Below are 66715 nucleotides of genomic sequence, written 5' to 3' on the forward strand. Positions count from 1 at the left end.
ATGTTAATATTCCTTTTTTTATCCTTGAATTAAAGCTACAGCAATAGACAAGACTTGTTTGCTTACATCACAAGACCTGAGCAAACACCTCTCCTTCTATAACAATGCAGACTTGCATTTCCAAGCTCTTAATTTACAGATCTTCCTAACCAGTCTTTAAAGTTTGGCCCTGGGTCAGGTCAGTCTGTGAGTTAATTAACACTTTCTGACCCTGTCATCCTTCAGTGAGATATTATATCACACTCCTAACGTCACAGGGGGCACTTAGTTTGACCCCAGTGGGGCCAAAGGGCAGGAAAGCAAGGCACACAGCCTCAGCAAAGGGATTTTTTTACCCAGAAAACCCTGGAGTATTGAAATCAACAGAAGGCCTGAGACATCCGCCCCTTCTTCAGAGCTCACCCTGCTGGTTCATGAGTGAGTCCCGCTAGCCAGAGTCCCTTCTGCCCTCTCACATGCAGCGGCCACAGCCTGCCAGCAGAACCCCTCTTAAACAGGACCACCAGCTCTGTGCCGTGTGCTCCCATGCTGAGGTGCCCTCTCCCTTCCGGGCCCTTGTATGTTCCATGGGGGGGGGCACTGGTTGGGAATTATAGAGAGTGGATGCCCCCCCTCCATGCATTCTCCATGAGGGCTCTTCCTGCGGTTCCCAGGCAGGGCAGCCATCGAGTCTAGACTGCACCACAACAGGTTGGGCAGGTCTGAAGTGAAGCCACGGTGCCAGTATTTCAGCCCAGGCTCAGAACACTTCACAAGTTGATACAGGCATATTCCCTGCTCCTGTCTGGGGACGTTCATGGCATAGTCAGGACTGGCCCCAGGAAAACGCTGGCTCCTGAACAGAAGAGTTTTACCCTTATTGTAAAGAGGCCCATTGTGCCAGTGGAGCAGAGCTCTCCTCCTCCCAGGGACGCATGGGAGCTCTTACCAGCCTGCACCCAGATAACTGAGTATCTGCAAGACAAGGATTGACAACTTTGATCCACAGTCTATGGGAAGCCAGCACAGAGCCAAGGATGGACCTGCTGGGCTCGCAGTGCGGGGAGATGTCTTGTAGGGTTCTGGAGCAGGAGTTTCCTCAAGGGGTGGCTTCACACCCAGGGAGGTTGCGCTGCTGTAGTCCAGCTGGGAAGTGACACGGGCTTGTCTAACCGGGCCCAGTCGCTGGCCGCCAGGCTGGGACAGCGTCTCCTAGCCAGCCAGAGGGAGGAGAAGGCGTTGTGAGTGCTCTTATGTGAGTTCAGCTCCAAAGAGGAATCTGGGAGCCCCCTAAACTACAGACTGAACCAACCAATTGTGGGCATGAACTTTCCACTACCGGGGACTGTGCCATGGCTGCAAACTCTTCCAAGTGCTTCCCTCTGCCTGCCAGCGGCACCTCCGTCTTGTGGGTTTCAGCTTCCGCCAGCAGTTCCTCAGCCCTGAGCCCATCTCATCTCCGTCTGGGGCCAGTGTTGTGGTCGTGCATGATGATGGGTAAATAACAGGGCTGTGTCTCACCTGCCTAGTGCTGTGACCAGCTCCCATCCCACCCCCGGGGCCCCTCTGCAGCATTCGACACCATCGCTCGTGGGACACTGCTGAGGGGTCGGACTCAGGGTAAGGTACTAGAATGGTTTGAGTCCTTCCTGAGGGGAATCTGCACCTCCATCGCTAGGCCCCTCGTCTGGGGAATCCCACAGGGATCAGTTCTCTTCCCACTCCTATTAATGTCCACCCGCAGCCAGTTGAACGGCCCAGACACGGAGCCAGGGTCAGTGATATGCAGGCGACAGCTCTATTTACCCGTCCTCATGCACAACCACAGCATGTGCCCACTGCCTGGATGGGCTCAGCTCCTGGCCAAGGAACCGCTGGTGGAAGCTGAAACCAGGTTCTCTTGGGCTGTAATACAGCCTCAGCCATGGGAGGCAGGTATCACAGGCCAGGGAAGGCTGACTTTCCCCAACAGCCACGTGGCCCCACCCACACTCCACCCTCAGGTCCCTTCTGCTGCCTGGGCTGGGGGCTTGTGGCTGGCCCAGGTAGATGGGACCGGTCCTCACACCACCCAGCACTCTGGGCTGGAGATGGTCAGGTGGCCCAGGGCTGGGGAGGACTAGTCTCCCCGAGTTCACACACCACCCATGGTTTCAGCAGAGGCGTGGAGGAATTTGGTGAAGTCTTTGTGGTGAATTCAGAGCCATGGCTCATTACCGGGGAGCTGGGAGAGCGCTGGCCATACCTTAGGGAGGGGATGGTCAGGGCAGTGGCTGTGCTGCGACGTCCTCAACCCTGACAGCTGAACCGCAGAACAGAGCCCAGGTGTGACTGGCTGGTGGGTGGGAGCAGAGGCGACCTGCGAGAGTCCAAGGGAAAGGAGTGGGGAGACGGGGGCTTTTGCATCTGCGATCTTGTCACCGTGCATGGTGGTATGTCCCAGGACAGGCCTCGGCGATTGTCTCTGAACCGATAGTGGAAAGCCTTTGCTCTGTGGTGGTCTTAACGAGCATAAAATCTGTTTGCGTTGGCTCTGGTTTCTGAGCTTAGATGACTTTGGTTTACCTGAGGTGCCTCTATTGGATCTGATGATGTTTGTACCTGCTGCCTTGACCTGCCTGGGTCTCCAATGGGCCAAGCAGCCTGAAGGGGCGAGATGGGCATTGCATCATCCAGCCAGGGCTTGGAGGCAGGTCCCTGGAGCCCACCAAGGGACCCCCCTCAAACACACACAGCCAGCTTGGGCCCAGCCCCTGGGTTACAGCCGCCAGAAACTGCAGGGGAAGAAGCTCTTTAGTTAGGAAAATTTCTGTCCTTCCTCTTTCCTCTTGAAACCAACATAAATTGCTGGAAGGGCCAGGCAGCCAGGCCACCCGATTGTGGTAGGAAACTGTAGGACAGAGAGAAGCCCATGAGGAACTTCAGAGCCAGCCAGGGGAAGGAGCAGGACCTGGGATTCAAGGCTGACAGATGCCAAAGCCCATTGGTGGGTTTAATCTGACCTCCTCATGCACTTTCTGGGGGCTCAGTTCTCAGGGGCAGGACCCGCTGGCATCACAGGCAGCTCAGCTCAGAGTGCACAGCCAACCAGCTGTCAGGGTGCAGAGAGAAGCGGGGGGAATAACAGGCAAACAGGGCTAGGGGCATTCGATAAACTGAGGGGCCGCCCTGCCCTGGGGTCTGGTGTCCAGTTCTGGTCAGGCCAGCTTGGGGAAAGGACAGAGCAGAAGCCAAGGAGGTTCCCGATGGGGCCAGAGGCCCCTGTCTGAGAAGAGATGACAATGCAATCCAAGGACAAAGACACACACCACCGTCGTCCTGGGGAACTCCCTGCCCTAGGGTGCCACTGAAAGCAGGAGCTCTGCAGGAACATGGCAAGAAGGAACAGCTGTGTCTATAGGCACCAGGCCCCTCCCCTGCTACTCCCGAGGGGATGAGGTGGGTTAGGAAGGACAGGCAGATGGCGGGGGGGCAGGCGCATGGGAGGTTCTAAAGATTGGAGAGGAGGCTCAGCTCAAGGTTAGCTCACGAACGTTAAGAGTCCACCCTTTTGACCTGCATCAGGAACAGGGTGGGGGCCGGGGTCAGCTCAGACCCAGCCATCCCTGACCACTTTTGAGACCCTAACCGCAGGACAGGAAGGCGCTTCTCCCTTGAAGAGGTTGGTCCATAACGGTCCAATGGGGGGGGGGGGTACCCTCTCGCATCTTCCTGCGAAGAGCTGGCCTGGCACCCCGGACACAGGAACCTGGGTGAGGGGGCCAGGTGATCTGCTGCTGAGTGGCCTTTCCTAGAGGTGGAGGCCCCAAAGCCCCTGATCCCCCCACAGCTCCGCAGGCCGGACGTACATGGGGAAGGGAAGCCTGGTATGCTGGAGGGTAAAACCATTTGTTCTGAATGCTGCACACAGCTGTGTTATTGTAGGGTCCCCACTAGCACCAGGGCTGCCAGTCCTAAGCCCTAAAGCTACACCCCAGAAGTTAAATGGACTTCCCACACCGAGTGCTCTGCACAGGGTCGCTGGGTGCAAGGGACCTGGGGGAGGCGTGGCCAGCCCTGGCCTTCCCCCACCGAGTGCTCTGCACAGGGCCACTGGGTTCAGGGGAGCTGGGGGAGGCGCTGCCAGCCCTGGGATTCCCACACCAAGTGCTCTGCACGGGGTCGCTGGGTGAGGGGGAGGCACTGCCAACCCTGGGCTTCCCACACCAAGAGTTTTGCACAGGGTCGCTGGGTGCAGGGGGAGGCGCTGCCAGCCGGCTTCCCACACCAAGAGTTTTGCACAGGGTCGCTGGGTGCAGGGGACCTGGGGGAGGCGCGGCCAGCCCTGGGCTTCCCCCACCGAGTGCTCTGCACAGGGTCGCTGGGTGAGGGGGAGGCACTGCCAGCCCTGGGCTTCCCACACCAAGAGTTTTGCACAGGGTCGCTGGGTGCAGGGGGAGGCGCGGCCAGCCCTGGGCTTCCCCCACCGAGTGCTCTGCACAGGGTCGCTGGGTGCAGGGGACCTGGGGGAGGCGTGGCCAGCCCTGGGCTTCCCCCACCGAGTGCTCTGCACAGGGTCGCTGGGTGAGGGGGAGGCACTGCCAGCCCTGGGCTTCCCACACCGAGTGCTCTGCACAGGGCCGCTGGGTGCAGGGGACCTGGGGGAGACGCGGCCAGCCCTGGGCTTCCCCCACCGAGTGCTCTGCACAGGGTCGCTGGGTGCAGGGGACCTGGGGGAGGCGCAGCCAGCCCTGGGCTTCCCCCACCGAGTGCTCTGCACAGGGTCGCTGGGTGAGGGGGAGGCACTGCCAGCCCTGGGCTTCCCACACCGAGTGCTCTGCACAGGGTCGCTGGGTGCAGGGGACCTGGGGGAGGCGCGGCCAGCCCTGGCCTTCCCCCACCGAGTGCTCTGCACAGGGCCGCTGGGCCCGGCGAGGGGGCGGAGGCGCTGCCAGCCCCGGCACAGGATGAGCAGAAGAGTGAGGAACTGCAGCTCTAGGACGATACTTCATGTGCACCCAAGAGTGCGACTCTCCTGGGACCCGGCTCCAGCAGAGGGAGCTCGGAGCATGTGGAGGGAGTCCCAGTCTGGGCCACACACCAGGTCCCACTTAGTGCTGGCCCCCTGCACTGGGGCAGAGGAGTGTAGGGGCCCGGCCAGCCCATCCACCGAGAGCTGGAAGACGCTCCTCCCTCCCGCAAGCACAGCAGATCTCAGCAGTGCCCCGAAGGGCAGGGTGCAGCTCCCCGTGGCAGGGCCTGGAGACCCCACGCAGCCGAGCCCAGTGCCCGCCTGTGCCATTTCCCATCCCTCCCAGTCACCAGGGAGGGAGAGACATGAGGAGGCCAGGCTGCATGGAGTCACGTAAGCTGCTCTGGGGCCTCCGTGCCGGCCTGGGGCAGACAGGCCCAACCCTGCAGCGACTCTGGGCTCAGACCTGACTCAGCTCCCAGGGAATGAGCCGGTCCCAGCAGGGGTCCCGGACGCCAGGGTCCTCATCTCGCCGTCACAAGGGCAGCAGCTGCATCCTGAGCTGATGGAGCGTGAACATCCCCCGAGCCTCCCTAGAAGGACGCAGGGATCTTCAGCCAAGCCCTCGAAGAGGTGGAGCCTGGCAGCAGGGTCGGTGCCAGGAGCCCTAGCCGACCGCCTCCTGCAGCTGCAGGTTCTTCTGGTAGCAGGCGAAGCTGCAGAGGGGCACGCCGGTGCGTGAGCAGGAGTACCGCTTGCGGTTGGGGCAGCCGCTGACCCCGCAGGTGGTGGCTGCAGGCACGGGTGGCGGCGTGCCGGGCGGCAGTGGCAGCGTGACCCCGGGCGGGAAGGACACGGTGATCCGGTCCGCGGCGTTGCAGTAGCGGATCATGGGGCATGGGGCCTGCTTAGCCTTGCGCTCCCGCAGCGTCTTCACCTTGGCCTTGTTGGTCTTGGTGAGGCGCTCGATGGTTTGGTTCTTGTTCTCCTCTGCCTTCTTGGCCGCCTGCAGGCGCCGCTTCCGGGCTCGTTCCTCCCGCTTCACCAGCATCTCCTCCGTCATCTCCTTCGCCTTGTAGCCCATGGGCAGCTCCAGGAGTGGCTGGCTCTGCTGCTTGTGCAGGAGGGCTTTCTGCGGGGGACACAGAGCGCAAGGGAGGTCAGACCCAATGCATGGGCTGAGGGGGCTTTCCCCGCTGGGGGAGGGGCTCCAATCCGGCCCCAGCTGGGGGGATCGGCTGGCTCTGGGGACCGTGCGTGTGCCAGGGCCTCCTTGTCCAGTGAAGGCAGGGAGTCCAGCAGGACACAGGGGCTCTGAAGGCCCATGCATGGGAGAGTTTTGGGCACAGGGGATTCTGTGCTACCCCGGCTCCATTCTGCACCAAACAGGCCGCTGCAGCCAGAACCGCCGCACATGGGCCATTGGCACGGGGCAGCAGGCACCAGCTGCCCGCAGCCTTCCTAGGCCACATGGGAGGGACTGACCCCTGCAGGGCTCCCAGCCCCCCTCACCTGTCTGGCCGTGAGCAGCGACTCATCCACCTCCTTCTTGAGCTCGCCGTTGTCGTCCAGCTCGCCCTTCTCCAGCGCATCCAGCCAGCGCTGCTCCTCCTCGTCCTCGCGGGCAGGGAAGCAGCTCTCCGAGTCCAGGTCCGGCAGGGGCGATGGGTCCAGGTTACTGTCTTCATCTGCACAGTCCCGGCGTGGGGAGACAGCGTTACAGGGGGCCCAGTAGAGGTGGTAACTCCCAGTGGCTGGCCTGCTCCCAAGGGACTGTTCTCTCCAGGGGCGGACGTCCCAACAAACCCTGACTAGGACCTGGCTGCACACTTCCTCTGGCCCCTGGGCGTTGGATCTGTCTCTGGCTCCCACCAGGGGAAACCCGAGTACGGCAGAGCTCAGCTCTGGCTCCCCGGGCAGCACCCACAACCTCACCAGCCAAGCTGGAACAGAGTCAAGGGAGCAGCTTCCGGCCTTCCAGAGCCATGGAGTTGGGGTAACCCAACACGGGGGAGAAGCTGGGGTCCCCCAAAGCTGTTTACAGCTATTGTGTTACTGCCTATGAGAGGGAAACTAGAGCACTTAGAGCTTGGCCGGGTGAATGTGGGAACCCCGATACCTCCCTGCCCCAGGGGCCTCACTCCAGCCAAGCGGCCGCCCCAGGGGCCCCTCCCACTCCTTATTCAAGGGCTGGGCTTCCTTGACTGCTGTTTGGGAATGCTGCAGAGCTGCACAGCGAGGATCCCCCTTTAGCACTCACCCAGCCAGGCCCGATACTGCTCAATGGGGACCCCCTCCATGGGCTCGTCCTCATCGTCCACGACCATGAGGGGGGAAGGCGAGCGCGGCACCTCGGGGATCACCGTGAAGGTCGGCACGCTGAAGAGACAGCCCAGACCCTGCCCGTTAGGGTGCAGCAGAGCTCGCACCACGCAGAGCCGCACTAGGATCTGTGGGTGTGCGTCTTCCAGCGCAATGCCAGCACGGGCCAGTGCACAGCTCCAGGGCAGGGGGCCCACGGGTGCGTTCTGGGGAGGTGGGAGGCAGGGCGGGAACACAGGGCGAGGGGGGCCTGCTGATCCTGGAGGAAGAGACCAGGCTGGTCTGATCCAGGCATGGATCCTGGCCACATCTCACCAGTATGGCGAGTCCTGTTTTGAAGTATAAGCCTTGGCCCTGAAACTGTCGCACAACCCTCCCATGCCCGTCACCCAGAGCTGATGCTGGGGCCCCCCTTACCTCTTGGTGCCCAGGATCTGCCCGCCCAGCTTGATTTTGAGCTTGAGCTGGGGCTTGGGGAGCAAGGGGCTGGACTCCAGGGTCTCGGAGGAGAAGCTGGGCCCCACGTTCTCATGGTGATGCCTCTTCTTGTGCTTCTTCTTGTGCTTCTTGTGCTTCTTCTTGTGGGAGCTGTGCCCGCTGGACTCGTCCTGGTCCCCTGGGAACACACGCAGACGCTCACATCACCTCGTGCCCACGGGCGGCACAGGGGCACCGGGCCTGGCGCATTCCCAGGGGGCTGGGCACAAGACTGATTCCCCAGGGGAGGGATGAGACCGAACAGCCCCCCCAAGGTCCTATGCCCCCTGTCCTGCTCCCACCACAGGTCTGCTTAGCCAGGGGCTGGGCCCGGGCCCTCAAGGCTGGGGTGGGGAGCAAGTACGGGCCATATATAACCCCTGCCCTGCCCCCCCAGCCCCCTCCCGCTTCCCCCACGACCCCCCCCCAACGGGCGCTCCCGCTTCCCCCACGAGCCCCCCCCCAGCGGCCGCTCCCGCTTCCCCCACGAGCCCCCCCCGGCCGCTCCCGCCCCCCCTGCCGGTCCCGCTTCCCCCACGAGCCCCACCCCAGCGGCCGCTCCCGCCCCCCCCGGCCGCTCCCGCTTCCCCCACGAGCCCCCCCCCCAGCGGCCGCTCCCGCCCCCCCTGCCGGTCCCGCTTCCCTCCCGAGCCCCCCCCCAGCGGCCGCTCCCACTTCCCCCACGAGCCCCCCCCCGGCCGCTCCCTCCCGCCCCCAGCGGCCCGAGACGTTACGGGGGGGGAGGGGGGCGGGCCCCAGGTGTCGGCAGCGGCCGGGGGGGGTCTGGGGACCGCGCTCGCTCCTCACCCGCCTCGGCCCCCTCCATCCTGCCGCCGGGGGCGCCCCCCCTCCGCCACGCCTTGCTCATCGGGCCCAGACTCAGCTACGTGCCGGCAGCCCGGGGAGGGCTATTCCGAACGGACTCGGGCCCCGCTTCCGCCCCGCACGGAGCTCAGTCGCTGAATATTCCCCAGTGGCCAGCGGCCATCTTTGTTCTGGGCTCTGTCCGTTCTAAAAGGCTCCCTCTAGAAACACGGCTCCGGGCACTTTGTGACCGGGCTAGAGTTAAGGTCCCAGAGGAGCTGCCCAAGTGGGGTGCTTGGCCTGCACACTAGGGAGCAGCACCGGGGTCCTATAGCCCCCAACCCCAGCCAGGCTCTGACCCACTGGCAGCCAGTACAGAATTCCCCCTCCCACCCTGTCCCAGCCAGCAGGAGCCTCCCCCATCCCTGGCTTAGGGGGTGTGACCCATTAACCCCGGGGACTGGCAGAGCCTGCTTCAACACAGCCTGCTGGTGCAAGGGGGTTGGGGGGCCACCTCCTGCAGATGGGGAGCCACCGAGCTGGTGAAAGGGAGAAGGAGAGTCTAGCTTGTCAGCTGTTCGGGGCAGACACCATCTTTTTTTGTTCTATGCTGGTACAGTGCCTGGCGCAAGGGAGTCCTGCTCCATGATGGGGCCCACATGCCACTGCAGTGCAAATTATAGGTAATGATAAAAGGGCACTGGACTGGGACAAGGGATCAGCTGGGATTCCCGCCCTGTAACTTAGGAGTTCAATTCCTGGCTCTGTCCAAGACTCCCTGTGTCACCTCAGCTAAGTCACTTAAACTCACTGTGCCCCAGTTCCTGCCTGCGCAATGAGGGTAGCCCTGGCATGCCTCCACTGTGGGGCTTGTACCACGCCAATAGGGCCTGGGGAAGTGCTTACATAGAGGGAAGGGCAGCAGAAGGCACACGTCTCCCCACCCGGCAGGCAGAAGCCCTAGGAATAGGGTGAGCAGATTTGCAAAGAGGATTGTAGTGGGGGAGGAGGGGCATGGAGGGCAGCCAGTGCAAGGGCCAACAGCTTCTCCAGCATTGGAAAGAGTGGGGGCAACACAACTGGGGGTCCATGCACAGAAGCATCTGATTTCACTGCCTTAAGCAGCTAGGGACATGACGGGAAGGATGGTCCAGGGCTTTGGGCAGTAGCCTGTGAGGCCTGGGGTCAAGTTCCTGCTCTGCCCCAAACTCCTTGTGACTTTGGTACGTCTCTTGGTCTCCCTGGGCCCCAGTTCCCACCTGGAAATGGGGGGACTAGCCCTGGAGGCGTGTGCGTGAGGATGGATTTGCTAGCAAGATTCCAGGGCAGCCAGCTGCCCGGTAATGGGAATGAGGAGGGGCATTCATTCCCCCTGCCCGTGAACCCAGGGGCTCCCTTGGCCACACGCTATCCCCGTGTGTGTCTGCTTGGTGCGGTGTTGTCGGACCGGAGCTGGGCAAAGGGACCCAGCATTTCTCGTAGGTGCTGACAATTCGGCCTTCCTGGTGCAAGGTGTCTGCCCTGGGCCTAGGCGCTCTCTCACGTGCGAGGGTCAGGCTCCTGCCCCTTCCCCTTCCCTGCACACTTCCTGGTGATCATTGGTCCTTCTCTCGGCCTTGTATCGCCTGATTACATCCATCCCAGAGGGTCCAAAGTCTCCCCACACACCCTCCTAATTCCCTCCCTTGCCTCCCATTCAACACAGGCAAAGTCCCTTCCAACCCTCCTGCTCTGACGCACTGGAGAAAGGGCCAGTGCTCCTCAGTGTGTCCTATGTGTGACGCTGCCAGGTCTTGCCCAGGCCGCAGGCATTAGCTAAGAACTGGCAGTATCACAGCCAGAGCCCAGACCAGGTCACCCATATGTTAATCTTGCTCAAACCAGGTGTTAGGATGTGTTCAGTGTTTAGACTAGGACATATTTGCACATTGCTGCCTGCGTTCATCTCTGGGTTCCAGGCTTTAAGAAAACATGTACCTTTTACTTGATAACTTTGAAAATGTTTGCTCTGCATTTGTGAACTCAGGCACAGGAATCGGTTCCCCTCCCCACCACCCATCCAGAAGGCCTATCAAAATCAGATGGGGCATCAAGGACTATCCCAATACAAAGGATTGGTTAATGGCCCTATCTCACCTGGGAAATGCTGCCTGCCAGGAAGATCCACCCTCCTCTGGACTTGGAAGCTGAATGAAGGAAATAAAACAATTTCCCATCTCTCCTGGTTGTTTGAACTCTGACTGGGCCAGAGACTCTCAACTGAGACCCCCAGGGTTTACCCCAGGGTCTGCCTGAAAGATAATTTGAACTGACAAATCGCTACCATTTGGTCACTCTTCGGATTTAGATGGGAACTCATTTGTTGGCAGATTTGCTGGCTTTACCCTGTAAATAACACTCATTTCTTTTTCCTAGTTAATAAACCTTGAGATTGTGTGCTACAGGATTGGCTACTGGCATCATCTGCAGTGTAAGATCCAGGGTACCGGCTGATCTGGGGGTAAGTGACTGCTCTCTTGAGACTGGAATGTGGTGTGAGTTTTGGTGTAAGTGGCTGTTTATAACAGTCCAGTTTGTCTGGGTGGCAGGATAGACTGGAGAGTCTGAGGGGCCTGTCTGTGATTCCAGGGTAAGATTGTTATAACAATCCAGAAATTCATGTTTCACAAGCTTGGTGACACACACCAGCCTGGGGTATCTGCAGAGGCAGATTAAGCTTTTGTGGGGCCCTGGGCCACAGCAAGTGGGAGGCCCCTCCCCACCCCTTCCACCTGCAGCCCCACCCTGCTCCCCCCGCTCCTACCAGGGAAATGGGGTTGGGGCGTGGAGGCTTGCCCCGCCCCCCAGTGCCAGGCAGGCAGAGCGGGCCAAGCCCCTGCACCCCGACACTGCTCTCTGGCAGGAGCACCAGGTGAGCGGAGTGGGTCAGGGCCGTGGGTGCCCATTTTTTCAGGGCTCCCCAATTGTAACAGAGGAGAAGGACCTTGGAATATTGGTTGATCACAGGATGACTATGAGCTGCCAATGTGATATGGCCGTTAAAAAAGCTAATGCAGTTTTAGGATGCATCAGGCGAGGTATTTCCAGCAAAGATAAGGAGGTGTTAGTACCGTTATACAAGGCACTGGTGAGACCTTATCTGGAATACTGTGTGCAGTTCTGGTCTCCCATGTTTAAGAAGGATGAATTCAAACTGGAACAGGTCCAGAGACGGGCTACTAGGATGATCCGAGGAATGGAAAACCTGTCTTATGAAAGGAGACTCAAAGAGCTTGGCTTGTTTAGCCTAACCAAGAGAAGGTTGAGGGGGGATATGATGACTCTTCATAAATATATCAGAGGGATTAATATTAGGGAAGGAGAGCAATTATTTAAGCTTAATACCAAGGTGGACACAAGAACGAATGGGTATAAACTGGACACTAGGAAGTTTAGACTTGAAATTAGACAAAGGTTTCTAACCATTAGAGGAGTGAAGTTCTGGAACAGCCTTTCAAGGGGAGTAGTGGGGGCAAAAGACATATCTGGCTTCAAGACTAAGCTTGATAAGTTTATGGAGGGGATGGTATGATGGGATAGACTAATTCTGGCAATTAATCAAAGATCAATTTCCAAATTATCAGCAGGTAAGTATGCCCAGTGGTCTGGGATGGGATGTTAGATGGGATGGGATCTGAGTTACTACAGAGAATTCTTTCCTGGGTGCTGGCTGGTGAGTCTTGCCCACATGCTCAGGGTTTAACTGATCATCATATTTGGGGTTGGGAAGGAATTTTCCTCCAGGGCAGATTGGCAGAGGCCCTAGAGGTTTTTCGCCTTCCTCTGCAGCGTGGGGCATGGGTCACTTAGTGGAGGATTCTTTGCACCTTGAGGTCTTCAAACACAATTTGAGGATTTCAATAACTCAGACATAGGTTAGGGGTTTGTTACAGAAGTGGGTGGGTGAGATTCTGTGGCCTGCGTTGTGCAGGAGGTCAGAGTAAATGATCATAATGGTCCCTTCTGACCTTAAAGTCTATGAGTCTGTGAGTCTGGGGCCCCTGGGCATGGGCCCCAGTGGCCCAGTGGCTAATCGGCCAGTGGGTGTCTGCCTGAAGTCAGTACTCACACTCAGAGCGGCTCCAGACCGCAGAACACCACACAGGGGCTTGGGACAGGGAACCCGGTGCTTGCTGGGCACAGCCCCACCGGCTGGATAGCACTAGGCATGTTCCCAGTATTGCAGAAATGCCCACACATACAATTTTGTTAATTTACAGGCGTGGCTGCTTGGGGGATTTTCCATCAAGGCACCGAGGTTGAACCATTAGCCTCCAGGCCAGACTTACACAGCAATCTGCCACCCCCCGCCACCCCCCAGGAATTCACAGCCCTTCGCTCTGATGGTGAAGATCTCCCAAATTAGGCACCATTAGTTATCGGTGCAGGTGATTAACCACTCCAAGACTCCCAAGGGAGGTCGGGGATTCTCCATCATTGGATGGCTCAAAGCCAGACTGAATCCCTGTCACAGATCCTACTGCATCCCCAGCCTGGCCACCCACTAGGACTGCTGTGAGAGGAAGCCGGATCTCTGTGCGCTGTATACCCTGGGGGGTGTTATGCTTCTAGATCCTGAATGGAGTCCGCTACTGCCCCAGTCTAGGGTCCCTAGCACACTCTCTGGCTGGGTGCAGACCCTCTGAGAGTTGAAACCTGCCTCTTGAGCACTTCAGACTTCCCGGCACTTAAACAGACACTCGCCCCAAACTCCACCCAAAGGTGTGACGGTTCTGGTCAGTTTCACTCTCACGGGCAAGCAGTAGTTGTGAAGCAGGCAACACACACTCACACTTTGCCCAGTCTAACACACTTATTCTCTTTTATACTTAATTGTGTAAAGCACACGAGAGCACAGATCCTACAAAGCAATAAACACTAAATGCATGCCCCTGCCTCAGTTTCCTCCCCACTCCAGGGCATTCTCTGGGCTAGGGCACGAGTCCCTTGGGTTGTACAGAATCACTGGGGCCATCTGGGCTCAGGAAAAGCTGCATGCCTCTGCTGCCCCAGGAAGCTGCTACTGCTGGGTGATCTCTCCCTCCTGGACTGAAGAAAGGATTCCCCAAGCATGTTCCCGACTGTCTGTTTCTTGATTTAAACTCCCCTTGGTCACCAGGTCTGTTTTCTACTCCTGGTAAGTTTCCACTGCTCCTCCCTTCCCCCCTCCCTCCAGAGGAATCAGCTGAACTAGTTTTTCTTAGGATGCTGCTGCTTTTTGGAACAACCCTTGTGAGGTCCACGTGCCGTATTCCCTTTGTGTCTGTCTGGGGTGTACATGCGTCAGGCCCTGCTAGCAGTGGTGGATCCACACACCTAGATTTTCGTAATACAGCTTCACAATAGCAACCCGAATTTATACCTTGTACGTCCTTAGCCCAGGCCCTCCCTGGGCCCTTCCGGAAGATGCTTCAGTGCAGCCCAAGTTCCTGGGCTCTCTGCAAGGGCAGCTGGGGGACAGGCAATGGCACAGGAGGCCAGACGGTCCCTGAATCGCTCCGAGTGGGTGTCAGGCTGAGTCACAGCGACTCATGAACAAATGCAGATCAAAGTGGGAGCAGGAGCATTTTTTCAGTCAAACCAGCTCATGACTCAAGAGACAGATGGACGGAAGGGGCAGCACGAGGAACCGGCAAGTCTGGGCAGGCCGGGCACTGCTCTCAGCTAAGGCTTGTCAAGTTTTGTATAAGCACCATGGCAAAAGTGAGTTGAATGGGGGGACTCAGAGGACAGAGTGCCCCTCACTCCCTGTAGCACAGCCCACCCCCCCAGCATTGTGCCTGGGAGGGGAGAGCACCCCCTACTGGACACCCACACATACACTCTGCCTGAAGCACTTTGGATTTTCCCTGGAAGTCACCCATCCAGGCACTGATCCAGCCTAGCTGGTGAGATCTGAGACACTCGCAGCCCAAGGCAACCTGGCTGCTTGTACAGCTCCGAAGCTAGCTGCTGTCTGTGTAATGGTGCAGCCTCTGCCTGCCCTACCTCTGCTTGTATGCAGAGGGTTGTGAAATGCAGGGGGTGGGAGCCGAGTGGTGGGCAGGATGGGAGAGAGAGAGAGTGTGTGTGTGTGTTTGTGTGTGTGATTTGCTCTTCCTAGCCCAGGATGTTGGATTTTCCCCTCCAGGCTGGTATCACATGGGGCCTATTCAGGGGGAATTTTTTCCCCATGTGGGTTTTGTGGCCCTTTGTGGAGCTGCTGTGTGGCCCCATCCCTTAGCCAGCAGGAGGAGCCGTGGGCAGGAGGCAAAGGAAGGGAACAGTCCCCGAGGCCGGAATTTCTAAAGATGCCCTAATTCACCATGTTCCTTCCTGTCCCTGGCAGACCTGAGCTTATGCCTGGGAGCCCTGGCATGGCTGATCTGACAATTGCTGCCCAGGAGCATTCAATCCTCTTGGAATCCCATTAAGCTCTTTGTTTCAGAGGGAGTGTGTGGCAGTGAGTTCCACAAGTTAATGATGCAACGCTGTGAGCTGGCAGGGTCACCCAGGAGCTGCCCCCCACAGGAGCCTCCCAGGCTTCCTGAGGGCTCAACTCTCCCCAACCCTGCCCCACTGCCATAAGTGTTTCTGTTGCAGAGGGTGCATGGGCCAGAGCCAGGGTCAGGCTCTGTTGTGAAGGGGGCTGCACAGTCCCTGCCCCAGAGAGCTCCCAGTCAAACTAGAGTAAAGGCCAGAAATGGTTGGAGCAAAGGATGGCCAGGCGGGGGCCCAGCTGCATGCAGCCCAGAGTTCCTCTCCATGCAGCTCGGGGAGAGCCTGCCCAGGCTGGTGTGCGCTGCTCCAGGCCCTTCAGCCCCCAGAGAGTGAGGAAGTGCAGGGAGCTCAGAGAAGCGCCACAGAGCTGCCGAGGTTGGGTCCCTGCCCGAGGACAGATTAAAGGAGCTAAATCCGTCTGGCTTGGCACAGAGGGGACATGATAAGAGTCAGCAAATATGTGAAGGGTGTGGGTGGAAATAGGAATTGTGGTGTATGCCTGTCACATGTGCAAACATGGGTTGTGTGCAAAGCTCTTTGTGTGTGTGTGCGCACAAGGGTGTTACACGTGGGTATGTCTGAACATGTGGCTGCACACACACACAGGGCGTGTCTGGCACCGCAGGGAGGAGGAGTGTGACGGGGCCCCTACCAAGCAGCTCCAGCCATTTCGGGAGGGGGGACAGGGGCACAGTGTTGTGCAACCTTGGGCAGAGCCAACCCAGGAATCAGCCCAGCACCTTTGGGGCCACAGCGTCTGAGCCAATTCCATACAAGAGTGTGCAGGGGGATAGTCACCAACAGACACTCGCTGATGTACACACATGCATGGGTGTGTGCAGGCATCCATCTACGCATACAGGCTTGCACGTACACGCGGGCCCACATCCTGGCATGCACTCCCCCGTGCACTCACATGGGCAATCACCCAGGTACTCACCCAGGTACCCCTGGCACACACACGTATGTCCCCCTCACAATGACACACTCACCACCTCCCCCAGTGCACTCACCCAGAGACATGCCCAGGTACCCCCGGCACGCACACATGTATGTCCCCTCACGATGACACACTCACACCCCCCCCCACACGCTCCCATGTGCTGTCTCACACTGTCCCATTGTCCCCTCTGCAGGCCTGGCAGTGCCACGAGGCTCCTGCCAACTCTCTGCACAGGCTCCTTGGTGCTTGCTGCTGCCTAGCTCCCAGGCCCCCGCCCCAGAGGATTCTGACCCACATCCCTGCCCTAGAGAACCAGCACCCTGGGGCCAGCCCACACCGTCTGGCTCCATGATTCTCTCTGTGCCCCGCCGCCCAGGGAGGCCCTGGATGGTTCTTTATAAAGGCAGCGTGCTCCTTACTACCCAAGTGTGCGGGGCTGCAGCGCTGCCCACCCCCGCCAGGTGCCGCCTCGACCCGGTTCGGTTCGAGGCTGCAGCGCTGCCCACCCCCGCCAGGTGCCGCCCGGGGGCGGGGGGGCGGAGTTTGACTCGAAGTTTGGAGACTTCTCTGGGGAATCTGGAGCGGGACTGGGCCGGGGCTGTGAGCTCGGAACCGAATCAGTGGGGACTGGGCCGGGCCGATCGGAACCGGGACCAGGACTGGGACTACAGGCTCCCGCCCTCCTAGGGTTGCAGCCCGGACCACAGCGGCTCCGATCCCCTGTAGGCGGTCGGATCGGGCCGGTCCCGGCTGCGCCAGGATGTTCTGCCGGAACCACCGGAGCCGAGTGACCGTGGCGCGGGGCTCGGCCCTGGAGATGGAGATCCGGAGGGGCCGCTTCAGGCTCAGCCTCCTCGGGGACCCCCCCCAGGTAGGAACCGCCCCCGCCAGCCCCGGACCCCGCTGCCGCCAACGCCCCGGGGCGGCCGGGGTCCTCCGCTTCCCCCTGCTCCTCGCCCGTCTCCGGCTCCTCCTCCTCCGCGGGTCTCGGCTCTCACCTGCGGCCGCGCCTCGCTCCGGCCCCCCGGCCCCGGCCCCCGCCCCATGTGCTGCCCCTGCCGGCCTGGGCAGTTCTGGGGCCAGGACGTTTGAGTGACCCTCTCTGGGCTTTTGGGGCTCCCCAAACAGACGTTGTTCCGGCCCCACAGCCCCCTAGTGCAGCGCTGAGCATTGGGGTCAGCACTGCTGGGGGAGAGCGCCCCCCATGGAGCCTGCTGCACCTGCCCCACAGCCCCCTAACGGGAGCCCTGGGGGTCAGCACTGCTGGGGGAGAGCGCCCCCCACGGAGCCCGCTGCACCTGCCCCACAGCCCCCTAACGGGAGCATTGGGGTCAGCACTGCTGGGGGAGAGCGCCCCCCACGGAGCCCGCTGCACCTGCCCCACAGCCCCCTAACGGGAGCATTGGGGTCAGCACTGCTGGGGGAGAGCGCCCCCCACGGAGCCCGCTGCACCTGCCCCATAGCCCCCTAACGGGAGCATTGGGGTCAGCACTGCTGGGGGAGAGCGCCCCCCACGGAGCCCGCTGCACCTGCCCCACAGCCCCCTAATGGGAGCATTGGGGTCAGCACTGCTGGGGGAGAGCGCCCCCCACAGAGCCCCCTGTCCCTGCCCCACAGCCCCCTAACGGGAGCCCTGGGGGTCAGCACTGCCGGGGGAGAGCGCCCCCCACAGAGCCCCCTGTCCCTGCCCCACAGCCCCCTAACGGGAGCATCGGGGTCAGCACTACCAGGGGAGAGTGCCCCCCACAGAGCCCCCTGTCCCTGCCCCACAGCCCCCTAACAGGAGCACTGGGGGTCAGCACTGCCAGGGGAGAGTGCCCCCCACAGAGCCCACAGCCCCCTAACGGGAGCACTGGGGGTCAGCACTGCCAGGGGAGAGTGCCCTCCACAGAGCCCACAGCCCCCTAACGGGAGCACTGGGGGTCAGCACTGCCAGGGGAGAGTGCCCTCCACAGAGCCCCCTGTCCCTGTCACACAGCCCCCTAACGGGAGCACTGGGGGTCAGCACTGCCAGGGGAGAGTGCCCCCCACAGCCCCCTAATGGAAGCACTGGGGGTCAGCACTGCTGGGGGAGAGCGCCCTCCACAGAACCCCCTGTCCCTGCCCCACAGACCCCTAACGGGAGCACTGGGTGTCAGCACTGCTGGGGGAGAGCGCCCTCCACAGAACCCCCTGTCCCTGTCACACAGCCCCCTAACGGGAGCACTGGGGGTCAGCACTGCCAGGGGAGAGTGCCCCCCACAGAGCCCCCTGTCCCTGTCACACAGCCCCCTAACGGGAGCACTGGGGGTCAGCACTGCTGGGGGAGAGCGCCCTCCACAGAACCCCCTGTCCCTGCCCCACAGACCCCTAACGGGAGGATCAGGGTCAGCACTATCGGGGGAGAGTGCCCCCCACAGAGCCCCCTGTCCCTGCCCCACAGCCCCCTAACGGGAGCACTGGGGGTCAGCACTGCCAGGGGAGAGTGCCCTCCACAGAGCCCCCTGTCCCTGTCACACAGCCCCCTAACGGGAGCACTGGGGGTCAGCACTGCCAGGGGGGAGTGCCCCCCACAGAGCCCCCTGTCCTTGCCCCACAGCCCCCTAACGGGAGCACTGGGGGTCAGCACTGCTGGGGGAGAGCGCCCTCCACAGAGCCCCCTGTCCCTGTCACACAGCCCCCTAACGGGAGCACTGGGGGTCAGCACTGCCAGGGGAGAGTGCCCCCCACAGAGCCCCCTGTCCCTGTCACACAGCCCCCTAACGGGAGCACTGGGGGTCAGCACTGCTGGGGGAGAGCGCCCTCCACAGAACCCCCTGTCCCTGCCCCACAGACCCCTAACGGGAGGATCAGGGTCAGCACTATCGGGGGAGAGTGCCCCCCACAGAGCCCCCTGTCCCTGCCCCACAGCCCCCTAACGGGAGCACTGGGGGTCAGCACTGCCAGGGGAGAGTGCCCTCCACAGAGCCCCCTGCCCCACAGCCCCCTAACGGGAGCACTGGAGTCAGCACTGCTGCGGGAGAGTGCCCCCCACAGAGCCCCTTTTCCCTGCCCCACAGCCCCCTAACGGGAGCACGGGGGTCGGCCAGGACCGGTGCCAGGGTTTCTCGTGCCCTAGGCACACGGCCATTTCGCCGCCCCCTGCACTGATCCCGCGGCTCCGGTTGACCTGCCGCGGTTGTGCCTGTGGCAGGTCCACCGGAGCCGCCTGCTGCCCCCCCGGCAAAATGCCGTCCCCTCAATAATCCTGGCGCCCTAGGCAATTGCCTGGGCTGCCTAAATGGTAGCGCCGGCCCTGGGGTCGGCACTGCCAGGGGAGACCCCATGGCGCTCGCCATCCTTGCAGCACAGTCCTTCCCTGGGCTGGGTCGCTGGGGTCAGAGTACTGCTTAAAGTGGGGAGATAGATTTCCCCCCCCAACCCTCCTTTTTCCTCCGAGACACCCCTGGCCCAGGACCCCCGAGCCCACCCTCCCCAGGTCTGAGCAAGTGGCCTGGTGCCTAGGGTCACAACATGTGGAGAGACTCTGAGGAGATGCCTCCCCTGCTGGCCCCCCAGCCCGCAGTGCCTCGCTGGAGCATTGGGGTCAGCACTGAGGGGAGGGGAGAGCAGAGCACCCCGTCCGGAGCCCCCACCTTGTGGCACCTGGGGACTTCCAGGCCTTCCATCCACCCGCTGGCCAAGCCAGACCCTGCTGAGATCATGCTCAGGGGGCCGCTGGCCACGGGCCCGGAAAACTGGGTTTCTCGCTGACTTCAAGGCCATTTAACTTGCTCTAACTGGGCAACAAGCCAGCGGGGGATTGGCAGGGGGCTGGTCTCCCGGCGAGAGGTGTCACTGGCCTGCTGCCTGGGGTCCCCGCTGGGGGGTGGCTGTGGTGGCAGAGCCCCCTGTCTGCAGCCAGGGGAGCGGAAGGAGGTGGCTGCCCCCCAGGCACAGTGCTCTGCTGCCTGTAGGACGGGGTGCTGCCATTGCCCCTTCTCAGACAGTGAGGGGTTAAGCTGAGCTGCCGTTTGAGGGGTGCTAGGAGGGAGAGAGTGGGACTGGGACTCCTGGGTTTTCCTCCTGGCCCTGCCCTTGCCTGGCTGTGACCCTGGGTGAGCCCTTCTCTCTGCTGGAGCCAGGCTGAGCTGGGTCAGGCCTCCCATATGTCCCTGGGACTTGTGGGATTTCAAACCCGACTCTTCCCTGCTGGGCCTGGCCAGTGACTCTGGGGGTGGGGGCCAGGGTTCTTGGGGGCAGCTGGGGTGGGCGCTGGCTGGTGGGGTTCCTGGCCTGTTGGTGTCACATGAGGGCACTCGGCCGCTGCAGAATGAGCCAGCTGCAAGCAGCATGGTGCTGTGCCCAGCATTCCCAGCACCAGGGGCAAGATCTAGGACTGAAAGCTGGCCTGAGTCGGGGGCCCAGGCCTGGCTCTGCCCCCCCCCCCCCCAGCTCCCCACATGACAGCACCGCCCCCTTGCTGAGCAAATCACACTGGTGGAAACCAAACCCATGGGGCGCCTGCCCCACCCAGCACAGCTCCTGGGGAAGCTAGGCCTGAACTGGTTGTGACTGGGGGGCTCAGGGCCGAGGCATGCTGAGCAATCTGCCCCCAGGTGGCAGGCTCTGGTCCTGACGGGGAAAGGGCTGCAGGGGGACTCTGGCAATGTCCCTAGGCCGGGTTCCTGCCCTGCGTCCCTGCTGAGTCTCTCCAGTGCTGCTTGTGGGCCTGCAGATGAGGAGTTCATGCCCACCCTGTGCCTGGCTGCAGCGCGTCCTCGTTCCCCCTGAGTGTCAGCCAGCCCGGGGGGTGCAGGGTCATCGGCAGAAGTGTTACAGCTGGGGGGAGCCCTCTGCTCCGCCTTCCCATCTGTTAGCAAGAGTATGTGCCCCAGGAAGTGCCTGTGGGGCTGCGACCACGAGCCTCCGCAGGCTGGGCCGTGGGTACCTAGCATCTGACTGTCTGCTCTCCTTGCGCCTGGGGGCTGCCTGCCTCTGCAGCCTCACCTTGAGGAGGGGCCATGGGCAGCCAAGCTGGGCTGGGGAAGGGTGTCCGGGCTCTGTGCGGGGAAGCTGGGGCTGCTTACAGGGCACACTCCTTAGCCCAGGAGTCTCCAGCCCCCGTCTGTGCTCTGGGATGGGAGCAGCCATCTGCCAGCATGGGGCACTGAGGCCTGGTCAACCCTTCAGATGCTGCAGCACATCAGTGTGTGGCGCTGCCTGCTCCGTGGGGAAGGGGGGGCTTTCCTGTGGGCACAGTTTAATCCACTGCTTGACAACTGAGTTCTTCCATCCACCCAGCACTGGCCACCCGGGGACTCAGGTTGGCCCAATTACGCTGCTTGGGGATTTCCCCACCCCTCAGTGATGGACTTACACCGACCTAATTTCCTACTGTAGACCAGGCCTGAGTCATCTGCCCATCCCCTGCTCCCCTCCCAGGAGGTGGAGGAGAGAGACCTGGGTCACGAGGGACTTGCTGTACCCCCTGGGCCATGGTGCTGGGTCCCAGGTTCTCCCCTTCATTCTGCAGGGTCCCCAGGCAGTCTGGCCATGCCCAGCCCTGTGCATGGAAAGGGTTAACTGGGGGAGCTCTACCTAGCAGCAGGTGGATTCTCTTCTGGAGCCAGAATTCCTGCTCTGCTGCCTAGGGCAAGGCTGGGACTGGCACTTCTGAAGGCTAATTCCCTCTCCCCTGTCTTCCCGGGTGACCAGATATCCTGATTTTATAGGAACAGTCTCGATTTTTGGGTCTTTTTCTTATTAGGCTCCTATTAGCCCCCACCCCCGTCCTGATTTTTCACATTGGCTGTGAATGTGCCCCCCCCTCACAGCAAGCTGCAGCCTTGCTCTCACCTGACCCCAGCAGTCCCCTGCTGACGTCACTACTCTTGCCTTGCTCCCTGCCAGCCACCCTGGCCTGCCCCCAGTACCAGGACCTGCCTTGACCCTGCACCCACCCCCCTGAAAACACTCGTATTTCCACAAACCAGAAAACAGCTCAGCCCACCCCACTGAGAGACTCATTAAATGTCCATGGTCACTCAGACAAACTGTATTTTGGGGGTAACACTAAATCAGCCCCCCTCTCATCAGAACAAACGTACTGGGTCAGACCAAAGGTCCATCCAGCCTAGTGTTCTGTCTTCCAACAGTGGCCAGTGCCAGGTGCTTCAGAAGGAATGAACAGAACAGGGAGTCAGCAAGTGACCCATCCCCTGGTGCCCATTCCCAGCTTCTGGCAAACAGAGGTGAGGGACACCATCCCTGCCCAACCTGGCTAATAGCCATTAATGTACCTATCCTCCACGAACTTACCTAGGTCTTTTTTGAACCCTGTTATAGTCTTGACCTTCACAACATCCTCAGGCAAGGAGTTCCATAAGTTGACTGTGTGTTGTGAAGAAATACTTCCTTTTGTTTGTTTTAAACCTGCTGCCTATTAATTTCATTTGGTGATGCCTAGTTCTTGTGTTCTGCCAAGGTATAAATAACACTTTATTTACTTTCTACACACCAGTCATGATTTTATAGACCTCTGTCGTATCCCCTCTTAGTCATCTCTTTTCCAAGCTGAAAAGTCCAAGTCTTATTAATCTCCCCTCTAATCATTCCATACCTCTAATAATTTTTGTTGCCCTTTTTCTGAACCTTTTCCAATTTCAATATATTTTTTTTGAGATGAGGTGACCAGATCTACATGTAGTATTCAAGATGTGGGTGCACCATGGATTTATATAGAGGCAACATGATATTTTCTGTCTTATCTATCCCTTTCTTAATGATTCCAAACATTCTGGTCACTATTTTGACTGCCGCTGCACATTGAGTGGATGTTTTCAGAGAACTATCCACAGTGATGCCAAGATCATTCTTGAGTGGTAACAGCTAATTTAGACCCCATCATTTTATATGTATAGTTGGGATTATGTTTTCCAATGTGTGTTACTTTGCGTTTATCAACACTGAATTTCATCTCCCATTTTGCTGTCCCGGCACTCAGTTCTGAGAGATCTCTTTGCAGTGTGCCTGGGTCTTAACTATCTTTAGTAATTTTGTATCATTGGCAAATTTTGACACCTCACTGTTTACCCATTTTTCCAGATTATTTATGACTATGTTGACTAGGACTGGGCCCAGTACAGACCCCCCCCCAGGGGACACCACTGTTTACTTCTCTCCATTCTGAAAACTGGCCATTTATTCCTATCCTTTGTTTCCTATCTTTTAACCAGTTACCAGTGCATAAGAGAACCTTCCTCCTTATCCCATGACAGCTTACTTTGCTCAAGAGCCTTTGGTGAGGGACCTTGTCAAAGTCTTTCTGAAAATCTAAGTACACTAGACCCACTGGATCCCCCTTGTCCACATGCTTGTTGACCCCTTCAAAGAATTCTAGTAGATTGGTGAGGCAGGATTTCCCTTTACAAAAACCATGTTGACTCTTCCCCTACAAATTATGTTCAACTATGTGTCTGACAATTCTGTGCTTTAGTAGAGTTTCAGCCAGTTTGCCGGGTACTGAAGTCAGGCTTCCTGGCCTGTAATTGCCAGGGTCACCTCTGGAGCCCTTTTAAAAATTGATGTCACATTAGCTATCCTCCAGTCCTTTGGTACAGAAGCTGATTTAAATGATAGGTTACAGACTACAGTTAGCAGTGCTGCAATTTCACATTTGAGTTGCTTCAGAACTCTTGGGTGATACCATCTGGTCCTGGTGACTTATTACTGTTTAGTTTGTCAGTTTGTTCCAAAACCTCTTCTAATGACATCTCAATCTGGGGCAGTTACCCAAACCTGAGCCATTCTGTTTAGGTAACAAATCTGAGGATCTCCCTCACATCTTCAGCCATGAAGACCGAGGCAAAGAATTCATTTAGTTTCTCTGCAATGGCCTTATCGTCCTTGACTGCTCCTTTAGCATCTTGATCGTCCAGTGGCCCCACTGGTTGTTAGCAGGCTTCCTGCTTCTGATGTACTTTAAAAAAAATATTGCTATTACTTTTTGAGTCTTTGGCTAGCTGTTCTTCAAATTCTTTTTTGGTCTTCCTAATTGTATTTTTACACTTCATTTGTCAGAGTTTATGCTCCTTTCTGTTTTCCTCACTGGGTGCCAGGACCAGCTGCTCCAAGAAACAGTCATTTAAGGTGTCAAGAAACTTTATCTCTGCATCCCGTCCTGAGGTGACCATCATGTACCCCATCATGACATGTATGGGGATAGTTGAAATGCACCATTATTATTGATTGATTTGATTTATTGATTTTAACAGCCTCTCTAATCTCCCTGAGCATTTCAGTCACTATCACCATCCTGGTCAGGTGGTCGGTAATAGATCCCTACTGCTATATTCTTATTAGAGCATGGGATTACTATCCAGTGAGATTCTGTGGTACAGTTTGCTTCATGTAAGGTTTTTACTTCATTTGATTCTACACTTTCGTTTACGTATAGTGCCACTCCCCCGCCAGCATGACCTGTTCTGTCCTTCTGATATATTTTGTACACTGGTATTACTGTGTCCATTGATTATCCTCATTCCACCAGGTTTCTGTGATGCCAATTATATCAATAGCCTCATTTAATAAGAGTCACTCTAGTTCACCCCTCTTGTTATGTAGATTTCTAGCATTGGTTTATAAGCACTTTAAAAACTTGTCACTTTTTGGCTGTCTGCCATTACATGATGTAATTGAACGGGACTTTCTTTCATTTGACTGTTTTCTCATCAGATCCTACCCGTATTTTATCATCTTCCCTCCTCTCCTCCCTACTAGGACATAGAGAATCTCCATTAATAGATCCTTCTCTAAGGGATGTCTCTGTCTGAACCACGTGTTCCTCTGCATCTGTCGGCTTTTCCCCAGCCCTTAACATTAAAAAGACCGTAGAGCAGTTTTTAAACTAAGTGCCAGCAATCTGGTTCCATTCTGGTTTAGGTGGAGCCCATCCTTCCTGCATAGACTCCCCCTTTCCCAAAAGTTTCCCCAGTTCCTAATAAATCTGAATCCCTCCTCTCTACACCATTCACACATTGAGAGCCTGCAGTTTTGCCTGTCTAACTGACCCTGCACGTGGAACTGAAAGCATTTAAGAGAAGGAGGTCCTGGACATCAATCTCTTACCTAGCAGCCTAAATTTGGTCTCTAGGACCTCTCTCCTACCCTTCCCTATGTCATTGGTACCTACGTACCTTGACAGTTTCCCTCTGCTCTTGTCGGATGGTCTTCTTCCTGAGACTTTCATCCTCAACAGCACAGAGGCTGTCAGACCGGGGGTGGGACCATTCCACGGTGTCCCAGAAAGTCTCATCTATGTACCTCTCTGTCTCCTTTAGCTCCTCCAGTTTAGCTACTCTGGTTTCCAAAGCCCATACATGGTCTCTGAGGGCCAGGAGCTCCATACACTCGCCCATTGGGCAGGTAATCGGACATGCTGCATTGGATGCAGTAAACTGGGCAGCCCCCACTCTGTTATGGGACTCTTTACTCATGCAGCTCATTCCTTTGCTGTTTTGTTGGTATCACTGGGTGTTTTGGGCTTTAAGTTTAAAGAATAATAAATTGTACCCAGCCCCCCGCCCACGCTGCCTCTGTAAACTCCCCTGTTTGCTGCTCCTGTTCACTAGCCTTTGAGGTGCTTAGGGCCCTAAGCAATTGCTTAGTGTGCTTATGCCTAGTGCCACCACTTCCTGTCGCCTCTTCCCATGCCCTGCCCTGCCCAGCCCAGCCCAGCCCTGCTGGCTGTGAGTGTTCATAGAACCGTAGCACAGAAAGGGCCCTCGTGGGGTCATCGAGTCCAGTCCCCTGCATTCATGGCAGCACTAAGGATTATCTAGACCATCCCTGACAGGGGTTTGTCCAACTTGCTTTTAAAATCCCCAGTGATGGAGATTCCACCACCACCCTGGGCAATTTATTCCAGTGCTTCACCACCCTGATAGTTAGGAACTTTTTCCTGATGTCCAACCTAAACCGCCCTTGCTGCAATTTAAGCCCTTTGCTTCTTGTCCTATCCTCAAAGGCTAATTGGAACAATTTTTCTCCCTCCTCCTTATAACAATCTTTTATGTACTGTGACAAAGTTCCTCCTCTACTTTGGTGAGTCCTGCACTTATTGGCAGATTTGCTCACCTCAGTGATCTCTCCCAGAGTCTGGATCAACTTCTCCTGTGTCTGATCAGGAGTTGGGAGGTTTGGGGGGAACCCGGGCCCGCCCTCTACTCCGGGTTCCAGCTCAGGGCCCTGTGGATTGCAGCTGTCTATAGTGCCTCCTGTAACACCTGCGTGACAGCTACAACTCCCTGGGCTACTTCCCCATGGCCTCCTCCAAACACCTTCGTTAACCTCACCTCAGGACCTTCCTCCTGGTGTCTGATAACACTTGTACTCCTTCGTCCTCCAGCAGCACACCTTCTGAGGGTATGTCTATACTACAGGATTATTCTGATTTTACATAAACCGGTATTGTAAAACAGATTGTGTAAAGTTGAGTGCACGCGGCCATACTAAGCACACTAATTGGGTAATGTACCGAGGCTAGTTTCGATTTCTGTAGCGTTGCACTGTGAGTAGCTATCCCATAGTTCCAGCAGTCTCCCCCGCCCATTGGAATTCTGGGTTGAGATCCCAGTGCAAAAACAGTGTCGCGGGTGATTCTGGGTAAACGTCGTCACTCATTCCTTCCTCCGTGGAAGCAACAGCAGACAATCATTTCGCGCCCTTTTTCCCTGGATTGCCCTGGCAGATGCCATAGCACGGCAACCATGGAGCCCGTTTTGCCTTTTGTCACTGTCACCGTATGTGTACTGGATGCTGCTGACAGAGGCGGTACTGCAGTGCTACACAGCAGCATTCATTTGCCTTTGCAAGGTAGCAGAGACGGTTACCATCCCTATTGCACCATCTGCCATTGTAAATTGGCGATGAGATGACGGTTATCAGTCATTCTGTACCATCTGCTGCTGCCATGGATGCTCCTGGCTGGCCTTGCTGAGGTCGGCCGGGGGCGCATGGACAAAAATAAGAATGACTCCTCAAGTCATTCCCTTTGTTTTGTCTAAAAATAGTCAATCCTGCCTGGAATATGGGGCAAGTCTACTAGAGAGCCAGAGAGCACAGCCGCTCCGGGTCACAGCCCCAGAGATCCCACAGAAATGATGAGCTGCATGCCATTCTAGGGGGTGCCCTGCAACAACCCCACCTGTTGCTACCCTCCTCCCCCCAACCCTCCTGGGCTACCGTGGCAGTGCCCCCCATTTGTGTGATGAAGTAATAAAGAATGCAGGAATGAGAAACACTGACTTTTTAGCGAGATAAAATGAGGGGGAGGAATCCTCCAGCTGCTATGATAGTCCAGGGAGGACATTAAAGGGTCGGGGGGAGAGGAGCGCAGCCTCCCGCTGCTTTGATGGTCCAGGGAGTACAGAATCTTTTCTTTAGACACGAAAGGGAGGCAGGGGGGCTGATGGAGTTCAGGCTCCAGCTGCTATGATGAGGACAGTTACCCAACATTTTGTACCGTCTGCCAGGAATGACAGGGAGTCATTCCCATTTTTACCCAGGCGCCCCCAGCCGACCTCACCGCGGCCAGCGAGGAGCACTCACGGGCTGATGACAGTCTTCCACCATTTTGTACCACCTGCCATCAGGAAAGGAAGGGGAGGGGATGCTGCTGTTCAGCACCACAGCACCGCATCTACCAGCAGCATGCAGGAGACATACGGTGACATTGAAAAATGGCAAGAAACTATTTTTTTCCCTTTTCTTTCACGGGGGGGGAGGGGGAGTAAATTGACGACATATACCCTGAACCACCCCGGACAATGTTTTTGACCCTTCAGACATTGGGAGCTCAGCCAAGAATGCAAATGCTTTTTGGAGACTGCGGGGACTGTGGGATAGCTGGAGTCCTCAGTCCCCCCTCCCTCCCTCCCTCCCTCCCTCCCTCCATGAGCGTCCATTTGATTCTTTGGCTCTCCGTTACGCTTGTCACGCAGCACTGTGCTGAGTCCCTGCTGTGGCCTCTGTCTATCATAGCCTGGAGATTTTTTTCAAATGCTTTGTCATTTCGTCTTCTGTAACGGAGCTCTGACAGAACAGATTTGTCTCCCCATGCAGCGATCAGATCCAGTATCTCCCGTACGGTCCATGCTGGAGCTCTTTTTGGATTTGGGACGGCATCACCACCCGTGCTGATCAGAGCTCCACGCCGAGCAAACAGGAAATGAAATTCAAAAGTTCGCGGGGCTTTTCCTGTCAACCTGGCCAGTGCACCCGAGTTCAGATTGCTGTCCAGAGCAGTCACAGTGGTGCACTGTGGGATACCGCTCGGAGGCCAATACCATCGATTTGCGGCCACACTAACCCTAATCCGACATGGCAGTACCGATTTCAGCGCTACTCCTCTCGTCGGGGAGGAGTACAGAAATCGGTTTAAAGAGCCCTTTATATCGATATAAAGGGCCTCGTTGTGTGGACGGGTGCAGGGTTAAATCGATTTAACACTGCTAAATTCAGTTTAAACACGTAGTGTAGACCAGGCCTCACTCTCAGCTCCTTGTGCCTCTTGCTCCCAGCTCCTCACACGCACTTCCTCTCCTCTGGCTCCTCCTCGCCTGACTGGAGTGAGCTCCTTTTAAACCCAGGTGCCCTGATTAGCCTGCCTTGATTGGCTGCAGGTGTTCTAATCAGCCTCTCTGCCTTAATTGGTTCTAGCAGGTTCCTGATTACTCTAGTGCAGCCCCTGCTCTGGTCACTCAGGGAACAGAAAACTACTCACCCAGTATATTTGCCCTCTACCAGACTCCTGTACCCCACTGGTCTCGGTCTGTCACAGTACTTGAAAACTGTTATCAAGTCCCCTCTCAGCCTTCTCTGCTCCAGCCTGAACAAACCCAGTGTTTTCAATCTTCCCTCCTAGGTCATGTTCTCCAGACCTTTCATCATTTTTCTCACTCTTCTCTGGATTTGTCCACATCTTTCCTGAAATGTGGCACCCAGAACTGGACACAATATTCCACCATACTCCTAATCAGGGAAAACCCCAGGGGAGAGAGTCAGTTGGACAAAATCAAAAGGGCTGTGCAACCTTCCCTCCAGGTTCTGCCGGTGCCCCCAATCCCGACCCTGCAGCCCCCTGCTAGCCCAGCCCTGGCTTTCATGGTTCCAGGCTGTTGGCATTACAGCTGGTAGAAAATGGTCCATCCCAATGTTTCCCCATAGCGCTGGCTTTTCCCAAAACCCAACCGACCACCCCCATGCCTGTGCGCAGACACTCACACGCCTGCACCTGCTCACACGTTGTCATCCCTCCCCTCCCCCCTCCAACTAAAAGAAACATTTGTTAGATGAAATTTCTCAGTGGAGAATGGGTTCCCAGCCAGCTGGGGTGTGTGTGTGTGGCGGTGTGTGTGGCACGCATGCGCACCCCCTGCAGGACAGCACCTCCTACCTTGAGGCTGCCTGTCCCCAGCCTGGCTTCCACAGGGCCAGGATGTGCTGTGCCTTCCCTCCCTGCCTCAGTTGCAGAGGATTATGGGTTTCAGATCTGCCACTAAGGGATTGGGCCAGACCTTGCGGGCCCTACTGCCCTGAGCAGCCTGCACCCCTGGCACTGCCAGCTCTGCGCAGGGGCTCCAGGATCGAATCCCCATGGGGAGCTGGGACATGCCTGCTGGTCCTACCCATCCCCTCCCCAGGCACCTGCCCAGGTGTGTCCCCCTGGCTCCACCTTGTACAGGGGAGAGTGGGTTGGAGCACCCCCTGATGTGCAGATCAGCACACTGCAGGCGAGAGCTCTTATGGCCACCCCAGGAGCTGCTGCAGGATGGGACAGGTGTGGGGGTAGTGCCCATGACAGCCTTATCACCTCAGAGCGCCCTTTGTGGCAACACCCAGTGTTGCACCCAGTTTGCCGTGAGAGTGCCGGGGGGGGGGGGCTTTCACCCCTCCAGGGTACCCAAAGTCCAGGCTCAGTGCCGAGGAATGAAAACTCTTCACCTCCCTGGGCTCAGGCCCCAGCCCCTTGTGCCCCCTCCCAGGCTCTGCAGGACTCTCTCTCTCCAGAGTCCCCGTTCCTGCCAGCCGCTGACCCTCAGGGCATCTTCCCTGGAGACTTTAGTCTGGTTCTCTCCAGGCTGGTCCTTATCTCTGTTTACTGCCCAGGCCATTGGGGTGGGGGAGGAGGGGAAGTGTTCGGCCTCCTTCAGGGGTCTCCTTCACCCCTGCTGCCCTCTGCCTTCAGGGCCTGTGCCGGGGGCAGGCACCCACATGGCTCCCTTCGCAGGGAGGGGAATCAGCAAACTTCCTCTGTAGCACTCCTATCTTCTCACGTGCCAGTTCTTCCCTCCCCAGCTATTCATCCAAACCCTCTGCTTAGGTCCACAGACTGATGCCCCCTGAAAGGGCTCCATCACCCCTTGTTGCTATCCCTAGGGGCTGGGCTGGGGGGAGATGATGCCCCTCTCCCCAAGGCGACCAGTGGGCTGTGTTGAGTGTCTGGGGGCTGGCTGTGCCTAGATGGCTCTGGCATGGGCCCAGAAGGCCTGCGAAGGGCAGGGGTCAGAGGGTAGTTGGCCACAGTGGATGTTAAGGCAACCTGACACTGGGATGGGGGGGCCATGTGCTGCGTGGTGTCCCCAGAGCTGTGTGCTGCAGTGCTGAGGGCTGGGATTCCTGCTGCCCCCTGCTCAGTGCCATGGGGGCTCCTGGCAGGCTGTTCAGGGCTGGGTGCACTGGTCTGAGGTGCCAGGAGCCCATGGCTGGCACTCAGCACTTGGCTCTGGGGTCTGGGTGGGGCTCTTGCTCCCAGACCAGCCTGGGACAGCATCTGCCTCCTTGGTGCCTGGAGGGGGAGGATGAGGGCCTGTGGCCTGGCACGATGGTTCCTGCCCTTAGGGAGCTCTCTCAGCCCTGCTGGTCCCTGGGAAGCGCCTGCCCCTGCCCCTACCCGGTGGTGCCCTTGGAACCCGCAGTCTCCCCCAGTGGGTGGCACCTGGTGCAGCTCGGAGCCTGTTGCAGGGTCTTTGTTAACTGCCCTCGTTCTGGGGGCAATTTGGGCAGGGGGAGGGGCTTTGGTCAAACAAGACTTGTCTCGCTTGGAGCCTGGCTAGAGCTGGCAGGGCCTGGGGGTGGGGAGGACATTCAGCCCTGTGTGAGTGCCAAAAGTTCGGGGGGTGGGGGTGCCCTGGGTGAGTGTTGAACATTGCTGGGGGGAGGTGCCTTGTGCGGGCACCATGTGTTTTAGGAGGAGAGAGGGCAGGCTGGGTGCAGAGTGTCATCTTGGGGTGTGTAGGGGCTGTCCGGGTGCTGAGTGTTCTGTGGGGAAGGGGGGCTGTTTGGGGGGCTGAGTGTTGGCTTGGGGGCTGGCTGGCTGGGGGCTGTGTTATCAGGGGTTTTGGGCTGGGTGGGGGCTGTGTACGGGGGGGCTCAGAACTGGCTGGGGACTGAGCGTTATCTGGGATTCGGGGGCTGTCTGGGCACCATGTCACACTGGGGAGGGTGGGTGGTGGTGTCTGGGCACCGATGTGGGGGCTGTTTCCCGCCTCGATCCATCTGTCCCCCTCCCGCCCTGGGATGCAACAGGGTGTGGTTGGGGCTTTGTGTTCAGGTTGTAGGATGGGACTTATCTCCCTGTCTCACTTCTCCTGGCCAAGGGGAGTGGGGGCTGTCCTGGGTTCGAGGGGTTCCCTGCCTGGCCCTTCTGGGCTACCCCAGGATGGCGCTGGCTATGCAGCCCCCTGGCGAAGGCAGGGCCTGGAGGCTGCTGGAGGGGGCTACCAAGGCCGGGCACGGTGCCAGGCACTGTAGGTGGTCCCTGAACATTGTTAATAGTGGGGGGGTGCTGATAGCCAGGCCCTGTCACACCCCCCCCCCCCGATCTGAGGCCGGGAGCAAAGCCCTGCGCGTGGGGCGGGCAGCCAGGCCCCCGGGGGGGCTGGCACCCCCTGCACTGCTGTTTTCCTGCCTAGGGGCCCCGTGGGCTGGGCACAGACCCAGCAGTGGCCCTGCCCCGCCCAGGCCAGGGAGTCTCCTTGCCGGGCGCCAGGCGGGGAGCCGGGGACCCGGGCTCCCCCCGGCTCTGCCACGAAGCGGCCGCGTGGCTCCGGGCGAGCCCGGCCCGGGCCGCTCTGCACCAGAAGGGGGAGCCCCCTGCAGGGCCCGGGCCGCGCTGCCCAGAGCCGGGCCGGGCCGGGGCTGAGCGCGGGACCCCGGGGGCGCCCAGCGGGGCCAGGCCAGAGGCCGCGGTGAGGGGCAGCGGCAGTGGCTGGAGCCGGCGTGGAGGGGCCGCCCCTGTAACCCGAGCCGGGCGGGGCTGGGCGGGAGGCAGCCGGGCAGGGGCCGCCGGGCCGGGCCGGGCCGCGGGGAACCGGTGCCGGGAGGAGGCGAAGGTAACGGGGCGGGTTGAGCTGGGGGGCGGGGAGTGCTGGGGGGCCGAGCCCTGACCTGTGTGCTGGGCTGCGGGGGGGGCGCTGCCCCGAGCCCTGCCCCCCCCCGGCCTGGGCTGCGAGTGGGGGGCGCTGCCCCGAGCCCTGCCCCCCCCGGGCCTGGGCTGCGAGTGGGGGGCGCTGCCCTGAGCCCTGCCCCCCCCCGGGCCTGGGCTGCGGGGGGGGGACGCTGCCCCGAGCCCTGCCCCCCCCGGGCCTGGGCTGCGGGGAGGGGCGCTGTCCCCTCCGGGCCTGAGCTGCGGGGGGGGCTCTGCCTCGAGCCCTGCCCCCCCCCCGGGCCTGGGCTGCGAATGGGGGGCGCTGCCCTGAGCCCTGCCCCCCCCGGGCCTGGGCTGCGAATGGGGGGCGCTGCCCTGAGGTGCTGCCCCGAGCCCTGCCCCCCCCCCGGGCCTGGGCTGCGAATGGGGGGCGCTGCCCCGAGCCCTGCCCCCCCCTGGGCCTGGGCTGCGAATGGGGGGCGCTGCCCCGAGCCCTGCCCCCCCCTGGGCCTGGGCTGCGAATGAGGGGCGCTGCCCCCAGTCCTGCCCCCCCCGGGCCTGGGCTGCGAGTGGGGGGCGCTGCTCCCAGTCCTGCCCCCCCCCGGGCCTGGGCTGCGAGTGGGTGGTGCTGCCCTGAGCCCTGCCCCCACCCCCCCGGGCCTGGGCTGCGGGGGGGGCGCTGCCCCCAGTCCTGTCCCCTCCGGGCCTGGGCTGTGGGGGGGGGCTCTGCCCCAAGTCCTGCCCCCCCCCCGGCCCTGGGCTGCGAGTAGGGGATGCTGCCCTGGCCCCTGCCCCCCACCCCGGCCCTGGGCTGCGAGTGGGGGGTGCTGCCCCGATCCCTGCCTCCTCCCCCCAGCCCTGGGCTGCGAGTGTGGGGCGCTGCCCTGGCCCCTGCCTTGGCCCCGGCCCCTGCCCTCCCCCCAGCACTAAGCTGCGAGTAGGGGGCGCTGCCCTGGCCCCTGCCCCCCCCGACACTGAGCTGTGAGTGGGGGGTGCTGCCCTGGCCCCTGCACACTGGCTTCTTGTTCTGTGGGAGGGAAATGCGCATTACTGGGGCTGGGATGAATGGGCCTTTTCTCTTCACAGCTGGGCCCGTGGCTGGTGGTTGGGAATCCGCTGACGGAGACAGCCGGGGGCAGGGGGAACACGAGGCAGAGAGCCTGCCCCACATACCCGCCTGCTCCAGGCGAGATCGGGGAGCCCTGTCCTGGGGTGCTCAGCCAGAGCGGAGCAGAGTTCGGGGCACTGCTCACCGGCACCTTGCACTGGCCCTCCAGGCGGGGTGGACATGGGCATTGGCTGTGCCCTGGCGTGCAGGGGCCCCGGGGCTGCCAGTGACTGGGCCGGGCCGGGGGTGTAACTGGTTCCATGGACATGGCGGCGAGGGACAGGTTTGCAGAGATGCAGGACAGGCTTCGAATTCTGGAGGACCTCAACATGCTGTACATCCGGCAGATCGCGCTCAGCCTGCAGGTACGGCTCCCGCGGTGCCCCTGCCAGGCGTCCTGCAGTGCCCAGCCTGCGCTGGGGGGCTCCTACACTTCACCCTGGCACTCACCATGGCAGAGCATGCGCAGTACCAGGGAGGGTGCCCATCCTGGGATCCCGATGGCCCGTCGGTGCCAAGACCACATGGTTACCCCTGGCCTGGGGCTGTCGGGCATTGAAGGGGCTGCTGGGACATTGAAGTGCCTGGGGTGCTTGGCTGGTGGTAGCTCTGCTGGGGGCAGCGTCCCGCCCCCCGGGGCTGCAGGCAGCAGGTGCCTCGGGCCGGTGCTGGAGCAGAATGGTTGTGCTGAGGGATCCCAGTCAGGTGATGAACAGTGGTCTGGGAGCCCAGACTCCTGGGTTCTGACACCCTGACTCCCACCACCCAGTCAGCGTGCAGCATGACTCTCCCTGTGGGCGGGGGCCCTGCGCTTGGAATGTGTATGGCATCCTGGCTCGGGTGAAACAGGCTGGCATGGGTCCAGGGCGCTGTGTGGGCTCCTACGTATATCGGGCTCTGTGGGGCAGCGCGTGCAGCCTGGCCCAATGGGGCAGCCTGGCAGGGACTCACATCAGTTCCGGTGTGCAGGGCTGGCGGGGGGCTCGTGTGTGGATGGTGCCTTGGGGGGGCCTGGTGCAGGGGACGGGCTCAGACTCTGATGGCAAAGACCAGGCTGGCAGTGTGTGCCCCTGGGCAGAGCATGCACCCGAATCTGTCTGCTCCCGTGAGGAGACCCAGTTTTCCAGCCAGCCACGTGGCCTGAGCCGTGCATGCTGGGAGCTGTAGTCTGGCCCTTGTTACTCTAGCCCTAGGGAGAGCACAGAGCCAAGGGGGACCGCACCCGGGTTGTGTCCAGGCATCCCTTAGCTGGTCAGCGGCACGGAGCATGCGGACAGGTTGGGGGCTGGCCCTCGCCCTCCATACTGCCAGGAAGCTGCTGCAGCAGGCTTTGCTCACCAGCTTCCTGCTCTCGGGCAAACCCAGCCCCTGGGATCATTTTCTGGCTCTGGGAGGGGAGTGGGGTCTGGTGGGTCAGAGCAGGGGGGCTGGGAGCCTGGCTCTGGGAGGGGAGTGGGGTCTGATGGGTTGGAGCTGGGAGCCAGGACTTCTGGGTTCTGTCCCCGGCTCTGGGAGAGGAGTGGGATCTGGAGGGTTGGTGGGGTGCTGGAAGCCAGGACTCGGTTCATTTTCCAGATCTGCCATGCCCGGGGCTCGTCCTTTCCCCTCTGTGCCCATTGCTGGGTGGGGGGCACTGGCAGCCAGGGGCTGGTGCTGTGAGGACTCCCTTCTCTCCGCCTGCAGGCTGGGGGAGGGGGTCCTGGCTGCGGGCTCTCCAAGCTGCTTTTACTCAGCGGACAGCAGACAGTAGCTGATTTCCACATCGTTGGTTGCTGCTGTGCCTGCAAACAGGGTGGCTGCCGTGGGCGTGTGTGAGCCAGTGGGGTGCCCAGGGATCCAGGAGAGTGGGCGGGGGGCGCCTGGGCAGTGGGGGCGCAGTGGAGGGAGGAGACGTGAGCCGGGTGCGCTCAGGAGCTGTGTGCCTGGGGCAGTCTCCACTGCAGGGTAAGGAGGTGGGCCCCCACTCTGCCTGCAGGGGACGCAACCCCTCAGTTAGTGCCAAGTGCCCCTGCCCCCAAAGGCGTCTTCCGGTTCCCAGGGCTGAGCCGCTCCCGGCCAGGTGCTGCTGCCCCTCCTCAGGGCTGGGTCTTTCCCCTCCTGGTGCAGCAGATTAGTGTAATGCTTCCTGTGAGCCAGACCCCCCTCCCCGTTATCCTCTGCTTCCCAGCCCCATGGACATCCAGCCCCCTCTCCTCCTCCCAGCACTGCAGGGATCTCTGAGTATAGGCCCCTCTTGCCCTGCTCTTTCACCTCTCCCTGGCCTTCTGTCCACATGCCACCGTCTCTGCAGCATCTCCTCCCCCTGCCCTGGGCTCTCCATCCGCTCTGCTCTTCCCTTGCTGGGGTGCTGGGGATCCCCAGGCCAGGGGTGTAGAGTAAAGAGCCCCTCCCTGGCCAGCAGACAGGGGCTGGGTGTTACCTCCCAGGTCCCTGCCTTTGGGGAGCCCCTGGGTGCCCTTGGCCAGGCATTCACTCCAGGCCTGCGATTTGGTGTCTGTGTCCTGCCCCAGCCCTGTGGTGGGGGTGGTAGGGGGTCATTTCTGAGTCAGGATCCTGCCAAGGGAGGATTTGAACCTGTGGCCATCCAGCCCTGCAGGGGGAGAGCACCCCCTGCTGAGCTGTCCTGGCCAGGGGGAAACCTAATGTCTGTCCAGCTCCAACTCCCCCCTCTGGGATTTACCGAGCAATCCTATTAGCAAATCGTCTGTTAATCACCTCTAGCCCCCAGGCAGCATGAGACCAAACGCAACTGGCTTAGCCGGCGCCAACGGGTGGGGACCTGCTCCAGCCCCACAAGGGGCCATGCCCCCCATAGCTGGGGGAGACCCACCCCCACCCTGCCCTCCTGTACCCTTCCCCACACCGTCACCTGGCCCTCCCTCCCAGAGTAGGGCCAGACCTGCCAGCACTGCCCTGCCTCTCAGGGTGGGGGGAACCGTACCCTGGACACCCTCTGTTTGTCTTGGGGCCCCACCTCCAAGGTGAGCCCATCCAGTGGGTGCTCCCTGTGACCAGGGTGGGGTGCCAGGCTCCCTCTGCCCATGCCCCTTGGGGTGCCTCAGGCCCCCCATCACTTGCTCCTGAGTTGGGGGTGGGAGGCAGCGGCTGCCCCCTCTTGGCTTCACCCTGGTGGCTGCAGCTGTGCCACCCCCTACCTGGGAAAGGAGGCAGCTGTCCATCCCCCTCGCCGTGCAGCTGTCTTCCCCCCCCCATGCTATTTATAGCCAGTTGGTGATGTCACCGTTTCCTCCGCGCTCTCCATGGTGTGAATTGCTGGAGCTGCCGGCTCAGCCTTGGAGCTACCGGGAAACAGCTCCTGCTGCTCCCCCTTCCCCTGCTGGCTCCCCGGCCCCCTCCCTCCCTTGTGCCCAGCGCCGGCTCCGCAGGGAGCTTGGCATTGCACTGCTCAGCTCTCCCTAGCCCTTCGTCAGCCGCCAGGCCAGCGCTGCAGATCTCCTGGAGCCGTGTGCAGGCTGGGGGCAATGGGCCGGGGCGCTGCCATGCTGGGGGCACGCAGCTAGGAGGGGGAGCCCGCAGGCAGCCGGGAGCTCCCAGCATGGACAGCTGCAGGATCGGCAAAGTGAGTGCCAGGGAGACCTGGGGGCGCCCGCTGAGACGCTACAGGGAGGGAGCAGGGCTAGGGGGGCAAGCTGCGGGGGGATGAGAGAGCCAGACCAGGTTGGCGAGGGGATCAGGCAATGCCAGGGAGACACGGGACTCAGGCACAAATGCACCTGCAGGCTCCTTGGGGTGGGGGTGGGGGACGCTGCTCCACCCCCAGCCATGCTGCAGCCTGGAGGAGGGTCAGCCAGGCTCTGCGCCTGCCCCAGCATGGAGGGTTCAGTGCCTCAGAGGTGGGGAAACAGTTCTGCCCTGACTGAGGCTGGACCCCAGGGGCTGTTCCTGGCCTGGGGCCATCCCTGCATCTCCTCCAGGGGCCTGCTCAGCCTGTGCCCATCCCTGGCAGTCTGGGAATCACCCCTGGCTGGAGTCTGGGCACTTCTCCGGGCATCTCCCCAGGCCGGGGCTGGAGCAGACACCTCCCTGGGCCCACCCCTGGCGTGTGGTGAGAGTTGGCACAGCTGGCAGCAGGGCAGTCCCCATGGGCAAGGAGGGGGCCTGTCCTGCCTGCTGGCGGGCTGGGCTCCTTTCAGCATCTGGCGCGCTGCTGCTGTGCGTGAGGGTGCAGTGCCTGGAGCGCTGCGTGGTGATGGGCACGTGTGCGCAGGCGGGCGGGAGTGTCTTGCCCAGCAGGAACGGTGAGGGGCAGCGTTGCCCTGTGGGGGGTTGCAGCCGTGCCCTGTGAAGCAGGGAGGAGGCTCAAGCCAATGTGCAGCCCCCCCCCACGGCCCACCCAGGGCTCCAGGCGGGGGCTGATTTTCTCCTCCCCTCTTCGACAGAGATGGGGGGAATTTAAATCTAGGAGCCTGAATTCCTCATCCCTCCACCGAAAACGGTGAGAGCAGCTGGCGGCCTCACAGCCCCCTCTCCATCCAGCACTGCGCTCACAGGGAGCTGGGCGGTCTCTGAAGGGGTTGGTACTGGAAGTGTTCACACGGGTTCAGAGCGAACACCTGGGGAGGGGAATGGGGCAGCTCGGGCAGACGTCGCTGCATCGTGCCGTGCCGGGCGTGTCTGGGCTGGTTTCTCATCAGGGCAGCGCAGCCTCTGGGGAGCAATTGTGCAGCCGTTCTCTGCAGGCCTGGAGTGCGCTGGGGGGAGTGTCTGTCTGGGGGGTGCTCTGGGGACTCTGGTCTTCAATCCATGGGACTTGTGACGCTTCAGGGGCAGCTGGTGTTACCCTGTTGAAACTGGGGCCGCTGTGGGGTGCTGGGTCATGGGGTGGGAGTGCTCAGTGACCTGGAACTGGGGAGTGTCTAGACTCGCTTCCAGCCCTACAGACTCCCCCCACCCTGGCCCTCTTCCCCAGTGACTTATGAAACGGGGGAGACGCAGATGGGACCTCTGGCCCCGATCCTGTCTCTGGCCCAGGGTTGCTGCATTTCCCAGCTGTGCTGGGGGCTGGCAGGGGACTGGGAAATGAGGGACAGATGGACAGTGGCTTAGCAACCAGTGCTTATTTCCTGACGGCTGCACGAGATTTGTGAAGAAGGAAATCGCTCCCCCCCACCCCCCCCACACACATACACAACTCCGCTGGTGGACAGCGTTTGGTGCTGGCTGGGGTGGGGGCCTGTGGCCTGCTGTGTTTGGCTCGGGGGTGCCCAGGACCTGGTGGGCTTGGGGTGAGTGTGTGTGTGTTGGTGGGGGAGGGGGGGCGCTGTGTCTCGTCTGGGCGCTGGGTTGGTCGCATGCGCCCCTCCCGGGTTCTGTCCCGTCCTGTGAGATTGCAGGTGTGGGCAGGGTCTGGTTGCCTGCCTGGCACAGGGCAAGGTCTGGGCTATGTCGCTTCCAGTGGAAAGCGGGCATCTGCCAGGCCCCACCTACAGATGGCTGCAGGATGTAGGGCCATGGGGGCTGTGCAGGTGGCTCCCCCATTGCCACTTATGGGGGCTGGGCGGGGCATGTGCAGGAACATCGGCCGAGTGGGCTCTCCTAGTCTCGCCCCTGTGGTGGGACCAATGGCCCCCCAGTCCCATAGTCCCCCCCAATGGCCCAGGCCCAGCATGCCCTGCTGCTGCCTGGGGCCACGCCCCGCTGTAGTGCCCCCGGGGTCAGGTCATGAGGCGACATGGTGCAGGCCTGTGCCCCCAGTTCAGGAAGGAGGTTGATACCTTGGGGAGGGGTCAGAGAGGAGCCCTGGGAATGACTGTAGGGTTAGACACCGGCCACATAGTGAGAGACTCTGAGAGCTCGGTCGAGTTGGCGTCCCGGAGAGCAGGCTCGGGGGTGACCTGATCCGTCTGTAGGTACCTGCCTGGGGACACATCTCAGCAGAGGAGGGGCAAACATGCTGCAAGGGCTGGGAGTTGAAGCCAGAGAAATTCAGCCTGGCAAGAAGGGCTCCATTTGCAATGGTGTGAGGGATGAGCCCTTGGTCCTGTATCCCAAGGGGCCCCGGGGGATTCTCCATCCCTGGCCATTTCTCTGTCCAAACTGGCCGATTTTCTAACCACTCTGCTGCAGGGCTGAGTGGGGGCAGGTGTCAGGCCTGGGCTGTTTGTGGGGTCAGACTGGTGAGCACGAGGGTCCCTCCTGGCCTTGGAAACTATGTGTCATGGACCCACAGGTTGCGCCCACTTGTGGCCCCATGCGGTCCGTGGGGGGAATCCCCTTCAGTGCGACAGCCCTTCTCAGGGGTCCACTCTCTTGCGGGGTCAGGCCCCTCCACCTCCTGGAGCCGCACCTCTCTGAGCCTTAGCACACCCCTCTCTGCCGTGGTCCCCCTCAAGGAGTCCACGTGCTCTGGGCCCCCCGGCCCCCCCCGAGGGAATATTCCCCCCCCCCCAGTTCTCTAGACTGGAGCGATTTCCAGCCAGTGAAACATAGGAGGGTTTATCGAGCATTTGAACCCAGCACAGGAAACTCTCAGGGCCTCAGGCCTGGCCTCCCTCAGCCCAGCCTATCCCAGTCCCCCTGCAGCCAGGTGGGCTGTGCCTGCTCCCCCTCTCCAGCCCTGAGCCACCCTGCTTCCCAGCTGGGCATCTGATACCCTCGGCCCCAAGCCCCCTCTGTCCATTGTCTTCAGTCTTGGTAAACAGGGTCACCTGGGTCTCCTCTCCCCTCTTCTGTCCTCTGGCTGGAACCGGCTGGTCAGGTCACCGGGGTCCTCTCTCCGTAGCCCATTGTCCTCCCACTGGCCAGAACTGGCTGCGACTCCTGAGCTGGGTCTCCGGGTCGTTAGGTCACCAGTCGCTGGGGTCTCCATTCTCCAGGCCATTGGCTGGGGTCCCAAGTTCCCTCTCCGGTCCTGTGTCCCAGCAAACTCCCTCTCCCCACACCTCATTAAACCAGTAACACCCGGGGACACTGAGTCCCACTCCCTCTGCATGCAACCCACTTGAAAACACGGAAAAACCAAGAAAACCCCCCACTTTGTCACACTATGCCGCCAGCATCTCCTCTAGCATCCCTGCTGCTCAGCTCTGGCCCTGCCATGGCCCCTAGGCCAGATCCCTACCAGGTAATGAGTCCCAATGTCGCCCCCTTGGGCCGCTCCTCAGCCCTGCCCTGGGCTCAGCAGTCCTTGAGTTGGGGGTTTCTACCACTGTTTTCCCCAGGAATTTTGTGTGTGTGTGTGTGTGTGTGTGTGTGTGTGTGTGTGTGTGTGTGTGTGTGTGTGTGTGTGTGTGTGTGTGTGTGTGTGTGTGTGTGTGTGTCAGGGCTGATGAGAGCTGAGACCCGTGAGGGTGAAGGGGGGTTGTATGGCACCATAGTAAAAACTGAAAAATGTTTCATGACCATTTTATTAGATTTAAATCATGTTTTAAAATCCTCACACAAATTAATGGTGGCTATTCAAGCCTTCTGTGGAGCACGACGTCTATATGTTTCTTGTTATAATTTTGCACAACTCTGTTAATGAAGTTCTTGAATGCAATGCATTCATCTTTGGTGGCTTCTTGTGTCTCCGGTACTTCCATTCCTTCAGCTGATATGCTCATTGGTTCATTCACGTGATCAGGCAGAAGGCGACTTCTTTCCGAACACAAAATTCTGTTCAATGAGGTAAAAGAACGCTCAACTGTAGCTGTCGTGACTGGAGTAGCAAGAGATGAATTCCTACTTCTTTCATCCCAGGAAACAGAACACAGAGATTGGGTCGAGCCACTAGTGATGATAAAAAAATAAGTTGAAGTCAAATCTTCATTCATTTGTCATATGATATTCCACTCTGTGTTCAAATTCTCTATTCTGTCCTGATCACATGGCAGCCCCATTGCTGGTAGTGTCTCACTCCACTCAACTCTTGGTGTTTTATATGACAGGCATCGGTAAAAACTACATAGCGGTTGAGTAGAATCTAGAAGTCGCTGTTGTAGATTTGTGAGAATCAAGTCTGGGTACTTTTTCAGTTGTCTTAACAAACACCTCCTGTCCTCTTCATGTAAGGATTCAGTATAAATGCCTTCATTAGTCAACTTCTGGACTGAAGTCGTTGCTTCTTCCAGTACTTGTTCAACGGATAGCTCTCTGGTTGATCCACATGTAGCTTCTATTGCTGGACAGAGATCTCCTACTGTTGTAGTGGATGCCTGGATGGCATTGTTTAATGACCCACGTGGTTTCAACAGTAAACTTCATAGAATCTCAGGGTTGGACGGGACCTCAGGAGGTCATCTAGTCCAAGCCCCTGCTCAAAGCAGGACCAATCCCCAGACAGGTTTTTGCCCCATATTCGTAAGTGGCCCCTCAAGGATTGAATTTACAATCCTGGGTTTAGCAGGCCAGTGCTCAAACCACCGAGCCATCCCTCCCCCTTTACAAGAGAGAGAATGGCAATATTCTCTGAGCGTAGTAGCAAAAGTAATCTACCAGCCTCATTACTTAGATCCATCTCATCTTGGTAGATATTTTCCAAAGCCAGTAGAATCATAGAATATCAGGGTTGGAAGGGACCTCAGGAGGTATCTAGTCCAACCCCCTGCTCAAAGCAGGACCAATCCCCAGACAGATTTTTGCCCCAGATCCCTAAATGGCCCCCTCAAGGATTGAGCTCACAACCCTGGGTTTAACAGGCCAATGCTCAAACCACAGAGCCATCCTTCCCCCGGCTGGAGTAATTTTAAGACAACAGCCAAGGATCACTCATGAGAAAGCCAGCGGGTTTTCCCAGGTTGGACAAATTTGAACTTCAGTCCCAGTATATCTTCTATATTTTCCAAGATATTCAGTCCTTTTGGACTCTTGCTGAAAAAAGAATATAATGACATTGAATGTATAGCTTTTAAAATGTCTTTTGAAGAGTCTGCAGCTCGTACTAGCATTAGCTGGAGTAGATGGCCTCTGCAGTGCGTGTAGGAGAGATTAGGGTTACACTTTTCTCTGAGCAAAGCTTGTGCTCCACCATGTCTTCCAGAGGAGTTTTCAGCTCCATCAAACGCACAAGTAGCCAGCTGTTTGGGGTCCAACTGACAAGCATTTAACTCTTCTAAGATGTGGCTTGTCACAGATGCAGCCGATGTGTCTTCTATAACTTGAACGTCTAGAAATGCACCTACTGGCCTACCCCTGACACCAAGATAACGTACACAATGACTTAATACTTGATGCCCAGCTGCACTGGTGCATTCGTGTATGTGAATTTTTTGAATGTGGTAAGAGAGTTCTTCACTTTTTCAGCTGCTGAGTCTTTCACTCTTGCACCGCATGCTTCTAGCCAGTCAGTTGAGTTTCTTGCAGAAAGACAGTGAGCATTTGCTGGTCAGTGTTCAGCTTCAGGATGAACAAGTGACAATGCCCTTAACGTTGGCCTCCAGTTTCTAGTGTGTGGTATCTCTTGCTTAAATAGAAAGTACGATGCCACAGCCATGTTTGTTCGCATGAACTGTCTCCAGCATTCTTAACAGCCCCATTAACACTCACCGGTGCTGTCCTTGGTCAGTGGAGACTCAAGAGTTCAGAGGTGTTTTCACATGAGTTCACCTCCCATGTGAGGGCCAAGAAGGCACCTTGCTCGTTCCTCCAGCTGCTCACTGTTCACTCTGGCCACTGTTCATTGTGCAAACGTTCACTCCATCACTCTGTTGCCAATGGCCCTGTGCCATCACCTTCTGCTCCCACCTGCCACTGTGACCTCTGCGAGTTGGTCTCTTGAGGTTCCACCCGCTCTCAATGGGAGAACTGTGCTGCTAGTGCAGCCTGGGCTGTCTCTTCCACAGGAACGCTGTCCTCACAGCAGGACTACGCACTTAGACCTGATTGTCAGTGATTTCAGCTGCACTGGCCTTTTAACAGAACAAAAGATTCTATGGAGCCTAATCAGCTCTGTCTTTAAACAGTGGAGAGGGGCAGGTCAAATAGTACTTGGGACTCAGGCAGACCATCAAGCAAAACACCTGGCCCCACCCTCTCTCAATGCCCTCAGTCAGCACGAGCTAAGTACAGGTCTACTGCCCTTTACTCATACAATAAAAATAACATTTAATTCCCCCCCAGATGAATGTAAATACAATCTGGTCCTGAAGCCTTTCCCCCCAGTTCCCACTCATCACTAGCTGCCAGGGAGAGCTCATTGAGACTTTGCTTACAAATCATGGTTCGAAATTATTAGGTTGGCCAACATCACTGAAATGAATGCACTGACATTGTCATAAAAAACAGCTGTTTAAGGAAGCTAGTCTATGTTCAGACTTTTCAAATCGATGATACTTTTTCAGATACACGTATTTTATGATACACTTTATATGCTTTTAACATGTGTATTAATGTTTCAATTTCTATTCAAATTTCCAAACAATCACTATATTGGCAACACTGCATGTAACTAGTTCACAGAACTGGGATTGGGGAAATTTTGGGGAGGGGGGCGGTGTAGGGAAGTCCCTGGTTTCTTTGCCGCCGTCATGCTGGGAGGGGGCCCAGGCCCACCCCCTGCTCCGGGTTTGGCCCAGGCAGCCTGGGCTCAGCAGCCAAGGCGGCTCCTGGGGCTGCTTCCTGAAGCCGCTTCCCACCTCCCAGCCCTTGTGCTGGTTCCCAGGAGCCTGTGGCTTCCCCCTGGGACCTGCAGCTCCGCCCTTGGATGCTGGGCCCTGCCCTTTCCCTAGGGCTGCCTTCCCTGGGATCTCCCTGCCTCTGCTCCAGTGGGAGTTTAGCTGGTACCTGGCCAGCTAGCCTGGGAGAAGGGCTGGATTCCTTCCTGAACCCAGGGCCCTGGAGCCTGGGTGTGGATTCCCCCTCGCTCTGACATGGCTGCAGCTCCAGACCCTCTGTGCCCTCCCCACACCTGCCCCTGTGACTGAGGTGCCCCAGGCTGGCTCCCCGGGTGGCCAGGGACCTGTTGTGTGCCCAGGTGGCCTGGGACTGGGCCTGTCGCTCAGCTCCTCATGGGGCAGCAGGGCCAGGGGGCCCTGTACTGCTGTCTCTGTGTGGGCAGGGTCTGTGCCCTCCTGAATCCCCCAAGGCACCCCATTGTGCCAGCCATGCCCCTGTCTCCGTGCACAGCCCCTCCCTGAGCTGCTCTGCCATGGGGCACCTCTGGCTGACGTCCCACCCCAAGCCTCCTGCACACCCCACAGCAGAGCCTGGGCTCTGTCCTGGTCCATCGACGGGGTGACCCATACCCCTTGAGGCTTGCAGCTCCCCAACCCCCAGGGCTAGGTGTCCCAGCCCCTCCCATGGGGGACACCACCCCAGCTAGGGGGTTCTGGGATTCAGCCCCAAGCACCCCCAGAATCCTCCCTATCCTTTGTGGGGCTGGCCCCCCAGGTGCTATATGGGCCAGCTCTGCGTTTACCCCCCTTAATGCTTCTCCCCAACCCCTTCCTCTCCCCATGGTGCCCACAGTTGCCCTACCCCGCCCTTGCCCACTCATGCCCCAACCCCCCCCAGTGCCTACAGCGCCACTGCCCCTGCCTCCAGTGCCCACTGACCCCATTAGCCTTGGCCCTGCCTCTGGTGCCCAGAGCCCCACTGGCCCCACCCCCAGTACCCCCAGGTTCCCTGGCCCCACCCCACCTTTCCCGGTGCCCACGGCCCCATTGGCCCTGCCCCCTGGTGCCTCCAGCCCCGTTGTCTCATCCTTGTGTGCCCAGCCCCACTGACCCTGCCCCATCTCCCCCAGTGCCTATGGCCCCACTCCCCATACCTCCAGCCCCACTGACCCCGCCCCACCTCCCCTGCTGCCCATAGCCCCACTGGCCCCGCCCCCAGTGCCTCCAGCCCCACTGCTCCCTCCCCACCTCCCCTGCTGCCTATAGCCCCACTGGCCCTGCCCCCAGTGCCCTCAGCCCCACTGACCCCTCCCGTCTCCCCAGGACACGGACATCCAGAAGAAGATTGACCATGAGCTCCGGATGCGTGAAGGTGCCTGCAAGCTGCTGGCAGCCTGCACACAGCGGGAGCAGGCGCTTGAGGCAACCAAGAGCCTTCTGGTCTGCAACAGCCGCATCATGGCCTACATGGCCGAGCTGCAGCGCATGAAGGAGGCGCAGGTGGCGCAGAGGACGGTCCGGCGGTGAGGACCCCGTGACCGGGCACAGGGAACTGGGGTCGGGGGCTGGGGGGAGCTGGGATGCGGGAGTGGGGCAGACGTGCGGCACAGGATGTCGGTCACAGCTCTGTGCTTCCTCTGCAGCCCCTCGGACGCTGGCCCCATGGACGATCGCTTACCCTGCAGGGGGAAGGTCTGCGTGTCAGGTAAGGGGAGTGGGTGTGCGCCTGGGGCGGGGGCAGCAGGTCTGCAAGGACAAGAGACCAATCTTCCTCAGAGTGATTAGTGCCAGAGCTGGGGAGGTGCCGGCTCCCGGAGCTCCGCTGGGGGCCCCGAGCTGGGACGTCTGCTGGGGACACCGGGCCTGTGGGACTCTGCAGCTCAAGGCTGCGGCTGAGCTCAGGGTGAGGGTGTCCTGGTCCAATCTCGCCACGGCCTGGCGGCCGCTCTCTGCCTGCCCCACGGCGTGTCCCAGCCCTGCAGACCGGCGCCCGCTCTCTGCCTGCCCCACGGCGTGTCCCAGCCCTGCAGACTGGCACCCGCTCTCTGCCTGCCCCACGGCGTGTCCCAGCCCTGCAGACCGGCGCCCGCTCTCTGCCTGCCCCACGGCGTGTCCCAGCCCTGCAGACCGGCGCCCGCTCTCTGCCTGCCCCACGGCGTGTCCCAGCCCTGCAGACCGGTGCCCGCTCTCTGCCTGCCCCACGGCGTGTCCCAGCCCTGCAGACCGGCGCCCGCTCTCTGCCTGCCCCACGGCGTGTCCCAGCCCTGCAGACCGGCGCTCGCTCTCTGCCTGCCGCACGGCTGCATCCCACCCCTGCAGACCGGCGCCCGCTCTCTGCCTGCCCCACGGCGTGTCCCAGCCCTGCAGACCGGCGCCCGCTCTCTGCCTGCCCCACGGCGTGTCCCAGCCCTGCAGACCGGCGCCCGCTCTCTGCCTGCCCCACGGCGTGTCCCAGCCCTGCAGACCGGTGCCCGCTCTCTGTCTGCCCCACGGTGTGTCCCAGCCCTGCAGACCGGCGCCCGCTCTCTGCCTGCCCCACGGCGTGTCCCAGCCCTGCAGACCGGCGCTCGCTCTCTGCCTGCCGCACGGCTGCATCCCACCCCTGCAGACCGGCACCCGCTCTCTGCCTGCCCCACGGCGTGTCCCAGCCCTGCAGACCGGCGCCCGCTCTCTGCCTGCCGCACGGCTGCATCCCACCCCTGCAGACCGGCGCCCGCTCTCTGCCTGCCCCACGGCGTGTCCCAGCCCTGCAGACCGGCGCCCGCTCTCTGCCTGCCCCACGGCGTGTCCCAGCCCTGCAGACCGGCGCCCGCTCTCTGCCTGCCCCACGGCGTGTCCCAGCCCTGCAGACCGGCGCCCACTCTCTGCCTGCCCAAGGCGTGTCCCAGCCCTGCAGACCGGCACTCGCTCTCTGCCTGCCCCACGGCGTGTCCCAGCCCTGCAGACTGGCACCCGCTCTCTGCCTGCCCCACAGCCGCATCCCAACCCTGCAGACCGGTGCCCGCTCTCTGCCTACCCCACAGCCGCATCCCAGCCCTGCAGACCGGCGCCCGCTCTCTGCCTGCCCATGGCATGTCCCAGCCCTGCAGACCGGCGCCCGCTCTCTGCCTTCCCCCACGGCCGCATCCCAGCCCTGCAGACCGGCGCCCGCTTTCTGCCTGCCCGTAGTGTGTCCCAGCCCTGCAGACCGTCACCCGCTCTCTGCCTGCCCTACAGCCGCATCCCAACCCTGCAGACTGGCACCCGCTCTCTGCCTGCCCCACGACGTGTCCCAGCCCTGCAGACCGGCGCCCGCTTTCTGCCTGCCCATAGAGTGTCCCAGTCCTGCAGACCGGCGCCCGCTTTCTGCCTGCCCACGGCGTGTCCCAGCCCTGCAGACCGGCACCCGCTCTCTGCCTGCCCCACAGCCGCATCCCAACCCTGCAGACCGGTGCCCGCTCTCTGCCTACCCCACAGCCGCATCCCAGCCCTGCAGACCGGCGCCCGCTCTCTGCCTGCCCATGGCATGTCCCAGCCCTGCAGACCGGCGCCCGCTCTCTGCCTTCCCCCACGGCCGCATCCCAGCCCTGCAGACCGGCGCCCGCTTTCTGCCTGCCCGTAGTGTGTCCCAGCCCTGCAGACCGTCACCCGCTCTCTGCCTGCCCTACAGCCGCATCCCAACCCTGCAGACTGGCACCCGCTCTCTGCCTGCCCCACGACGTGTCCCAGCCCTGCAGACCGGCGCCCGCTTTCTGCCTGCCCATAGAGTGTCCCAGTCCTGCAGACCGGCGCCCGCTTTCTGCCTGCCCACGGCGTGTCCCAGCCCTGCAGACCGGCGCCCGCTTTCTGCCTGCCCATAGAGTGTCCCAGTCCTGCAGACCGGCGCCCGCTCTCTGCCTGCCCCACGGCCGTATCCCACCCCTGCAGACCAGCAGTCGCTCTCTGCCTGCCCATGGTGTGTCCCAACCCTGCAGACCAGCACTCGCTCTCTGCCTGCCCATGGTGTGTCCCAACCCTGGAGACCGGTGCCCGCTGTCTGCCTGTCCTCATCAGTTCAAGCCCAGCTGGGAGAGCCGGGCAGGGTGACTTCTGAGTGGGCAGCATCTCGGGGGGCGTTTAGGGTGCTCCTGGCTTTGGTCTGGAGAGCAGCAGAGGACGGAAAGAGGAGGAAGCTGCTGGGAGTGAGGGGCGGGGAGAGCTGCCCCCAGCTCAGCCTGGGGGCTGGGGGTCACTCAGAGACCCAGCAAATCTGTATTGTGATTCAGATCTGCCCTGTGCCCACCTGCACCCACCCCATGCGTACTCGGTGCCTCTTTCCCCCATTGGTTGCCACCCCCAGCTGTCTGGTATCTCTCCTCCCTCCCCAGATCTCCGGATCCCCTTGATGTGGAAGGATACGGAGTATTTCAAAAACAAGGGAGGTGAGTGTGAGGGGTGGGGCTGGGCCCTGCGGGCCCCCTGAAGGGGGTGGGGTTCTCTCTGACGCTGGCGTGTTCCCTCCTGCCCAGACCTGCATCGCTGTGCCGTGTTCTGCCTGCTGCAGCTCGGTGTGGAGATCTATGACACCGAGATGGTGCTGGTGGACCGGACGCTCACTGACATCTGCTTTGAGAACGGGGTCCTCTTGTGAGTAACCAGCCCCAGGGCTTCCCTGTGCAGCAGCTACCCCTCCCCAGGGGGGCATGTTCCCAGGGACCCCTACAGCCAGCACCCCTCCCTGCACCTTACAGCACCCCCTGCTGGGAGAGGTTGGGGTAGCCGGGAGCCTGTCCCCACAGCCAGCGATCCTGCCCCACTCCCCACAGCACCCCCTGCTGGGAGAGGTGGGACTGGGGTAGCCCGGAGCTCCCCCCACAGCCAGGGCTCCTGCCCCGCTCCCCACAGCGCCCCCTGCTGGGAGAGGCCGGGGCTGGACTAGCCCAGAGCTCCCCACACAGCCAGGGCTCCTGCCCTGCTCCCCACAGCGCCCCCTGCTGGGAGAGGTGGGACTGGGGTAGCCAGGAGCTCCCCCCACAGCCAGGGCTCCTGCCCTGCTCCCCACAGCGCCCCCTGCTGGGAGAGGTGGGACTGGGGTAGCCAGGAGCTCCCCCCACAGCCAGGGCTCCTGCCCCGCTCCCCACAGCGCGCCCTGCTGGGAGAGGCCGGGGCTGGACTAGCCCAGAGCTACCCACACAGCCAGGGCTCCTGCCCCGCTCCCCACAGCGCCCCCTGCTGGGAGAGGCCGGGGCTGGACTAACCCGGAGCTCCCCACGCAGCCAGGGCTCCTGCCCCCCCACCCCCACAGCGCCCCCTGCTGGGAGAGGTGGGACTGGGGTAGCCAGGAGCTCCCCCCACAGCCAGGGCTCCTGCCCCGCTCCTCACAGCGCCCCCTGCTGGGAGAGGTGGGACTGGGGTAGCCAGGAGCTCCCCCCACAGCCAGGGCTCCTGCCCCGCTCCCCACAGCGCCCCCTGCTGGGAGAGGTGGGACTGGGGTAGCCAGGAGCTCCCCCCACAGCCAGGGCTCCTGCCCCCCCCCCCCCACAGCGCCCCCTGCTGGGCGAGGTGGGACTGGAGTAAGCGGGAGCCCCCCACCCAGGGATCGTGCCCCTGCTAGCAGAGGCCAGGGTGGCCTGGCCTGGCGCTCCCTCCCGGCGGTAGCCGGGCTCTGATTGCTCTGTCCCCGGCAGCACGGAGGCAGGCCCAGACTTCGAGCTGAAGGTGGAGCTGTACAGCGCAGGGCTGGAGGAGGACTCTGCGCTTGGTAGCACCCCAAAGAAGCTGGCCAGCAAACTGAGCAGCTCGCTGGGACGTTCCTCCGGGAAGCGGCTGCGTGCGGCGTTGGACGGGGCCCCAGGGAGCCCCGTGAGTAATGGGGGGAGCAGCCCCCTCCTGCTGCCGGCCCCCAGCGTGGCGTGAGTACCCGTCACCCTTTCATTGCCATGCACCCCGAGGCCCGCTGGACCCTAACCCCCTCTCCCCCCTTTCAGGGGCCCCAAGTACCACCTGCTGGCCCATACCGTGCTCTCACTGGCCGAGGTTCAGGACAGCTTCCGTACCCATGACTTGGCCATCACCAGCAATGGTAAGGGTGCAGGGACGCCGGGTGCCGGGATGGCGGGTGGGGGAGCAGGGAGGCAGGGCATGGGGTTGGCAGTACTGGTGATACCTGCAGAGAGTTCTGCTGGCCGCTTGGCCCCTCGCTGCACCCCACAGTGCCCCACGTAACCCCGCTGACGCCTCGTCTCCCCCGCAGAGGAGAGCTCCTTCTGGCTGCCCCTCTATGGCAGCATGTGCTGCCGCCTGGCTGCCCAGCCCAACTGCATGGCCCAGCAGATGATGTGCGGCTTCTTGAAATTGCAGGTAAGTTTGCATCCCAGCTTGGAGAGGCTGTGCTGGGGAGGGCATTGGACACGGGGCCCCTCTCCGCTAGGGGGTGCCAGGCCTGATCCGGCTCCTGGATGGGGACGGGCTGGCTGGGGCGAGGGGAATGGGACACGGGGCCCCTCTCTGCTAGGGGGTGCCAGGCCTGATCCGGCTCCTGGACGGGGACGGGCTGGCTGGGGGGAGGGGAATGGGACATGGGGCCTCTCCCCTCTGAGTTCCCCATTCCAGCCTCATGTTCCTTAGGGCCCTGGTGGATTTTCCTATCACGTGCCTCTTTACACCCAGCCAGGCCGTCTTTCTCTCCCACCCTCCAGCCAGCTCGGTGTCCCTGGCTGGGCACTCAGCCTGGGCCAGGCAGGGGCTCATGCTGGATCGGCTCGTGCCTTGGAAGCTCAGCAATTCCGGGGTGACCAGAGGTCATTCCCAGCCCTGGGTGACTGAGTTTGCCAGGTCTCAGCGCAGTCTGTAGTGTGAGGGTCTCCATGTCCCAAAGACCCGAGGCCACGTGGGCAGCGACGGTGCGGGGGGCCAGCCCAGTGTGAAGCAAGCTGGGAGTCATCAGGTGGGGCCCTGCCAACCGGGGCTGGACGTGGGGTGGGAATGAGCCCATTTTCCCCCTTGCGGGCACGTTCCTGCCCTGCAGTAACCCAGGCCTGGCCTGTCGGCTGCAGCAGCAGGTGGGCGAGCAGCAGAGCTGGGTGCGGCTGTTCTGCGTGCTGCGGGGCTCCAACCTCCTCTGCTACCGCCGGCCCCAAGACACCGAGGCCCTGGTGGAGCCGGCACTCACCATTGCCATCAACAAGGTGAGTGGAGGGGGCAGGGGCAGCAGGGCCGCTGGGCACTGAGGGTGGATCGGGGCAGGGTGGGTCCCTGCAGCCCCTCCTCAACCTCCCACTGCGTCCCTAGTCCCAGCCTCTTGTCTGCGGAGGCTCGCGCCCTTGCTGAGGGGCTGGATACAGTGCAGCCCCTCGAGGTCCCAGCTCACACCCTGGGCCTGGCGCCCTGCAACTGGGGGCCTCTGCCCTGGGCTGCTTCTTGGAGGGCTGGGGTTGGATTCCCTGCTGGGCTGGGCTCAGCGAGGGAGCTCTCGGGGCTGGGGAAGGGGGGAAAGCTGGTTGCTGGGCTCTGGGCTGGGGGTCTCTGCAGGGGGAAGTGTCAGGGCTGGGGCTGGGGGGGTGTGATGCAGTAGGGGCTGTCTGTGTGGGGAGTGGGAGAGCAGGGGAGGACTTTAGGGATGGACAATGCCAGGGCCTGTAACCTGAGCTAGGTAAGGGAGGGGAAAGGTCAACACCTTTGCCCGGGAAGGGGACAAAGGAAGGGAGCGGCAGGAGGGAAGCAGTTGGAGTTTGGGCTTGGGGCTGTGTGGGCGGAATTCAGGGGATCCTAGCTAGGATCCAAGCACCCTGAAAGCCCAGAAGGACTCGGTGGAGGGGTCCTGACTGTGCCTGCAAGCTCTGCTGTAACCGGTGTTCCTGTTGTCCAATAAACCTTCTGTTTTACTGGCTGGCCGAGAGTCACTGTGGGTCCCAGGAAGAGGGGTGCAGGGCCGGACTCCCCACACTCCGTGACAGGGGGTCTCTGCGGGGGGGAGGTGTCGGGCCTGGGCTGTGTCGGGGGAAGCTGGGGGCTGGGCTGGGGGGGGTCTGTGGGGGGGGGAGGTGTCGGGCCTGGGGCTGGGCTGTGGGGGGGGGGAAGCTGGAGGCTGCGATGGGTCTCTGCGAGGGAGGTGGACCTGGGGCTGGGCTGTGTTGGGGGGGAAGCTGGGGGCTGGGCTGGGGGGTCTCTGTGGGGGGAGGTGTCGGGCCTGGGGCTGGGCTGTGTCAGGGGGGAAGCTGGGGGCTGGGCTGGGGGGGGTTGTGCCGAGGGAGATGTCGGGCCTGGGGCTGGGCTGTGTTGGGGGGGGGAAGCTGGAGGCTGCGATGGGGGGTCTCTGCGGGGGAGGTGTCGGGTCGGGGGCTGTGCTGTGTCGGGGGGGCGGGAAGCTGGAGGCTAGGCTGGGGGGTCTCTGTGGGGGAGGTGTCGGGTCTGCGGCTGGGCTGTGTCGGGGGAGCTGGGGGCTGGGCTGGGGGGTCTCTGCGGGGGAGGTGTCGGGTCTGCGGCTGGGCTGTGTCGGGGGCGGGAAGCTGGGGGCTGGGGGGTCTCTGTGGGTGAGGTGTCGGGTCTGGGGCTGGGCTGTGTCGGGGGGGCGGGAAGCTGGGGGCTGGGCTGGGGGGTCTCTGCGGGGGAGGTGTCGGGTTGGGGGCTGTGCTGTGTTGGGGGGGCGGGAAGCTGGGGGCTGGGATGGGTGGGTCTCTGCAGGGGGAGGTGTCAGGCCGGGGGCTGGGCTGTGTTGGGGGGCAAGCTGCGGGCTGGGCTGGGGGGTCTCTGTGGGGGAGGTGTCGGGTCTGCGGCTGGGCTGTGTCGGGGGGGCGGGAAGCTGGGGGCTGGGCTGGGGGGTCTCTGTTGGGGAGGTGTCGGGTCGGGGGCTGTGCTGTGTTGGGGGGCGGGAAGCTGGGGGCTGGGCTGGGGGGTCTCTGTGGGGGAGGTGTCGGGTCTGGGGCTGGGCTGTGTCGGGGGCGGGAAGCTGGGGGCTGGGCTGGGGTGTCTCTGTGGGGGAGGTGTCGGGTCGGGGGCTGGGCTGTGTCGGGGGGGCGGGAAGCTGGGGGCTGGGCTGGGGAGTCTCTTTGGGGGAGGTGTCGGGCCGGGGGCTGGGCTTGTTGGGGGGGAAGCTGGGGGCTGGGATGGGGGGGTCTCTGTGGGGGAGGTGTCGGGTCTGGGGCTGGGCTCTGTTGGGGGGGAAGCTGGGGGCTGGGCTGGGGTGTCTCTGTGGGGGAGGTGTCGGGTCGGGGGCTGGGCTGTGTCGGGGGGGCGGGAAGCTGGGGGCTGGGCTGGGGGGTCTCTGTGGGGGAGGTGTCGGGCTGGGGGCTGGGCTGTGTTGGGGGGGAAGCTGGGGGCTGGGATGGGGGGGTCTCTGCAGGGGGAGGTGTCGGGCCGGGGGCTGGGCTCTGTTGGGGGGGAAGCTGGGGGCTGGGCTGGGGGGTCTCTGCAGGGGGAGGTGTCGGGCCGGGGGCTGGGCTCTGTTGGGGGGGAAGCTGGGGGCTGGGCTCAGGGGTCTCTGCTGTGACAGGAGACGCGGATCCGGGCCACGGAGAAGGACCCCAGGAACAAGCTGCAGAGCATGTCGGTGACCAACCGCTATGGGGGGGAGGAGGTGACGCACACGCTGCTGGCGGAGAGCCGGGCCGACACGCAGCGCTGGATGGAGGCCTTCTGGCAGCACTTCTACGACTTGAGTGAGTGAGTGGGGCAGAGCTGGAGCCCCGGGGGGGTACAGCCGGAGGCCGGCCGGGGGCACTCTGGGCCAGACCCCGGGAGCCAGTGGGAGCCCAGGCCCACTGGGGGGCAGAGCAGCGAGTGGGGCTGGAGCTGTGCTCTGAGCTCAAACAGCTGATCCTGTGCGGTCAGGCCATGCCATAGCCGGGGCGGGCAGCTGTGCCAGTCGGAGTGCAGCTGGTGTCAATACACAAAGCAGCCACATGGGGGCAGTGCAAGTCCATCCTTCCCGGCTGGCATTTCCAGGGTACACCCCCCCCCGCCCCCAGCTGCTTGGGGGGCTGTGGAGTGACCCTGCCCCGCCCCTCCCTGCAGGCCAGTGGAAGCAGTGCTGTGATGAGCTGATGAAGATCGAGGTGCCATCCCCACGCAAGCCCCCAGCCCTGCTGGCCAAGCAGGGCTCCCTGTACCATGAGATGGGTAAGGGGAAGCGGCTTCCTGGGGTCCCTGTCCTGGGGATGGGCAGGGAGGGCCCAGCGTTGGGGGGCAGGCTGTCTCTGACATGGGGCCTGGGCACAGGGTCTGTGCACTGTCTGTCTGTCCTGGCTTCCTGTCTGCAGGGCCCTTGCCTGCTCTCTGCTAACCTAGCTGCTGGGGGGGTGACCCCCCCACTCGCTGCCCGTCTGACTCACACCCCTGGGTGTATGTTTCTGTAACCACTCCCCTTTCTCTCCCCTCCTGGCGCTGCCCTCCCTTCCCTTCTTCTGCCTCTTCCCCCCCCCCGGGCTGCCCCCGGGCACCAGCTCTCCCTGGCCCTGCGGTGCCGCCCGCGGCCTGCGAGGGGCTCCTGCTCCAGGATAACGCTGTCTCCGCTGAGATTCGGGCGCTTCTCTCCTCCTATTACAGTGACAGGTGACGTACGGGGCGGGGGGCGCATGGAGCTGGCCTGGCACAGGCAGGCCCAGGCTCCAGCAGGGCCCTTGCTCCAATGGCCTTTGTCTGCAGTGCCCCCTCCACAAACCCCCACATGCCTGTTGCCTCAGGGACACCCCGTCTCCCCCTGGGGCAGTGACCAGACAGGGTCATGTCTAGGGAGCAGGGCAGGAGTGCTGTCGGAGGGCGGGGCTTCTGGGCTACTGCAGCCCCAGCATCTCCCAGCAGGGGGCGCTGTGGGGGGAGGGGAGTGGGCAGGAGCCCTGGCTGTAGGGGGAGCACCCAGCTACTGCAGCCCCAGCATCTCCCAGCAGGGGGTGCTCTGGGGGGTGGAGTGGGGCAGGAGCCCTGGCTGTAGGGGGAGCACCCAGCTACTGCAGCCCCAGCATCTCCCAGCAGGGGGTGCTCTGGGGGGTGGGGTGGGGCAGGAGCCCTGGCTTTGGGGAGAGCTGCCAGCTACTCCAGCCCTGGCCTCTTCCAGCAAGGGGTGCTGTGGGGGGGAGTGGGGCAGGAGCACTGGCTGGGGGGGAACTCCCGGCTACCCCAGCCCCAGCAGGGGGTGCTGTGGGGGGAGGGGGAGGCAGGGAGGAGCACTGGTTGGGGGGGAGCTCTCGGCTACCAAAACCCCCATTTTTCCCAGCAGGGGGTGCTGTGGGGGGGGGGGAATGGGGCAGGAGCACTGGCTGGGCGGGGGGAGAGCTCTCCACTACTCCAGCCCAGGTCTCTCCCAGCAGGGGGTGCTGCAGGGAGTGGGGCAGGTGTGAGCTGGTGGTTCTGGGAGACATTTATCCTGATCCCCACCTCCTTGCCCCATAGCTATTGAGCCTGTGGACGACATTGAGGCCGTGACGGACATCCTGGCGCGGCGGGTGACGGCCCTGGAGCTGCGGCCAGACCTTGGCTGCCCCCCATGGCTGTCTCTCTTTGAGGGGCCCCTGCTCAGCGCGTCCCATGCCAGCATCACTTCTGAGACGGCCAGCGCCAGCCCCTCTCGCTCACGCCCGCCGTGGGGCCGGCCCCGCACGCTCTCCCTGGACGCCAGGCTCAGCACGCTGAAGGGGCGTGCTGGGAAGGGCCCCGCCACCGCCCTGCGCCTGCTGGCCGGCCCCCCCCACTCCAGCTCCTCCAGCAGCGGCAGCACCACCCCCGAGTCAGAGCGCCAGGGCCGCTGCCCCACTCGCCCCACCCTGGATCCTCGCAGCTGTCTGCAATCCCAGGTCTGAGCAGCAGGGGGTGCCCGGAGGCGGCACCTGCACCCTGACCAGGACTGGAGGTGATGGGGAAGATGCCCTGGGCAGGGGCCCCCTCATGGCCCAGCCAGCCCCATGGACCTCTGCTCCGGCAGCAGCGTTGGCTGAGCCGCGGTGTCAGTTCTCCATCCTGAGCAGCAGCACCTCCCCACCCCGTCCTCCCGCTGAGCCCCCACGCTTGGGGACGTCCCTCTCGCAGGGCCAAGGGACCCCACCGGGGCCTGTGCCCCCTCGACCCCACCCGGGGCATCCCTTGTGAGCTGCCTGGCATCTGCTGGGAAGGGCTGTTAGGAACAACCGTCCCTGCCCCCAGCCTAGGGCACAGGGTCTGCTTGCTCCCCCGGCTGTGCTGAACCCTGAGCCAAGGGCCTGCCCCACAGGTGCTGAACTCATCCCTCCCCCGGGAGCTGCCTCTGGCCCCAGACAGACACAGCACAGGAAGCGGGGCAGCCTGTGGGCTCTTGGGCCCATGGTGTGGGGCGAGCGGCTGAGCTGTCCTCAGCCGGGCTTCAGAGCAAAGGCTGAACCCGGGGGGCTTCGGGATGAAAAACTGGAATTATTTTGGCACAGGTGACACTGAAGGGGAGGGAGATGGGCCTGGGGATTCCCTAATTCCAGCTCTAACGGCTTCTCCTTGCTAACCAGCCCCTGGGCCTGGAATTGGCTCCATGCCCCTGCCCATGCAGCTGCAGCCCGCCCAAAACAGCCCAGCTCCCCTGCAGACGTGTGCACAGCCCCTCCCCCATGGGGCTGGCTGTCTGGGGGAGGGAAGTGAGGCTGCAGCCGCCTCATTAATATGCATTAAAATGTATTTAATGTTCCCAGTCTCTGATTTGGGGCAGGGGGGTGGAGTGGGGTGGGACTGGCCCTGCTGGGGTGATCAGATGTCCTGGTTTTACAGGGACAGTCCTGCTATTTGGGGCTTTGTGTTCTGTGGGCTCCTCTTCCCCCCCACACCCCATCCCTGGTGGGGGCAGCTTGCTCTCTGGGCCCAGCTGGCCTCACCCCCCTGTGAGCTGGGGCCCTGCAGGCAGCTGTGATGTCAAAAGCAGCCAGTGGCCCATGGGACCCAGAGCCACTGGGAGCCCCCCACCCCCAGCCCAACCTGCCCTCCCTGGGTCCGGCTAGCTGGGGGAGGGAGGCAGCTCAGCCCCCCTCCATGAGGGAGCCCTCCCCCCACCCCCTTCCCCCCAAACAGCTCAGGGGGGTTGGGCCACTCTCTGCTGTTGGGGTGGGGCACCCCCTGCTCAGCACCCCATAGCCTCCAGCCAACCCCCCCTTTCCTGTGAGGCCAACCTGGGTACTGGGCCCCACGTGCCTCACACCCGGCCCACACCCCCGGCCCTGGTGAGAATGGACACGGGGGGGCTGCTTTGCCCACAGCTGGGGGCGCAGGGGCGAGCGGCGTTCCCAGCAGGAGGGCTGGGCTGGGCTGGGCCATGCCCCCCCTGGCTGGCTCAGTGGCCTTGGGCCCCATGGTGGGGATGAGTCCGGGTCCCACGGGCTATGCGAGGGGCAGAGAAGCCAGACCCACGGCCAGTTCCCACAGCTCCTTTATTTGGCCGTGGAGGCCACGGCCCAGGTTGCAGGGTAACATGGTGGGTCGGGGGCTCACCCAGCGAGCAGAGACCGAGGTGCTGGGGGTTCAGAGCGCAGGCACCCCCAGAGTGGGGGGAGGGGGGAATTGCTGGTTCTTAGAAGGGCCCGGGGGGGTGCAATCCAAGCAGCCCCCTGGCACGTTGCAGTCATAAAGCCGAGCCCACGCGGGCTCTGTGGGTAGGATGAGTGCGGGGGTCCGGCAGCCCCTGCTGTCTACGCAGTACGGAGGGAGGGGCCCTCAACGGTCTCCCCCTCCTCCAGCGCCGCCTTGCAGAGAGACCCAGGCTGTGTCCCCTGCGGAGAGAGAGGCAGCTCAGCCACAGGTGCCACTGCTGGGGAGTCGCCCCCGGCCCTCCCTCCCCCCCCCCGCTGCAGGGCATCCTGGCCAGGCCGCCCCATCCCTGCTCGCTGGGGCAGTCCCGAAGTGGGGGGGGGCAGAGGGGGAGGCCAGAGCCGCAGTACCTGCTGGGGGATCCCACGCCACTTGCAGCTGGAGCTTGGCACCACTGCTCAGGGCGCCCTGCAGAAAGAGAGGGGCACTGGGGGGGGCAGGGCGCTCCCACTGGCCCCCCATGGGACAGATACTCTGGCCTCTAGGGCCTGTGCAGCCTGGCACAGCTGTCGGGGTGGGGGGCTGCAATGGGGGCACCTGCCCATGGGAGCCTGAGCTGACGCCACATGGGACCTGCTCCTGACATGGGCCTCAATTGCAGCCAGTTCGCCCCTAGAGGGGAAAGGCCCCATTCTCCCCCCCCTCCCGATCCAGCCAGCCCTCGGGCAGATTGGAGCCAGCGCCCCCTAGAAGGGAAAGGCCCCATTCTCCCCCACCCCCTGATCCAGCCAGCCCCCAGCCCTCGCGCAGATTGGAGCCAGTGCCCCATAGAGGGGAAAGGCCCCATTCTCTTCCCCCCCCCCATCCAGCCAGTCCCCTGCCCTGGGGCAGATTGGAGCCAGCGCCCCCTAGAGGGGAAAGGCCCCATTCTCCCCCCCGATTGAGCCAGCTGGGCTGGGCCCTGGGGCAGAGTGTAGTTGGTGCCTCCTGGGGGGGGAAAAGGCCCCATGTCCTGACCTTGCCAGCCCCGACATTAAACGTCCTTATAGGTTTTGGCTCCATTACCTTCTCTCCTGGCTCCAGCTCCAGCTCCCTGAGCTCTGGCCACCTCCCGGCCTCCTGCCCTGCTATGCCGTTGTGTCCTGACTCCGGGAGGAGCTCCGCCAGGCTGGCCTCTGGCGCCAGGCAGGGCCTGTGGGAGGGCTCCGGCGGTGCCTCCCCACCTACAGGGAGACGGATGAGGGCTGAGCGCCTGGCACTCACTCTGTGGAGGGCTGCTGGGCTCCGTCACTCTGCCTGCCTGGCTGGTGGCAATTCAGGAATCCCGCCGCCTCCCCCCAGAGCAGAACGCCTCTGAGTGACAGCCCAGCCAAGCAGCCTTGCCCTCCCCCTGGGGGGGGTTTGCTGTGGGGGGCCATGCTAGACGGGGGTTTCCTGCTGGGGGTTGTGCCGAGGGGGGGGACAGACCCGCTGGGAGGTTTCCTGCTGGAAGTTGTGCTGGGGGGTGGGGGCAGACCTGCCGGCCCAGGTGACCCCAGTGCTGGCTCAGCCCAGCAGTTCCCTGTGTGTGCAACAGCACCATTCTGCCCCGAACACCCACCTGCCATGGGGTCCTCGCCAGGCATGGGGGCTGCAGCCGTGGAGGGGCCAGGATGCCAGGGCCACGGGGGCACGGACTGAGGCAGAGATTCCAGGGAGCAGGACTCTGCGCTGGAGAGAACTGGGCAGCTTTGAGCAGGCTCCCCTCCAGCCAATGATGGATTAGTGGGGTTAGCGAGGGGCCCAGTTGGCACATCTGGGAGACTGCCATGGGGCCCCTCAGTGGGCACCAGCTCTGCCAGCAGGGAGCCCTCAGTGGGGCCCTGGGATGATATGGGACCCAAGCAAGGGGCATCCTCCTCCATGGGCAGAAACGTATCTGGGGGCTGGCTCAGAGACACTGGGGAAGGGGGGGTGGCAGAGGGTAGAGAATGAAGAAGTGGAGACCCAGCCCTGGGAGGGGTTGGGGGGCTGGCAGGGGGTGGAGACCCAGCTCTGGGAGGGGTGGCAGTGTGTGGAGGGCTGACAGGGGGTGGAGACCCAGCTCTGGGAGGAGTTGGGGGGCTGGCAGAGGGTGGAGACCCAGCTCTGGGAGGGGTAGCAGGGGGTGGGGGGCTGGCAGGGGGTGGAGACCTGGCTCTGGCAGGGGGTGGAGACGTGGCTCTGGGAGAGGATGGAGACCCGGCTCTGGGAGAGGATGGAGATCCGGCTCTGGCAAGGGGGGCAGGAGGTGGAGACCCGGCTCTGGGAGGGGTAGCAGGGGGTGGGGGGCTGGCAGGGGGTGGAGACGCGGCTCTGGGAGAGGATGGAGACCCAGCTCTGGGAGAGGATGGAGATCTGGCTCTGGCAAGGGGGGCAGGAGGTGGAGACCCGGCTCTGGGAGGGGGTGGGGGGCTGGCAGGGGCTGGAGACCTGGCTCTGGCATGGGGGACAGGGGGTGGAGACCCAGGTTCAGCCAGGCTGATGGGAGGCAGAGTCATGGTTCCATCTGGGCTGATGTGGAATGAATCTTTGGTCCTGGGCTGAATAGCTGGGAGTAGGGGCCCTGTCCTGCGTGGGCTGGTGAGGGGCAGGGGTTGGGCCCCACGCAGGCTGGTGGGGGGCAGGGGCCCTGTCCCATGCAGGCTGGTGGGGGACAGGGGTTGGGCCCTGGGCAGGCTGGTCGGGGACAGGGGCCCTGTCCCGCGTGGGCTGGTGGGGGGCAGGGGTTGGGCCCCTGGCGGGCTGGTGGGGGACACGGGTGTGGGTCTGCATGGACTGGCAGGAGGAGCAGCCCTGCTGGAGCTGGATTCAGTGGGGCGAGGGCTGGAGGGGGCCGGGAGGAAGTCACCCGGTGAAGTGGGGGGCTCTGGCCGGCGGAAGATGTAGGCAGACTCCGTCAGGCTGCGCTGGTAGCGCAGGTAGGGCCTGTGGGGTGCTCCTGGGGGGAAAGCACAGAGGAGACTGTCAGTAGCTGCTTCCACTGCCCCTCCTGCACCATCACCCACCACTGCCATGCAGCCACCTCTGGGTGCAACACGGCAGCTGCTTAACCCATAGGCCCCTAAGAGCTCCCTCATGCCCCCAGCAAATGGCAGACTCGGTTTGCAGGCGGCAGCACCGAGGGCTCCCAGCCAGGCAGCATTTCGGGACAGGAAATGAAGCCGAATCCCGCGCTGGGGGCTGAGACACTCACCTGGCCTGACACCCAGGGGCGAGAGGGGCGACTGGGCACCCGAAGTGGAGCTGGAGTGTTCCCGCTGCCTGAAGAAGTCCCGGGGATTCTGTGAGCGCTGGGAGACCAGCGTGGCCGCCTCCTGCAATGCACAGAGAGTGAGGGGGGCCCCGAGGGGCCGGGCAGGGGGCTGGGGGTGGGGGCCCAGCCTGAGGGGGGAGGATGTTAGTGTAGGCCCGGCCCAGCAGGGGGTGTCCTGGCCGGGTGGGGGGGCAGGAGGCTAGGACGGGCCCGGGCCAGCAGGGGGCATCCTGGCGGGGTGGGGGGCAGGAGGCTAGGATGAACCCAGGCCAGTAGGGGGCATCCTGGTTGGGTGGGGGACAGAAGGCTAGGAGGGGCCCGGCCCAGCAGGGGGCGCCCTGGCCGGGTAGGGGCGCTGGAGGCTAGGACGGGCCTGCGCCCTGGCCGGGTAGGGGGGCAGGAGGCTAGGACGGGCCCGGCCCAGCAGAGGGTGCCCTGGCCGGGTAGGGGGGCAGGAGGCTAAGACGGGCCTGGCCCAGCAGGGGGAGCCCTGGCCGGGTGGGGGGGCAGGAGGCTAGGACGGGCCCAGCCCAGCAGAGGGTGCCCTGGCCGGGTAGGGGGGCAGGAGGCTAGGACGGGCCTGGCCCAGCAGGGGGAGCCCTGGCCGGGTGGGGGGGCAGGAGGCTAGGACGGGCCCGGCCCAGCAGGGGGCGCCCTGGCCGGGTAGGGGGCCAGAAGGCTAGGACGGGCCCGGCCCAGCAGGGGGCGCCCTGGCCGGGTGGGGGGACAGGAGGCTAGGACGGGCCCGGCCCAGCAGAGGGTGCCCTGGCCGGGTGGGGGGGCAGGAGGCTAGGACGGGCCCGGCCCAGCAGGGGGTGCCCTGGCCGGGTGGGGGGGCAGGAGGCTAGGACGGGCCCGGCCCAGCAGAGGGTGCCCTGGCCGGGTAGGGGGGCAGGAGGCTAGGACGGGCCTGGCCCAGCAGGGGGCACCCTGGCCGGGTGGGGGGGCAGGAGGCTAGGACGGGCCCGGCCCAGCAGGGGGCGCCCTGGCCGGGTGGGGGGGCAGGAGGCTAGGACGGGCCCGGCCCAGCAGAGGGTGCCCTGGCCGGGTGGGGGGGCAGGAGGCTAGGACGGGCCCGGCCCAGCAGAGGGTGCCCTGGCCGGGTGGGGGGGCAGGAGGCTAGGACGGGCCCGGCCCAGCAGAGGGTGCCCTGGCCGGGTAGGGGGGCAGGAGGCTAGGACGGGCCTGGCCCAGCAGGGGGCGCCCTGGCCGGGTGGGGGGGCAGGAGGCTAGGACGGGCCCGGCCCAGCAGAGGGCCCCCTGGCCGGGTAGGGGGGCAGGAGGCTAGGATGGGCCTGGCCCAGCAGAGGGTGCCCTGGCCGGGTAGGGGGGCAGGAGGCTAGGACGGGCCCGGCCCAGCAGGGGGTGCCCTGGCCGGGTAGGGGCGCTGGAGGCTAGGACGGGCCTGCGCCCTGGCCGGGTAGGGGGGCAGGAGGCTAGGACGGGCCCGGCCCAGCAGGAGGCGCCCTGGCCGGGTAGGGGGGGCAGGAGGCTAGGACGGGCCTGGCCCAGCAGGGGGCGCCCTGGCCGGGTGGGGGGGCAGGAGGCTAGGACGGGCCTGGCCCAGCAGGGGGCGCCCTGGCCGGGTGGGGGGGCAGGAGGCTAGGACGGGCCTGGCCCAGCAGGGGGCGCCCTGGCCGGGTGGGGGGGCAGGAGGCTAGGACGGGCCCGGCCCAGCAGAGGGTGCCCTGGCCGGGTAGGGGGGCAGGAGGCTAGAACGGGCCCGGCCCAGCAGGGGGTGCCCTGGCCGGGTAGGGGCGCTGGAGGCTAGGACGGGCCTGCGCCCTGGCCGGGTAGGGGGGCAGGAGGCTAGGACGGGCCCAGCCCAGCAGGAGGCGCCCTGGCCGGGTAGGGGGGGCAGGAGGCTAGGACGGGCCTGGCCCAGCAGGGGGCGCCCTGGCCGGGTGGGGGGGCAGGAGGCTAGGACGGGCCTGGCCCAGCAGGGGGCGCCCTGGCCGGGTGGGGGGGCAGGAGGCTAGGACGGGCCTGGCCCAGCAGGGGGCGCCCTGGCCGGGTGGGGGGGCAGGAGGCTAGGACGGGCCCGGCCCAGCAGAGGGCGCCCTGGCCGGGTAGGGGGGCAGGAGGCTAGGACGGGCCTGGCCCAGCAGGGGGTGCCCTGGCCGGGTAGGGGGGCAGGAGGCTAGGATGGGCCCGGCCCAGCAGGGGGCACCCTGGCCGGGTGGGGGGGCAGGAGGCTAGGACGGGCCCGGCCCAGCAGAGGGTGCCCTGGCCGGGTAGGGGGGCAGGAAGCTAGGACGGGCCTGGCCCAGCAGGGGGTGCCCTGGCCGGGTAGGGGGGCAGGAGGCTAGGACGGGCCTGGCCCAGCAGGGGGTGCCCTGGCCGGGTAGGGGGGCAGGAGGCTAGGACGGGCCTGGCCCAGCAGGGGGTGCGCTGGCCGGGTAGGGGGGCAGGAGGCTAGGATGGGCCTGGCCCAGCAGGGGGCGCCCTGGCCGGGTAGGGGCGCTGGAGGCTAGGACGGGCCTGCGCCCTGGCCGGGTAGGGGGGCAGGAGGCTAGGACGGGCCTGGCCCAGCAGGGGGAGCCCTGGCCGGGTGGGGGGGCAGGAGGCTAGGACGGGCCCGGCCCAGCAGGAGGCGCCCTGGCCGGGTAGTGGGGCAGGAGGCTAGGATGGGCCCGGCCCAGCAGGGGGCGCCCTGGCCGGGTAGGGGGCCAGAAGGCTAGGACGGGCCTGGCCCAGCAGGGAGCGCCCTGGCCGGGTGGGGGCCAGAAGGCTAGGACGGGCCCGGCCCAGCAGAGGGTGCCCTGGCCGGGTGGGGGGGCAGGAGGCTAGGACAGGCCCGGCCCAGCAGGGGGCGCCCTGGCCAGGTGGGGGGGCAGGAGGCTAGGACGGGCCCGGCCCAGCAGAGGGTGCCCTGGCCGGGTAGGGGGGCAGGAGGCTAGGACGGGCCTGGCCCAGCAGGGGGTGCCCTGGCCGGGTAGGGGGGCAGGAGGCTAGGACGGGCCCGGCCCAGCAGGAGGCGCCCTGGCCGGGTAGTGAGGCAGGAGGCTAGGACGGGCCTGGCCCAGCAGGGGGTGCCCTGGCCGGGTAGGGGGGCAGGAGGCTAGGATGGGCCCGGCCCAGCAGGGGGCGCCCTGGCCGGGTAGGGGGGCAGGAGGCTAGGACGGGCCCGGCCCAGCAGAGGGCGCCCTGGCCGGGTAGGGGGGCAGGAGGCTAGGATGGGCCTGGCCCAGCAGGGGGCGCCCTGGCCGGGTGGGGGGGCAGGAGGCTAGGACGGGCCCGGCCCAGCAGAGGGCGCCCTGGCCGGGTAGGGGGGCAGGAGGCTAGGACGGGCCCGGCCCAGCAGGGGGTGCCCTGGCCGGGTGGGGGGGCAGGAGGCTCGGATGGGCCTGGCCCAGCAGGGGGCGCCCTGGCCGGGTAGGGGCAGGAGGCTAGGACGGGCCCGGCCCAGCAGAGGGTGCCCTGGCCGGGTAGGGGGGCAGGAGGCTAGGACGGGCCTGGCCCAGCAGAGGGTGCCCTGGCCGGGTAGGGGGGCAGGAGGCTAGGACGGGCCCGGCCCAGCAGAGGGTGCCCTGGCTGGGTGGGGGCCAGAAGGCTAGGACGGGCCCGGCCCAGCAGAGGGTGCCCTGGCCGGGTAGGGGGGCAGGAGGCTAGGACGGGCCCGGCCCAGCAGGGGGCGCCCTGGCTGGGTGGGGGCCAGAAGGCTAGGACGGGCCCGGCCCAGCAGAGGGTGCCCTGGCCGGGTAGGGGGGCAGGAGACTAGGACGGGCCTGGCCCAGCAGAGGGTGCCCTGGCCGGGTAGGGGGGCAGGAGGCTAGGACGGGCCCGGCCCAGCAGAGGGTGCCCTGGCCGGGTAGGGGGGCAGGAAGCTAGGACGGGCCTGGCCCAGCAGGGGGTGCCCTGGCCGGGTGGGGGGGCAGGAGGCTAGGATGGGCCTAGCCCAGCAGGGGGCGCCCTGGCCGGGTGGGGGGGCAGGAGGCTAGGACGGGCCCGGCCCAGCAGAGGGCGCCCTGGCCGGGTAGGGGGGCAGGAGGCTAGGACAGGCCTGGCCCAGCAGGGGGCGCCCTGGCCGGGTGGGGGGGCAGGAGGCTAGGACGGGCCCGGCCCAGCAGGGGGCGCCCTGGCCGGGTGGGGGGGCAGGAGGCTAGGACGGGCCCGGCCCAGCAGAGGGTGCCCTGGCCGGGTAGGGGGGCAGGGGGCTAGGACGGGCCTGGCCCAGCAGGGGGCGCCCTGGTTGGGTGGGGGGGCAGGAGGCTAGGACGGGCCCGGCCCAGCAGAGGGTGCCCTGGCCGGGTAGGGGGGCAGGACGCTAGGACGGGCCCGGCCCAGCAGGGGGCGCCCTGGCTGGGTGGGGGCCAGAAGGCGAGGACGGGCCCGGCCCAGCAGAGGGTGCCCTGGCCGGGTAGGGGGGCAGGAGGCTAGGACGGGCCTGGCCCAGCAGGGGGTGCTCTCTCTAGGCTCCCACCACTTACCACGGCCTTCTCGATGGACTCGCTGCGCCGGAACCGGTCCCGCATGGCCTCCTCGTGCTCCCGCTGCTGCTGCTCCTGGGACAGGATAAAGCAGAGACCCTCAGAGAGCTGGGGCGCCAGCTGTGGGGGCAGCTTGAGGGAGATGGGCCCCCATGTCCTCTGCCCGCTGCCTGCCTCGGTTCATGCTCCTTCCTGGGGCCGGATTCCCCTGCCCTGCCAGCCCCCAGCCGCAAGACGCCCTGTGCCACCTCCTGCGCCTCCGTACTCAGCCTGTGCCACGCCGGCTCCGGCGCTGCCCCCAGCCCCTCTCAGCGTCTGCCTGGCAGCCCCCAGCCCTTCCCTGGAGGAGGCTCCCCCGCCGGCCCCAGCCCAGTGCTGGCTCCCTGACGTAGGGGCAGGGCGGGCGCTGCTTCCACTCACCCATCGGGCTTTCTCCTTCCTCCGCTCCTCAGCCTCCAGCCGTGCCTGCTCCTTCCTGCAGAGAGAGCCAGGGAGGCAGGACGGGCCCCGGGTCAGCCTAGGAGTGCGTGAGCCCTGGCTGGGCCCGGCTCGGCCCAGGTGCAGGGCTCCCAGGCAGGTCTGCGGATGGGCAGGGGCGCCAGGCCTGGCAGCCCCGGGGGACAGGCTGGGGGACTGACCTCTGCTCCTCGATCAGCCTCTCCTTCTCCTTGAACTTGCGCTCTCGCTCAGCCGCCTCTCTCTTCTCCTCCTCCCTGCGCTCGCGTTCCCAGCGCTTGCGCTCCTCCAGCAGCCGCCGGCGCTCCTCCTCCTTCCGCTGCTCCTCTTCCCTCTGCGTACAGCACAGGGCGCCGAGCTCCAGGGGACCCCAAACAGCCTCCAGCACCGGGGCAGGGCCCATCCCCGAAGCCAGGCGCAGAGCTCCCACCTGGCCCTGGCCCAGCCCCCCGCACCCCCTCCGCGTCTCCAGCCAGCCCTGCTCCCAAAGTCTCCCCAAGGGCAGTACTGCGGGGACGCACCAGTGCTCCATGAAAAGCAAAGTCTGAGAACCACTGGACCACTCACTCAGCATTCCCGCCCCTCCTCATTACACCTCCCCTGGCTGCTCCAGGGGCGCTGTGGGGAGCGGGGCAGGAGCCCTGGCTGTGTGGGGAGCTCCGGGCTAGTCCAGCCCCAGCCTCTCCCAGCAGGGGGCGCTGTGGGGAGCAGGGCAGGAGCCCTGGCTGCCTGGGGAGCTCTGGGCTAGTCCAGCCCCAGCCTCTCCCAGCAGGGGGCGCTGTGGGGAGCGGGGCAGGAGCCCTGGCTGTGGGGAGAGCTCCGGGCTAGTCCAGCCCCAGCCTCTCCCAGCAGGGGGCGCTGTGCAGAGCGGGGCAGGAGCCCTGGCTGTGTGGGGAGCTCCGGGCTAGTCCAGCCCCGGCCTCTCCCAGCAGGGGGCGCTGTGGGGAGCGGGGCAGGAGCCCTGGCTGTGGGGGGAGCTCCGGGCTAGTCCAGCCCCGGCCTCTCCCAGCAGGGGGCGCTGTGGGGAGCAGGGCAGGAGCCCTGGCTGTGTGGGGAGCTCTGGGCTAGTCCAGCCCCGGCCTCT

The 66715-nt window shown here is 63.1% G+C and overlaps 3 protein-coding genes across 6 annotated transcripts; 1 reads left to right on the top strand and 2 right to left on the bottom strand.

Moving 5' to 3' along the window:
* Positions 1-5580: 5580 nt before the first annotated feature.
* On the bottom strand, positions 5581-8722 carry INO80B (INO80 complex subunit B). Its single transcript, XM_030563970.1, has 5 exons — positions 8537-8722; positions 7670-7868; positions 7191-7309; positions 6443-6618; positions 5581-6062 (listed from the first exon to the last, which is right to left on the bottom strand). Exons 1-5 carry the CDS (start codon positions 8595-8597, stop codon positions 5598-5600), a joined length of 1020 nt encoding a protein of 339 aa, XP_030419830.1. The 5' UTR covers positions 8598-8722; the 3' UTR covers positions 5581-5597.
* Positions 8723-16499: 7777 nt separating this feature from the next.
* LOC115652206 (rhotekin-like) lies at positions 16500-56640 on the top strand. 4 transcript variants are annotated; one of them, XM_030563959.1, is made up of 13 exons: positions 16504-16866; positions 45367-45566; positions 45687-45748; positions 48390-48443; positions 48531-48648; positions 49689-49913; positions 49989-50083; positions 50255-50361; positions 51057-51188; positions 53492-53657; positions 54013-54117; positions 54441-54549; positions 55387-55472. In XM_030563959.1, exons 1-13 carry the CDS (start codon positions 16756-16758, stop codon positions 55391-55393), a joined length of 1491 nt encoding a protein of 496 aa, XP_030419819.1. In that variant the 5' UTR covers positions 16504-16755; the 3' UTR covers positions 55394-55472. The 4 variants fall into 4 exon arrangements, with proteins under 4 accessions (XP_030419816.1, XP_030419819.1, XP_030419817.1 ...); XM_030563957.1 differs by lacking the exons at positions 16504-16866; positions 54441-54549 and adding exons at positions 32305-32347; positions 33469-33855 and having other exon boundaries at positions 55387-56640; XM_030563956.1 differs by lacking the exon at positions 54441-54549 and having other exon boundaries at positions 16500-16866; positions 55387-56640.
* A 715-nt stretch (positions 56641-57355) lies between these two features.
* LOC115652217 (vegetative cell wall protein gp1-like) lies at positions 57356-59617 on the bottom strand. Its single transcript, XM_030563977.1, has 3 exons — positions 59072-59617; positions 58537-58694; positions 57356-57713 (listed from the first exon to the last, which is right to left on the bottom strand). Exons 1-3 carry the CDS (start codon positions 59373-59375, stop codon positions 57633-57635), a joined length of 543 nt encoding a protein of 180 aa, XP_030419837.1. The 5' UTR covers positions 59376-59617; the 3' UTR covers positions 57356-57632.
* Between the last annotated feature and the right edge of the window lie 7098 nt (positions 59618-66715).

This window comes from Gopherus evgoodei, chromosome 5 (genome assembly GCF_007399415.2).
Source record: "Gopherus evgoodei ecotype Sinaloan lineage chromosome 5, rGopEvg1_v1.p, whole genome shotgun sequence".
Lineage (NCBI taxonomy): Eukaryota > Metazoa > Chordata > Testudines > Testudinidae > Gopherus > Gopherus evgoodei.

What these genes read in the sequence shown, in the direction of transcription:
- INO80B (XM_030563970.1), bottom strand. Translation starts at nt 8,597, where the DNA reads ATGAGCAAGGCGTGGCGGAGGGGGGGCGCCCCCGGCGGCAGGATGGAG. An exon ending in GCAGTATCGGGCCTGGCTGG is followed by an intron (nt 6,619 to 7,190) that starts GTGAGTGCTAAA and finishes GGGACTGTGCAG; the next exon opens with ATGAAGACAGTAACCTGGAC. An exon ending in CGCTGCTCACGGCCAGACAG is followed by an intron (nt 6,063 to 6,442) that starts GTGAGGGGGGCT and finishes TGTCCCCCGCAG; the next exon opens with AAAGCCCTCCTGCACAAGCA.
- LOC115652206 (XM_030563956.1), top strand. Translation starts at nt 16,756, where the DNA reads ATGTTCTGCCGGAACCACCGGAGCCGAGTGACCGTGGCGCGGGGCTCG. An exon ending in GTATTTCAAAAACAAGGGAG is followed by an intron (nt 48,444 to 48,530) that starts GTGAGTGTGAGG and finishes CCTCCTGCCCAG; the next exon opens with ACCTGCATCGCTGTGCCGTG. An exon ending in TCACCATTGCCATCAACAAG is followed by an intron (nt 51,189 to 53,491) that starts GTGAGTGGAGGG and finishes CTGCTGTGACAG; the next exon opens with GAGACGCGGATCCGGGCCAC.
- LOC115652217 (XM_030563977.1), bottom strand. Translation starts at nt 59,375, where the DNA reads ATGGAGGAGGATGCCCCTTGCTTGGGTCCCATATCATCCCAGGGCCCC. An exon ending in TGGCGAGGACCCCATGGCAG is followed by an intron (nt 58,695 to 59,071) that starts GTGGGTGTTCGG and finishes GTCTCCCTGTAG; the next exon opens with GTGGGGAGGCACCGCCGGAG. An exon ending in AGCTGGAGCCAGGAGAGAAG is followed by an intron (nt 57,714 to 58,536) that starts GTAATGGAGCCA and finishes CTCTCTCCGCAG; the next exon opens with GGGACACAGCCTGGGTCTCT.